This window comes from Pinus tabuliformis, chromosome 4_2 (genome assembly GCF_031772625.1).
Source record: "Pinus tabuliformis cultivar Carrire ecotype Pingquan chromosome 4_2, CPIR1, whole genome shotgun sequence".
Taxonomy (NCBI): domain Eukaryota; kingdom Viridiplantae; phylum Streptophyta; class Pinopsida; order Pinales; family Pinaceae; genus Pinus; species Pinus tabuliformis.
Window position 1 is genome coordinate 41,325,470 of NC_142304.1, and position 72,089 is coordinate 41,397,558.

A 72,089-nucleotide genomic window follows, 5' to 3' on the forward strand; every position below is an offset into this window, starting at 1 on the left:
AAGACCAGAAAACAGGCAAAAAATAGGAAAAGGAAACCGTGAAAAGAAAGAGCTAGGGTTTAGCTCCTACTTGGTCCAGACGGCACCGAAAATCGTCCACAGAATCTCCCGGAATCAGCTGGTGAAAATCAAGGGGGAAGAGGCACCTCCAGAGCTCCAACCAACCAAATGCAAATGAAATGGTAAATGAGAGGTAAAAACACCTTTTAATGGCTCTTTACACAGTTTAAAGTGAAATATTAGGGTTATAATCTCATTTTCATGCAAATATTATTCATTTCTAACAAAGTTTGTTGCAGCAATTGAAAATGCAGTACTATATTTGAAAAAGAGAAAAGCTAGTAATGGTAAAAATCAAAATTTGACCATATAATCGAGCAGTTTTACCGCGGAATTTATGCTCGTTAAAAAATAGAAAAGCGAGATCCGAGCAGTTTTAGCGTCATAGTTCATGCTCGTTAAAAAATAAACATAAGCTTTTGAGCAGTGTTTTGGCGCATTCAAGCTCATTAAAAAATGAACCCATCTCGGTAAATAACCATTGTGATCGTAAATTTATTAGCCATAAAAAGCCTTGGTCGTGTTTTGCACCTGCCACCTCCATTTCATTTGGCCAATCGTTCACCTCCATATGATTGTTTACCCATTTTGAGGAACAGCTACGAAGAGTGATTTCACTTAGCCATCCTTGTGACACTGCCGTGATTGGAAAATTCCAACCTGTACCTGGAATCTGCTGCTATCCCTGTTTATCACTCGTTCCTCAAAAGACGAGTCTTCTTTGAGCTCTTTTCTCCTTACTCGTAAAATATGAAAAGTTTGCCGAGTTTTGGCCTTCCAGCTCGTTAAAGTGACCGGAAGAGCTATCCCTCCTCTAGATTTTAATCTTTTTGGACCTGAGGGATTATTACACAAAAAGGTCGAGCGCTTGTTTTATTCGGCTCGTTAAAATTATCGAAAACTCATCCCTTCTATATTGTTTTATACTTTTTCGGACTTAAGGGATTAGATGACGAAAAAGGAACTTTGGAGTTAACTTTCTGTACCTTTTTAGACTCTCTAAAAATGAAAAGGACCGAGTTTTCCTTGTCGTTAGACTCGTTAAAATGATTAAATAGCGACAAACTTGTCTTTAGACGAGAACGAGTTTCCCTATCGCTAGACTCGTTAAAACATAGCGATGGGCTTGCCCGAAGGGTAGGTTATAGAACAAGCATATGTTATCCTCCTCAAGCTTGACAAAAATAAAGAGGTACTGGTCAGAAATGACTGGGGAAAAATTGGGAGAACCTCAAAGCTTTAATGGTAGCAAGTCGCTCTTGAACATGACACTTTGTCCTTCGTATCACATCGGGTTGGGTTGTTTCATTCACCGGTCTCATCACCATGGTCCTCGCCAAACCATCCACATTTGGGGTAATGCTACCGATCCATCACATCAGTGTCGTTATATGTTCAAGCGATGTGTTCAGAAAGAGTCAACCATGTCCCTTCCACTGCCATACATTATCCTTCATCCACCCATGATCGCCACCCTAAATCATATTTCACAGATTGTTTTCACCTCCACTAAAATCATTAGCTCCGTTCCGTGTCACTGATGTGGGATTCATTAAGGCCCTCCTTTGACGGATTGCTTCTTGTCGACTTCAGCTCATTATCCAAGAAGTTGATCTAGGAACAAACCCCCCAGTACTTTGAAGCTTGCATGCCTCAATGGCAAGTTTCTCACTTCCGGCGACAGGTATACATCAATGACCTTCGACCAGAAGATTTTGCGTGGTGTTCGACGCCAAGTCCTTTATTCACACCACGTGAATTGTACTGCAGTACCTTGAGGGTCATTGTCATTATTGGTGATTCCTCTCGCGCTTGTTAACGGTTTACATTATTGACCGGTAATCAAGCGATGTCTTTCCATGTTCGACTTCAGCGCAATTCTCACATGGATCGACTTGTACTTAGAGTGAAGATCGAACGAGTTTGAAGACCCCGGATCTAGTTTCATCCATCCGGGTTGCGATATATATTCAGGATATAAAGACATTTGTTATGTACATCATTGCAGCAGATGATCATCCTACTCAAAGGATGATAATTTCAGCAGAGAATTATCAGTCTACCATCAGACGATCGTCTGTTCTATGTACCAAAATGAATTTATAAAGCTGAGCATGGGAATGCCCACCTCAGATAGATCATGAAAGCAGAATGAAAAAAATAATGTATTGTATTGTATTTTATTACAGGGCACCTCTTAGCGATTGAATGAACTTCGGATCCTCCTGATAAAGCATTTCACCCGATAAACGACCTCATACTTTAGGGGGCAATTGTTATAGACATTTTTGTGCCTTACAGCATGAAGAATGAAATGTCGATAATCTGAGGGATCCAAAGTCCCTAAACATGTTGTTCCTACCCCTAGAGGAACAAGGTCAGCAAACCACAGCACTGAAAATCAGTTCTCCACCTGAAAACACTCAAAAACAAGCTGTTTCTGGATCATGTCAGCTGCTCCACTGAGCATCTGCGCTGAATGTCAACTGCTCCACTCTGTACCTGCGCTGAATGTCAAATCTAATGAAGGCTACCTGCGCTGGGCGAGATTGGCCAAGTGGCACAGTCATTCTGCAAGGTGTCAAATGCCCAGGAAGCTTCCAAACTGACACTTGGATCAGGGAATTCGCCTTGTGATGAGTAAGAGGATCTAGATCTCCAAGTGGAAGCAAGAAACTCCAAGTGGACTCAAGAACTGAAGTATAACTAAAGTGGGAGAGGACACTAGTCAGCTTCATGCCAGCCTCAAGCTGACTCATCCTTTCTCCAAATCTCCTATATATAGAGCTCTCTCATGAGGTCTAGGGAGGCTGGAATTTTGTGCAAGTAAGGAAGTGTTGTTGGTTTGTGTATAGAACTATTGGGTGATTGCTTTGAAGGAGGTGAAGAGGAGATTTCTTTCTGCTGGGAGGTGTTGCTGGATTGGGCCTATTATGGTTGTAACACTCTCAGAACTTTACTTCTTCCATTAATAAAGTATTTGAGGTTCTTCTATATGCATGTGTCTCTGTGGCGAATTGATGCTTGTATATTTGATTTATGCTAATCCTTGAATCAGTTATGGATGTATGTTTCTTGTAGTTTCCTTTCTTTGTGCTTTTACAGGATCTTTGTGTAGCTGGGCTGGTGAAAGAGCAAGGAGCTAGGAGCAAGCAGCAAAGAGGGAAGATGGGATCAACCATTGGTGGAAGATAACGGTTAGTGGATCCCTTTTCTCTTCTCTCTCTCATCTCATAAAGAAGTAATCTTGAATAGCTTTTCTTTGATTGTTGCTGAGGTACTATCACCCTTAGAGTGGGATAGGGTCATTCCGTATTGGATACTTTTCCCAACAACACCTCAGCCTGTTCATTGTGCATATTATGGATCCAGATTCCTGCCCCAGCTCCTAACTTGTTTACAGAACCATCAAATTCTAAGAACCTTAATGTTTCATGTTCAAGACTTGGATTTAGGTTTTTAGAGAGTTGAATCATAAACAGATTTATTTCTTGCAGATTGGTTGATAGATTGTGTTTTGTTGTTGCCTCAGCTATTCCTACAGTCCGTTGGTCTTGTGGAGCATATTGTTCATTAAATTTCTCTACCTCTGCTGCTATTAATAGCTCAGAATAAGCCTTGCTGCAGATGTCAGCATTGTAGAGAATAAATGAATCCATGTCAGAGTGTATTGAATAGATTGGGAAGTTTTGGGGTTTGTCTTGACTGCTTACCACATATTTCATCAAAGTTTCACGGTATAATCTCTTTGGCTACCCAAAGACTGAGATGGTTGCATAGGACATATCTAGTTGCAAAGATCCTTGGAGTTTGGCCCCCCAGGATCTGGACAAGAGCATGCCATACTTAGGGGGTATGTCAGCTACCACCACATCCATCAAGATTGTTTTGGTTGGGTATTGGACCACGGAGACACATAAATCTTTAATCAATCCTAAGCACCTGACCTGGCTTGAATCAAATGAGAATAGATCTTTATAAGGTCTTGTGATGTCTAGGTCAAGTTTTTCCATTACAGATTTGGGAATTAAGTTGTGTGAGGCCCCGGAATCAAACATTGCATTGTGTAGAACTTTATCATGGATGTTTAAACTGACATAAAAGGGTGGAACCCCTCCATTTTCTGTTTTTCCATTAACCTCAGGTCCGAACAACAACTCTGGTTGGTCATCTAGGACATTCACAGCATCTTTATTGTCTGATACTTGGAGTGACTTGTTGATCTGCTGTCTGTATACGTCATGTTTGGCTAATTCCGAGAGAGGAACTGATATCTTGAGTTTACTTATTTCTGTCTCCAAGTTAAAGGGCTTTTCAATTTGCATCTTGGCATTAAGTGCAGCAGGTTTTTCTTTTTCAGCTGGGTTATCAATGATCTTTTGTTCATGGTTGGTATGATTTTGAGTAAAATTGGTACCATGTTTGCTTCCAAGGGTATTATCTGACTTCATTTTTGCTGGATGAGGTGGGACTGGCTGTTTTTCAGATGTTTGTTGCTCTGAAATATCCTCCACAGTGACTTCTGAGGAATGTGGGTTCGAATTGCCAGCTGATTGTGGGAGAGTACTCTTATCATTGATCTTTTTTGGCAGCTTATTGTCCTTTGGTTTAAGAGGTTCAGGTACATCTATCGTTCTGGTCCTTAGTTTATACTGTTTGTGTACCTCATACACAGCTGCATCATAACCTTCTTTGAAATCAAATGATTCTCCTGACTTAGTGTGGTATTGATTGTCATTGTAAACCTCTTGATCTTCTTGTGTTAAGAATACTTGATGTTCACTGTCCAAACCCATTAGGTTGATGTGAGGGTCCTCATTAGGTTCACTAGATGTTGAAGCCTCAGCATAATTTTCTTGGAAAGGAGGTCTGACATGCTGGTCAGGGCCAGTCCTTCCAATATTAGGATTTTGATTCTTCCTAAAGTTTGGGTTTCTAATATTGCTTGTTTACCCTTCCCATGATGACTTTATTTCTATGGTTTCCACTCTGTCCCCAAGTCTATCCATACCTTTGATGATTGCATCTAGATTTTGCTCAAATGATGAGGGTTCTTCCTTAAAAGTAGTTCTTCTTTTAGTTCTTGCCCGGTTTCTCTTAGCAATCAGATTTGCCTCTACACTTACAACTATGTTTTGCATGTCTGCCAGGGTTGCAGGGGCTCTTTCTCTTAGTTGATATGCCATATCAGCATCAAACCCATCAGGGAACTTAATCAATGCCAAATCAAGTGGAGGCCTAAGATTTTGAGGAATGGCATTATAGATAGTATTGAATCTAGTGCAATAGTCCAAGACAGTTTCTTGAGGGCCTCTCCTTATCGTGTCATATTCAAATAAAATATGTAGAGGATCCTTCTTCTTTTCCCATCTGTTTAGAAAGGACTGGTAAAGAGCACCTAAATCAGGTATAGAATTTGCAGCAAGCGCTCTAAACCAAGTTCTTACTTCACCTGTCAGACTTTGTACAAAAATTTTCATTCTCACATCATCATCATCTATCTCATAGTTTTCAAAGTAATCTTGCATTTTCTTGGTATGTTGTAAGGCAGTGTATGTACTGGTTCCATCAAAATAAGTAATCTTGCTTTGGTAGTCATGAGGCATAGCCCCTGGATTACCATGTAACTGAAGGGGAGCATAACGATTAGCCATATTTGGAGGAATAAGTGGGACAATGGGTAGAAGGGGAACGAGTGGAACAACAGGGATAGCGATAGCAGTTTGTGTATTGGGTGAAGACAATATGTTTTGTGAAGTGGATGAGGAAGAGGGGGAAGAATGAGTGATATGAAGGTGAACTGATGGTTTAGCAGGGGTTGGAATAAAACTTTGCTGAACTGCCTCAGGGCTGGATTCAGGAGATTGTTTTGGTTCCTTTTGATTCCTGAGAGTCTTAGGGATCAAATTAGGATTATCAAAAACAGGTGGAGGATTTGGGTTAGGATTTGACCTTGTATGCCTAGTTCTCTTTTTAGGATCCAGCTTCTGAACTTGTTTTTTGGTATTTTTGAGAATATTTTTAGAAGGGTCAAGGGATTGTTTAAGTTTTGGAACCACTATCTAGAGCAGACATTATTTGAAACTTTAGTTCGTCCCCAGTGGAGTCGCCAGTTATGTTATCACTCAGGTTGTTCCCTTTGAATCCTAAGGGAATACGACTGAGGTAACCACAGACCAATCTTTGGATCGCAGGTCCTAGCCTACTTGCGATCAGAGAGGACTCTCTCTTTAGGATTTAGCTTTGTTTTGATAATGTTTAGGTTAGTTATGTTGCACTGAACTTTGTTTTAAAGTTTTGGTTGAATGATGTCTTCTAGCAGCTAAGATGAGATCTTCAGAAGGTTCAGTCCATTGGGCAATGGAGTCTGTGATTATGTGTTGTTTGAGGTATTGAGTGAGAGTGATGAAACTGCAGGGCCATATAGATATATCATGAAACAAACTTCAAGTTGTGAATATGAAATATGTCCAACCAGTGAGAGGCAACTAAGAATCTTTCACTAAGCTGGTGATGTAGAGAAAGGAAATATCACTCAAGAGCAGATTTGAATTCCTGAACAGTATTTACTATGAAAGATTTAGTATGAAGGTGAGCAACTAAGAATTACACATTCATAACTAATACTGAAGAAAACATTTATAACAGCATAGATTGAGTTTAGGGTGTTTAATGAACAAATCCTGAACTATTCTTTTTCTGTACTGTTAAACCTGTGAAACATAGAGCATGAATGGATTATGAAAGAACGAAATACATAACAAGATGGTTCAGAAAACTTATTGTGACATGGAATAGCGTAGGAATCCTGTAGCAGCAAGAAATCACACCACAACACATCAAAACGACTCAGAACTTTAGAAATTCCATTAGCCCCCTGTATTAAAGTCTAAAATTACAACATAGCTTCTCCATAAGAAAAATCAACAACCCCAATAAGATTATGTGTGGGGATATATATACAATCGTTTTTACAAAATATCTTAACGCTGAGTCATTTGCTCAATAACTGCGTTTACCAACTTTCAAAAATAGCAGATACAAAAGTTATTGCTACTTTAAATATATAATGAATGCCTTTTCAGCTTTGTCAGAAATTCTTTGACTTTTGGAGGCCACTGGGTCGGTTGGGTACTTTGTATTGATTCTGAGTGATACGCTCTTTATTGCTCTGTCGAGGTGCGGCTATCTCAGCCCCGTCATCTGCATCTGTAGTCATCTGCTTTTGCTGGTCAAGCTGGATTGCTGAGTTGGCCTTTTCAATTGCTTTCCCAGTCATAGCAAACATATATTAACTTTCTGAAATTGCTGACTTTCTGATAAAAATACAAAAATATGGTGAACAATTTGTTTTCTACAGCAGTGTTTGTATCATGCCTGTCCACCATTCCTGAGTAGGCAATTGGTGCCTTAAGATTATGCCTAGAGTTTCATCTGCCTCAGTATATTTGTAGTAGTTTGGAGGCACTTCAAAAAGATGTCTGATCTCATTCATAATAAAAAACAAATTCTCTAGTTTGTCATAGAGATCCTGCCCAGATGGGGGCCCTGTTCCCTCTGAGGTACTTGCTACTGCAGTGATTTGATTTGTGGCATATGCGTCTACCCTCTTAGCATAGTTTTCATGAGATAGTAACCTTCCTGCACTGGTTACTAAGTTGGGAAGGCCTTTGTTATGCAAGGCTGTAATCTTCTCAATGAATCTGTTCACTTCTGTCTGCATCTCCTGACACCTTCTGTCCAATGTTTGCACATGATTTCTCAAATTGAGCACCCTTTTCACTAGTAAAATGGTATCAGTCCTGTTAGTGATACCCATTGCTGACAGCTGAGGGCCAGTGCAGTTATTCGGGAAATTGATCATCCTATTAGCTATTTCAGGCATATTGCCAAGAGATTCTCTTTCTCTTTGATTTTTCTTTTAAGGCATACCCTCTTTACATTTTTTAACTTTTTGCTTTGTTTACCAAAAAATGGAACCTTTGTTTCATCAAAGATGATCATTTCTAGCATTTCCACTGTCAATCATGAAATATGAAACCCTATTGGTATAGGAGGCTAACACGATGAAAATGGTCCCCTTTGCAAATTATGCATGGATGTTTGGGTTTGGTAAGTTCAATGTTCAGATTTTCACCATATGCTACATGGTTGTCCCCTTACTTAACCGACTTCTTCTTGTTCTCCTTCCCTTTCTTCTTCTTCTCAGGCACTTGGTTACTAGCATCACTATTTTCACCAAGCAAAGATGAAGAAGGGGAGGGAGAAACAAACGAAGAGGAAGGTGAAGGGTCAACTTCAGTATCAATTGGATGCTAATTCGGTTGTTGAGGAATCACGTTATTTTGAACCATAGAGGTTGAAAATAGCGATATTGGCAGGCCAATAGTAAGTCCCGGAAGGGACAAAGTGGCCATATGAGGTGCACCAATATTTCTCCAAGATGTAAAAGAACTTGGAATCCCCTCCAAAGGGATTCCTTGATTGGTGGACTCCATTACCTCAACCTTAGACCAACGAAGGAATAGGAATGTTATTCTAAAATTAATAAATTTTAATGACACTTTGACACAACTTTTGCATTTTCAATTTTTAACAGTCGAGAAAAAGCTAAAGATGACTCTATTCCCGTTCAATTTTTAATGAGCCTGAGGTGACAAGTGCTCAGATGGACCTTTTCTTTTAAGGAGTCGAAAAGGAATGAAAGTGACTACTCTGGAGATCTAGATAGAGGGATTACCAAACCAATCACAAAACTGCAAAATACACCTTGGTGATAAATTAAAGAGAAATTACCAAGGACTTATGTACGATAGTCAATCTTCCCAAATGCTATGTTCAGTGCATTGCGATCGATAGGGCAGTAGACACAGCTTCCTATGGATAAAGGAGATAAGCTTAATGTGGTCTCCCAATATATACTCGACGGTACGGGGAGCACATGTTTGTGCTAGCACTTGTCGTATCAAAGAGGAGGAATCACCCAACCTTCAATGAAAACGAAAGTTACTAGATTTTACGATGCTGGAACACATCTCTAGCCTAGACCTCTAGATGTGTTGCTTTAGGTTCCAAAGCATTGTTAAGTTCATTGAAATTTATTTTAGAGTTGATATTGTTTATAAGTTTTCCTTTCAATGATTCACCACATGATGTAGATGTAAAATTCCTAAATATGCAATCTAAAATGATAAACAATCGTTGTTTATTTTTAGCAATGAAAATCCTAGCTACTAAGGAAAGAAGATTACGATTCTTTCAAACAAAGAGCAAAGAGCACACACTAAATGCACTTTTCCTAAATCATTTTTCACACACAGTCTACATGCAAATGCAAATGCATGTATTTGTTTTTCATTCCCCTTAATGTGAAAAATGCCAAAAATGAAAACTAAGTATAGATCTGAAATATTTTCTTCAAAGCGACATTTCGACAATTTCTTTTCAAAATGAAAGGAAGACTTAAATGACACTTTTCAATTTCGAATAGAAGATGCTTTCGACACTTCAAATATCAAAAAATAAAATCAAATACATGACAAAAAGTTCAATTGACTATCCAAAGAAGGAAGACTCAACGACACTTCTCTTTTTGACACAAAACGACAGTTACAACACTTTTGTTCCAAAACAACAGATCGATTTAAGAAAATTTCCGACAAAGGATTGAAAATGATGGAAAAATACATAAAAACATTTACTAATCCTAATCAATGCAGGCTTAATTATGTAAAGCAAGGAGGCTTCAGCAATGAGATACTATTCATAAGTAGCAAAACAATTGAATAGAGCTGAAAACAAGGACAAAAACCCCAAATTCCAAGGAGAGAAATAGGATTACTCAGTCATCGCACCTGTGCTTCGCAAAAATAGGGATGCATCTCACCTGATACACCTGAGAAGTGTGCATATTGGCTTCCAGTGACAAACAGTGCGATGGGCCAAGGAGCACAACTGAGGTGGGTTTTGGCTCAAATTTGCCGCTGATTTCAGTGAGTTAAGCTGAGCTATTATGGACAGTAAAACACAATGTACAAAGGTATGATCTTGGGAGGTTACTAAGCTACCACAAGGGCATCTAGAATGTTTGTAAGTCAGATGTTCAGTTCATAAACTAAACTGGAGATTGACTGAAGCAACATTCATCTACTTTGCAATTGCAGAGAAAGAGCAGTTCGAAGGCTATTTGGTTAACTTTAGGCTCCGTATATAGTTTATAAAACAAACAATCAACAAGAAGCAAACGAACTATTCTCTCCCTAGCAGAGTCGCCATTTTGTTTTTGGGAAAACTAGTGTCTTTTTGATATACTAGTCCCACTAGGATTGGTAGCTATCCTAGAAACAAACAATCAAAGAAATTTGTGATTTCCCCTGTGTATGATAGATAAGAGAGAAGCAAAGGGACCAACCTGGATCTTCCGCTTGACTCCTTGCTTGATTTCTCTCCCCCTTAATAGAGTTTGTGCCTCTTCTCCTACTTATCCCGCTCAGTGAATACTTGTAGAGTCAAGGTAACAAAACACCATCAAAGCATCTCGATCTATTATATCATAAACAATGTAGAATCATAAATACATTGAACATACAATAGCATTCACAAATAACAAGATTCACAAATACATGATTGTATGGAGGAAAACTCAAAGAACTTTATTAAAATAGAAGGGAGAATTACAACCCAGCTGTCTGATCTAGCATCATCCTCCCAGCATCAAAGCCATCTTCACCTCATGAAAAGAAAGATCACCCAACAATACAATGCTCTTTCTCAGATACAAACTATCAACACTTCCTTACAAATTACCAAATTCTAGCCTCTATATCTCTCAGATGAGGGATCCATTTATAGATGGCTGCAAGGGTGTGAGTCATCTCTGGGTTTTTGATTAGTGTCATTCCACTTGTTTTTTTTGGTTCCACTTGGAGCTTTCTTGGATCTCTTACTCATCCCTGGGTGAATTCAGAGAGGCAAGTGTCATAGGAGAAGTTTCTAGAAGATTCCATGAGCATCAACTTAGCAAACTATCTCTAACATTTGTCCATTCTCACTTATCGCACCCCACAGAAGGCCTCTTCAGTATGCATCACACCTGGCTAGTGTAGAAGTTAGTATGTATTGCACCTTGATAGTGGAGTAGTTAGTATGGTCCAGTTTTGGCTAGTTCTGAGTGTTTTTTTAGGTCGAACTTTTTGGGGAATGATGTAATTAGTTGACCATGATCCTTTAGGGTATGAAACAAAACCTTTAGGGGTTAAAGATCCATTGGTTTATCTACATATAAGATTGGGTTTGCAGTGCCCAAATATGTCTATAACACCGTGTTGTGCTCTACAACAACCCCCCCATTTCATACAATTTTTATTTTTCAAAACTATAATATATAATGGGTCCCTTTTCATTCAAATTGGTATCAACTTATCATTATTCAAAAAGGTCCGAAAAGAAATAAAACATTATAAAACCTTTTTGATAAATCACTTAATCGGTCTTCTAATAAAGAATGAGTAATCTTTTATTATTGCGATAAAGCGATCGCAAGATCGCATATCACAATAACAAAGGATGCATGACTTGAAGACCCATATATTTTCCCTGATGCGACAATGCACAAATGGTTATCGGATATCGAGAAGGCAAGCGATCATAACAAGAGGCCCCTCTTCGCTCCGATGCGATATCGCTATCGACGATCGGGGATGTACCATGCATGCATCTAAAGCCCTCGTTTAAAACTCCCGATGCGAATTGGCGATATCGCTATCGGCGATCGGGGATTCTGAAAGGACACCAATATAACAACTTACGCTTCCCCCAATCGCCTATTGCGATAAAGCTAAAGCACAGATTTCAACAAAGATTGATAAAGCCGCGATATATTATGGTTATTTAGTATTAAAGGCCTTTCTCTTCTCGATAGCGATTCACTTATGCTCAACCGCCAAAACATCAAAGCCACACTTAAATTAATCATTCGGCCAATAAATGATACGATGAGCATTTAAAGGATTGACAGGTTTAAACGGCCATTTAATGAAACAGTAAGGCTAAAATCTATTCAGAGATTGTATCCGCGTCCACCTTAAGTTAAATCCTCCATTATTCATTGATTAATATATCTCGTTCATCTTTGGTTTGCGCTACCAATTCTCTGCATTACGTTCATTTTCTCTCCTGTGTAGAGCTCTTCCGAAGCAGCAAATTCAAGCCAAATGGGGAAGAAATCTAAGAAAACTGCAACAGCTTCCGCTTCGGCAGTTACAGGACAACACATTGCCAATCCAGGAGCAAGCAAAAAGGGACTGATATCCGACACCACATGTCTAGGACTCGGTAAAACTACTTGGCTGAGCATCTACAATCTGATTGAGGCCGAAGAGCCTGAGGTAACAACAGTGCAAGCCACAGCAGACACGAATCGGAAGTCTGATGCTACTCTAAAGGATTTAGCCGACTCTTACCTTCATTGGATAGCAGCCCGAGAACAAATTATCCCATATACAGATGTGCTGAGATGGGCAATTGAAGAAATCCCAATTACAAATAGGACATTTTGCACCATGGACGGGAGAGTGTTCGGCTCATTTCAACCTGATGATTTGAGGCAAATGTACCATTTTCCTACACTAGAGAAGAAGTACAGCAAGGCATTCTTGGAGAAATTTAGAAATGAAAACGACATTGAATCAGAACCCATAAGGGATTGGAGGAAAAACCCAACAAAACACAAGCATTAGTCTTCGGGTAAGTACTCTGTTGATTCCTTGTGTTCTCCTTATTATTATGTCGGGGTAATGATGTGTAGGTTGTGGGGGTTACATGATTCCGCAAACTTCACTATAGAGATGGTGCCTTTGATGGAGGCAGCATGCAATAGTGAAACAATGGATTGGGGAAATATACTGTCTAATAAGTTAGCAACCGCAGTTCTTGAATTTAGAAACAAATCCCGCATTACTGAAAGGTTCATTCCCCCATTTTACTATAGTGCCTACATCTTGGACACCCTGTGTTTTAATTCCGAATTCCCTGTGTTGGGATGGAGATGGACTCCACAAGACCCCATGCCCATTCATATATACCACCAGAAGTTGTGGAAAGCCCACTATAAACACCATTTATATCAAGTTTGCAATGGCTTCATGTTACCCATTCACTATGCCATTTTTGACAAACCTGCTCCTAAGATTTCCTCCCCAGCAGAGATTGACTTGACAGCCATAGGGAGATGGTTCGGAGAAGAAACATTCACCTATGTAAGAGTTTTCGGTAGCCAGGCCAAGCCTCATGTCCTCCCTTTGTATATACCCGACAAACTGTTAGCCCGAGAGGTAGCATATCAGATTACATCCGAAGGAGTTACACAGACTCTAAGGAATATAAAGAAGCAGGTTTGGCCTTCTTTTCCTCTAAGATGTGGTGTCTACACTCTACATGATTTTAAACATGCAGAGAAAGAAGCATATAAGATTAAGGCACTGAATCTCGCCACTCTTCCTAATAGGCGATTTGATCCAAACAAAGTCGCCTACAATGCACTTGAACAGGTAAAACTAACTAAATTTGACCATAAAGATGATGATTTTGATGACCTGTTCTCCTCAACCGAGTCGTTATTCCAGGTTAAATCACTAGCCAGAATGAAATATAATGATGACAGGTTAGTTGAATTTAACAGACTTAGAGAACAGAGGTTGCAATCTCTGCCTCTAGATCTGTTAGCAACAACCCCGATGACACAATCAAGCGAGCCTGAGCAGCGACTCACTAATGAACCTCCTGCTACAGCAGAAATTGATGGAGAAATCCAAACAAAAGAGCAGGAGGAAGTGCAGAGGAAAGAGCAAGAGGAAATACAGAGGAAAGAGCAGGAGCAGAGCAGCACGGACGTGAATGTAGATGCCCAGTTTGACCCGAAATTGCTTTAGGAATCGCAGCAATTTGACTCAATCATAAGCAATCTTGAGAGCTCAAAGGAAGTTGATACATCAAAAGTGGCTGACACACAGGATACAACATCTAAAGGGGTTCCTAGTGGAAACAAAGGCCTACCCCTTTCTACAGGAATAGATATAACTCCCAAGGATCCTTCAGATCAGATTGTTTTGCAAGTGGAGGAGATACCTCCATTGGATGTCTTTTACAGCCCAAAGCATATGGCTGTAGTAAAACAACAGCGGAAAAGGAGAAGGACTGATCAACCTTCCCTATTCCATGAAAAAACAGTGACAACCAATTTGGTCTGGAAAGAGGAATTTGATCCTTCTGATGACCTTACTAAATTGTCCCAATATGCTGGAGCCTATTCGGCGGCCACCATGGACAAGGCATCAGAGGTGACTAATCCGTTAAGAGAAAATGACCAAGCTATCGCCTCGCTACAAGTACAGTTATCGGAGGCACAGCAGAAGGTAGAGCAACTTGAATAGCAGCTGTCTACACAGCAACAAATAAACAATCAATTGAATAAACAATTGCAGGAAGAAAAACAAAGAATTGATTCAAGTGTCATTCAAAAGCAGAAGGAGTTGTCGGAAGCGCTAGCAAAATTAAAAGAAATGCATGAACAGACGGGGAAATCTAAAGATGAGCAAATTGCTCAATTATCATCCCAAATAGAAAAGTCCAAGAATCTTCCACAGCCTGCAGAGTTCAGAGCCGAAGCATTACAGATTAACAAAGCATTGGTAACACAAATAAGGCTGTTATATCAACAAATCGCTCAAGCAGAACCTTTATGTGACTTAACAACATCAATAAGTGATAAATCAGTTGATGCTAAAATAGACTTGGAGTAGGCCGATGAGACCTTGACCAATTTTCTTGAGTGGCAAGACACTGATGAGGGACAGGCAGCTAGTTTTAGAAAAATCTTAGAATCCCATAAAGAGATCCTATTTATGGAATGGCAGTCCCAGTTAATGAAGGCAGAGAGAGCAGTTTCCAGATGCAAGCTAACCACAAGTAATTTGTTTGAATTGATTAATGATACTCTCTACTTATCTAACATGATCTCTCAATGTACCCCAGGTAAATTGCTATCGGCTAAAACATTGGAGCAGTCATGTTATCAAGAGCTGGAGAAGAATGAGAGATTGATAGTAGGTATTAACAGTTTGACTTGGGACACCTATTGGTTGTTCCTAGTCAAACCATACAGCCAAAGAGCCACCCTCAAATTCCTGACAGATGTAATCGGGTGTATCATTCCTGATATACAATATGCCACCTATGCTGCCCAACTCAATTCTCGTCTCAGCCGACCACTAGAAGTGGAACCAATGCTTGCAATATGCCAACTCAGGTGGAAAGGCAAACAACCTAAGTAATGAATCATGCTGCCGACTGCCAGATTGCTATGAGGAAGATACTCCAAATCAAGTTGTACCAATTAAATAGGATTTTAATTTCATAGTTAGTTAGTTTTAATCAAGTATTTATAGACCCTTTCAATGCATTGAAAAGGGTCGTACGTTTTTTCATATGACTTAAACCTGAAGTTGCACTACTGTACTTTAGGCATATTTTTTTTATAAAGATTGGGCCAATTATTCCAATTTTGATAATGAAGCTTTTATGTGGATGTGCACTACTGCCTTTGTTTAAAAGTATTTCTGCGTCAGAAGAAGGAATTCAAATAGCGATTGATGTTGGGAATGATTTGCAGCTCATATGGTACTACTATCTATGTCTGAGTTCATTCTATTTATGTGAATTGTTGTTTGATCGCTCTTGCTATTATCAGATATATGCGTGTGTTTTTAACAACATTCTTTACAATTTCCACTATTGGATGTTTACAGCATGCTTTTCTTTTATCATACATGTATCAGTAATATAAAAGGATAAGTGTAACAATGTTTTGTTAATCACTTTGTTCAACTACTTGAACAAAGCTATCATTAAGTAAATGAATGTCTATGTTTATTGTGTAGAGTCATATATATGCCTATCAATGAAAAGAGATCATCAATCGTTGTACTTAAAAGAATAGAAGCCTCCTGGGATAGAATAGTCATTTATGTTTTTAAGTTAGATTAAGTCATCCATTCATTATCATTTATTAGAAACCAATCACTCATCCATCCCCTTTTATTCATTATTGGGAAACTGGTCCCATTATATCTAGTGGGAGCCACCATCCCAAACGGAAAAGGAGCTGTATTAAGGTCCGGACTGTGTGGTTATCCCCAATGTTGATACAACGATTTTTGGGGCATCAACATTTTTGGCGCTAGAAGGAGGGCCTAATTATGAATGGTAAGCAAATTCAAATCTATAGACCATTCTGAGAGTAAATCTCCCTCCACATCACCTCGTACTTCCCAATTGCATGCTGGTTCTCCAGTATCCAAGCAAGAATAAGAGGAATCAACTACCACTGCTCAAATCCATAACACTCCAGAATGATTAAGTCCTGAATCCCCTGAAGTTTAGTTACTCATCCATAAACTTCAAGGCTTCTCGATAACACCACAGAAATCTGAAGTATCTCAAAGCAGTGAGACTTCACAATTCAATCTACCTCATCCCCTCACTAGACTTCAGAGCGGAAAGCTCGGTATTGAACCCACTGAGCTGCCCTTACCTAAAAGGAAAAGGGCAAAGAAGAACACTGAAGGATCTGACAGTGAGGCACTTTCATCCACATCCTCCATCTCATATTCCCCTGTGTGAAGTCAACCATCCCCTCCCTCATTACACATTGTTGTTCATCAGGGATTAGGAACTTCAACATCCCAACCTGCTCAATCCTCAATATCAAGTCCTTCCCAAACATCTGCAATTTCATTAGCCATCTCATCCCCTACTGGTGTTTCAATGGAAAATCCATGGAATAGACCTGGTGCGGTCAATATGCCTGCACCATTCCATGCATTACCTGATGCTCTTGAAAAATGGCTACCCAAGTTTAACCCAGATGATGGAATACAGGCCGAGGAACATATTAATAACTTCATGTTATCAGTTAATTTGAAAGGAGTGACGGAGGAAGATGTTGTCGTTAGGCTTTTCCCTTACACTTTGCAAGGATCAGTAGGATCCTGGTATTTTTCCTTGCCTTCTGGATCCATTACCAGTTGGACCACTTGCGAAGAGCAGTTTCTCACTAAGTATGGTGATGATAGACCTTTAGCCACATTAATAAATGATCTCTCCAATATTAGAATAGAGCATAGGGAGCCGATTAAAGAATTCAATGCGCGATTCAATAAACTCTTGAATAAAATCCCAACGGCCTCCAAACCAAGTGAGAAAATCAGAAGCGAGTGGCATATAACTGCCCTACCGGCCAATATAGCTATTTTCGTAGACAGGGTCGAAAAACCAACTTTAGCTGAAAACATGAAAGAAGCACTTGCTGTGGAGAAACGTATTAATGCCCTAGAGAAGAAAGCTGCTCTTGAAGATAGAAAATCCAAAAAAATTTCTTTTAAAGATGATTCAAAGAAGAAAACCCCTAAAGATCCCTATGATATGGAAGGTCTGCAAAAATTCCTTAATACTTTGTCAAATGCAATGGTTGAAATCAAAAAACAAGTAGCAGAAACCTCAACTAAAATGCCCTTTAGAAATTTCAAGAAAACCAAATCAAAACCACCAAATTTTATATCTAATGCAGATTCAGATCCTGAGGAAGAAGAAGAAGAAGAAACAATTTCACCAACTGATGAAGAAGAGGAAGTCGTTGAATGCCATGGAATGTGGGATTTTATACTGCCTAACTCCGATACAGAAAATGAACAAGAAGCCTTTCCTGTCACCACTAGGAGTAAAGGTGCCCCTGAACCCGTCCAGGCAACTTCAAAGAAAAGAAGTGCAGGTGCTACTACTATAAAGGAAAAGGTATCCACAAAGAAGCCAGCTGCAACGGTTCCCCAGAACCAACCTTCAACATATAAAATGTTGGTAGTATTCGATTCAATGGATTACAATATTATTGATGATATGAAGAAAACTAAGGCAAACATTACTATGTTTGAACTTAGTAAACTAAAACATCAATAGAAATTGCTTCTCAAAGAATTGAATGTTGTTCCTTCTTCACCTCTTCCCAGTGCTAAAGCTGCAAATGATTCAGGACAACCACCTTCTAGCAGGATTGAAGCTACTGATACGATTCTGATTAGAGACAGATCCAATTCCCATACTCCTCCTTTCCTCTTAACCTATGAGATTTATAATAGAAATCTGCACAATTGTTTGATTGACTCAGGGGCATCCTCAAATATAATGCCAGCTTCGGTTTGTTCCAAACTGAACATTGAGCCCCAAAAGTCCGCAATCCATATTGTGCAGTTAGATAGAACCAAGGTACAGGTTGTAGGAGAAATTAACTCTGTAACTATCAGGTTATCGATCGATCCACGAGTAGTTCAAAGAATTGATATCTTAATCACCGATATACCTGAATTTTATGGTTGAATCTTGAGTAGGGATTGGTCTGAGAAGCTCCATGGGTGTATTTCTACCGATTGGTCCCACATGTGGCTACCCTACAAGGGAAAGCCAAATCAAATAAAAATCAATCGGGAAAAACACAAGACCCACACTGTTATAGAATTTGAACAGGAAAATCAACCAATAGCATTTAATAATAATATCTTGGGGAATTATTCATCTGAATCATTCTTTGGCAACTTCACAGCCAACCATCTCCTATCTCAGTAAACAATTTTACATCTTAGATCGAAAATTATTCACAAACAGATAGGTCAAGATGTTTTAACAATACTGAGGAAACTGTAAATAAAATTGTTGATAATTCTTTATTTTGGTCACTATATTTTGATGGCTCTAAGTCTAGCGAAGGCTCGGGAGCAGGATGTATCTTGGTTAGCCCTCAGGGAGAAAAGACAATGCTGTCCTGTAGGTTGGAGTTTGAATGCACAAACAATACAGCTAAGTACGAAGCCTTAGTCCAAGGACTATACAAAGCGATTGGCCTTAAGGTACAATATTTGAAAGTGTTTGGCGACTCAAAAATTATTATTAAACAAGTGAGAAATATGATTCATTGTCTTTCAAACCACCTCAAACATTATCAGTCGCTGTTACAAGAACTCACCTCTCACTTTTCAGCATTCAATATTTCTTCTATCCCTAGGTCTCAAAATTCAGCAGCCGACTTGCTAGCCAATGGCGCTTCCAAACTCCTACCTTCTGAAGATTATAACCCAGATAGATTTTTAATAGAGTTGCTTTTTAGACCATCAATTCCTAACAATGTCACTAAATGGAGAGTATTCAATCACAATGAAGACATCTTACAATTTTTGACTTCTGAAAAGTCCTACGATGATCAGATCATAGAGGAAAGCGAGCATGATCTTCAGATGAGAGAAAAGCTCAAGGAAAACTCAATACCGAAGCCTGTAGTGAAGCTTGAGGATATTTATGATATTAAAGACAGGTTTAAACCTGTGACCAATACTAAGCTCCAAAGTTCCACCCTAAGGTTTGAATTGATAAATCTTGGCACTGAGCAAAATCCTCAAAACATTAATCTAGGATTAGGACTTTCTGTGGAAGAAAAAGCAGCATTCATTAGACTATTAAGGAAAAATAAACATGTCTTCGCTTGGAAATATGATGATTTAAAGACATATGATACATCTATCATCCAGCATACCATTCCAATGCTTGCCGAACAAAAACCAGTTCAACAAAAGCTCAGGAAAATACATCCGAACTTAGAGAGTCAAATAAAATCAGAACTCAATAAACTCTTGAAAGCTAAGATTATTTTTCCCGTTCGGCACTCAAACTGGGTCTCCAATATGGTGTCTGTTAGGAAGAAAAATGGCGATATCAGGATTTGTATAGATTTCAGAAATCTGAATAAGGCAAGCCTAAAAAATAATTTCCCATTACCTACTATGGAGCAGATATTCCATTCAGTAGCAGGCTCTGAGTTGATGTCCTTTTTAGATGGTTTTTCAGGATATAACCAAGTTTTGGTCCATCTTGATGACAGACTCAAAACTACACTCAGAACAAAATGGGGAACTTATGCTTATCAGAAAATTCCTTTCGGACTTATTAATGCAGGAGCCACGTTCCAAAGAGCGATGGATATAGCTTTCAAAGGATTGATCAACAAAACAGTAGTTGTCTACTTAGATGATATTACTGTATTTTCTAAGAAGAGATCCAATCATTTGCATGATTTAAACCAAATATTTGAATGTTGCAGAAGATATGGTATTTCACTCAATCCCAAAAAATCCTTCTTCGCTCTTAATCAAGGAAAGCTCTTGGGCTTTATTGTTTCCAAAGATAACATTTATATTGATCCGAATAGGATTAAAGAAATCTCTGAAATCCCTTTTCCTCATAATAAAAAATCCATGCAGTCATTTTTAGGCCAAATCAATTTTGTCAAAAGATTTGTTCTAGACTTTTCTCACATCATTTTGCCACTACAAACTATGATTAAGAAAAATTCAGTGTTTAGATGGGGATCAGCAGAAAAGGAAGCATTTGATTCAATCAAACAATCAATAATCAATTCCCCTGCTTTAAATACTCCTAATTTTTCTAATCATTTCACATTGTATACTATCGCATCCGATTCATCTTATGCAACAATACTCACTCAGATTAATGATCACAACTTGGAATCACCGATTTCATTTTATAGTTCAAACCTAGAGGGTGCTGAACTGACTTATTCCGAAGTAGAAAAACAAGCATTTTCTGTGTATAAAGCTATCAAACATTACAGACCCTTCCTTTTAAAAGCCCATACAAAAGTTATAGTCCCTTTTCCTGCAGTAAGGAAACTATTAATCCAAAGGGAATTATGTGAAAAAAGGGAAAATTGGGTTACAACACTTCAAGAATATGACTTGGAAATAAAGCCAGCAAAGATTGTTAGAGGCCAATGTTTTTGCAGGTTATTGGCATGAGCATCCAACATTCAACAACCAGGTGATATAGAACATATCTAAGAAATCAACCAGATAATTATTACTGATTCTGAATCACAATATGCAGACTTGATCTTTTATTTGAAAAATGGATATGCACCTCCTAACCTGTCTTATAAAAACAAAAGGGCCATTAGATTAAAAGCAAGAAACTTCACAATTATTGATGATGTACTTTTTAGGCAAAATTATGATTCAATTTTATTAAGATGCCTAGAAAAACCTAAAGCACAAAAGGTTTTGCAGGAATTACATGATGGACTAGCAGGAGGACATTTTGGAGCTGACACAACAGCCCACAAAATCATTCATGCTGGATACTATTGGCCCAGCCTGTTCACAGATGCTCATGAATATGTAAGGAAATGCCGAAGTTGTCAAACTTCTAGTGGAAGACAAAGAAATCCAGCTTTCCCCTTGCAACCAATCAACATTGAACAACCATTTGAGCAATGGGGATTGGACATCATTGGAGAAATCACTCCATATTCTTCCAAACAACATAAGTATATCCTTACTGCCACTAATTATTTTACTAAGTGGGTTGAAGCGATTCCTTTAAAGACAACAAATTCTGAGGCAATTATGGAATTTATAGATCAATTCATCATTACCAAGTTTGGTGTCCCAAATGCTCTTGTTTTTGATAATGCATCTTATTTCTCTGGGAATGCTATGTTTGATTTCGCCTTTAAAAGAGGATTTAAATTGAAATATTATGCTAATTACTATCCCCAGGGTAATGGTTTAGCAGAATCTACCAATAAAAATCTAGTTAAAATTATTAAGCGAACTATCGAACAGAATCATAAAAACTGGCACAAATCTTTAATATTCGCACTATGGGCTGATAGGATAACACAAAAGGCTTCCATAGGTTCTTCTCCGTTCAATCTTGTATATGGGAAAGAAGCAGTTCTACCAACAAATCTTGTCCTTCCTTCTCTAGCCCTAGTTTAGTTTATTGAAGAAAGCCCTTCTTCTTCTATTCAACTTAGACATGATCAAATCTTAAAATTAGAAGAGGAATGAGAGAGGGCAAAAATTACTCATGCAAAACATCAACAAATTATCAAGTCATCCTTTGATTTAACTTCATCTAGTTCAAAACAGTTGCAAGTCGGTGATCTAGTTCTGAAATGGGACAAAGCCCATGAGGATAAAGGAAAACACACCAAGTTCCAGAAAATGTGGCTTGGGCCATTTCAGATCTGTGAGAAGATAGGCCACTCGACATTCATATTACAAGATTTATCAGGTAAGAGAGATTCTCTTCCTGTTAATGGCCTCATCTTAAAGAAATTCTTCAATTGAGGAGGTAACCCCTTCTCCCTTTTTTAGTTTAGTGGAATTTGTAGTTTGTAGGACTATTAGGAAATAAAGTTGTAAGGTATCTTCCATTGACCTTTGTTGTATTTAAAAGTTGCTCAAAGAAGTAGTGTTGATATTTACTTTTAAATAATAGAAGCCTTAAACAAAAGGGACAATTTCTAGGAAATTAGGTATAATTGCATTCTGAAACCACATTTCAATTTTTGTGAACTCTTCTCAAGGTTTAGAAGTATTGTAAATCATTTTATGTTTTCAAATTGGTCACAAAAGAGGTTATCAATATCAAAACAGAAATTAATCCAACTTCAGCATCTTCAACTCTTACCCTATCATCCATTCTCTCTTAAGGAGAAAATTGTCCATCCCATTCATCAAAGTTTGTGATTACTCAGAGTGTAATTCTAAAATATTTGATATAAAAGATAAGGGGTCTTATTACAAGCCTGCTTACCATGATTATTGGGAAATATTTTAACCTGCATTACCAACATTGCATACCAAAACAGGGTAATGGATTAGAATTATAAGACAAGGGGTCTCATCACGAGCCAGCTTGTTTGGTTAGATTACTACCAGTGAATGGCATTGTCAAAAAGTTGGCCACCAAACCAGGACAATGGATTTTTATCTTACAAAATAGTAGAAAAGCAAAAGGAGATACAAAATATGAAAGCATGTTTTGAATTCATTCTTTTAATCATACTCTGAAATGGATGGGATAATGGACAATAACATGGTTAAAAGGTATCCATGTTGAAACTATGAACGTTTGCTGGCAATAGAGGCTCTACCTATGACAAAGGAGTCAATTAAAAAGGTTGATTTGGAAAGGTTTTTTGTTTTATCATTATCAACCAATAGAGGCCAATTTAAAACTTAGAATGTATCTAGTTTTAACAAGAGAAGAAATTAGCAAAGATAGTTTTTATTTTATTTGGAATGCATATATACCTAGTTATATTAGAATTTTCCTCTTTGATGAGATTCCTATTTAAAAAAAGTTTAAGTATTTCAGTACTTCTCAGAGATAACTATTTCTCCCAGCGAATCGCCAATTGTTGTGCTCTACAACAACCCCCCCATTTCATACAATTTTTATTTTTCAAAACTATAATATATAATGGGTCCCTTTTCATTTAAATTGGTATCAACTTATCATTATTCAAAAAGGTCCGAAAAGAAATAAAACATTATAATTTTTTTTTGATAAATCACTTAATCGGTCTTATAATAAAGAATGAGTAATCTTTTATTATTGCGATAAAGTGATCGCAAGATCGCATATCGCAATAACAAAGGATGCATGACTTGAAGACCCATAGATTTTCCCCGATGCGACAATGCACAAATGGCTATCAGATATCGGGAAGGCAAGCGATCATAACAAAAGGCCCATGTTCTCTCCGATTCAATATTGCTATCGGCGATCGGGGATGTACCATGCATGCATCTAAAGCCCTCGTTTAAAACTCCCAATGCGAATTGGCCATATCGCTATCGGCGATCGGGGATTCCGAAAGGACACCAATATAACAACTTAAGCTTTCCCCTGATCGCCGATTGCGATAAAGATAAAGCGCAGATTTCAAAAAATATTGATAAAGCCAGGATATATTATGGTTATTTAGTATTAAAGGCCTTTCTCTTCCCGATAGTGATTCACTTACGCTCAACCGCCAAAACATCAAAGCCACGCTTAAATGAATCATTCGGCGAATAAACTATATGATTAGCATTTAAAGGATTGACAAAGTTTAAACGACCATTTAATGAAACAGTAAGGCTAAAATCTCTTCAGAGATTGTATCCACAGCCACCTTAAGTTAAATCCTCCATTATTCATTGATTAATATATCTCATTCATCTTTGGTTTGCGCTAGCAATTCTCTGCATTACGTTCATTTTCTCTCCTGTGCAGAGCTCTTCCGAAGCAGCAAATTCAAGCCAAATGGGGAAGAAATCTAAGAAAACTGCAATAGCTTCCGCTTCGGCAGTTACAAGACAACACATTGCCGATCCAGGAGCAAGCAAAAAGGGACTGATATCCGACACCACATGTCTAGGACTCTGTAAAACTACTTGGCTAAGGATCTACAATCTAATTGAGACCGAAGAGCCTGAGGTAACAACAGTGCAAGCCACAACAGACATGACTTTGAAGTCTGATGCTACTCTAAAGGATTTAGCCGACTCTTACCTTCATCGGATAGCAACCCGAGAACAAATTCTCCCATATACAGATGTGGTGAGATGGGCAATTGAAGAAATCCCAATTACAAACAGGACATGTTGCACCATGGATGGGAGAGTGTTCGGCTCGTTTCAACCTGATGATTTGAGGCAAATGTACCATTTTCCTGCACCGGAGAAGAAGTACAACAAGGCATTCTTGGAGAAATTCAGAAATGAAAATGACATTGAATCAGAACCCATACGGGATTAGAGGAAAAACCCAGCAAAACAGAAGCATGAGTCTTCGGGTAAGTACTCTGTCGATTCCTTGTGTTCTCCTTATTGTTATGCCGGGGTAATGATGTGTAGGTTGTGGGGGTTACATGATTCTGTAAACTTCACTATAGAGATGGTGCCTTTGATGGAGGCATCATGCAATAGTGAAATAATGGATTGGGGAAATATACTGTCTGATAAGTTAGCAACCACAGTTCTTGAATTTCGAAACAAATCCCGCATTACTGAAAGGTTCATTCCCCCATTTTACTATAGTGCCTACATCTTGGACACCCTGTGTTTTAATTCCGAATTCCCTGTGTTGGGATGGAGATGGACTCCACAAGACCGCATGCCCATTCATATATACCACCAGAAGTTATGGAAAGCCCACTATAAACACCATTTATAGCATATCATATTACATCCGAAGGAGTTACATAGACTCTAAGGAATAAAAAGAAGCAGGTTTGGCCTTCTTTTCCTCTAAGATGTGGTGTCTACGCTCTGCATGACTTTAAACATGTAGAGAAAGAAGCAGATAAGATTAAGGCACTGAATCTCACCACTCTTCCTAATAGGCGATTTGATCCAAACAAAGTCGCCTACAATGCACTTGAACAGGAAAAACTAACTAAATTTGACCATAAAGATGATGATTTTGATGACCTGTTCTCCTCAGCCGAGTCGCTATTCCAGGTTAAATCACTAGCCAGAATGAAATATAATGATGACGGGTTAGTTGAATTTAACAGACTTAGAGAACAGAGGTTGCAAACTCTGCCTCTAGATCTGTTAGCAACGACCCCGATGACATAATCAAGCGAGCCTGAGCAGCGACTCACTAATGAACCTCCTGCTACATCAGAAATTGATGGAGAAATCCAAACAAAAGAGCAAGAGGAAGTGCAGAGGAAAGAGCAAGAGGAAATACAGAGGAAAGAGAAGGAGTAGAACAGCACGGATGTGAATGTAGATGCCCAGATTGACCTGAAATTGCTTTAGGAATGGCAGCAATTCGACTCAATCATAAGCAATCTTGAGAGCTCAAAGGAAGTCGATACATCAAATGCAGCTGACACACAGGATACAACATCTAAAGAGGTTCCAAGTGGAACCAGCGGCCTACCCATTTCTACAGGAATAGAGATAATTCCCAAGGATCCTTCGGATCAGATTGTGTTGCAAGTGGAGGAGATACCTCCATTGGATGTGTTTTACAGCCCAAAGCACAGGGCTATAGTAAAACGACAACGGAAAAGGAGAAGGACTGATCAACCTTCCCTATTCCCTGAATAAACAGTGACAGCCAATGTGGTCTGGAAAGAGGAATTTGATCCTACTGATGACCTTACTAAATTGTCCCAATATGCTGGAGCCTATTCGACGGCCACCATGGAAAAGGCATCAGAAGTGACTAATCTGTTAAGAGAAAAGGACCAAGCTATCGCCTCGCTACAAGTATAGTTATCAGAGGCACAACAGAAGGCAGAGCAACTTGAACAGCAGTTGTCTACATAGCAACAAATAAACAATCAATTGAATAAACAATTGCAGGAAGAAAAATAAAGAATTGATTCAAGTTCCATTCAAAAGCAGAAGGAGCTGTCGGAAGCGCTGGCAAAATTAAAAGAAATGCATGAACAGATGAGGAAATCTAAAGATGAGCAAATTGCTCAATTATCAGCCCAAATAGAAAAGTCCAAGAATCTTCCACAGCCTGCAGAGTTCACAGCCGAAGCATTATATATTAAGAAAGCATTGGTAACAAAAATAAGGTTGTTATGTCAACAAATCGCTCAAGCAGAACCTTTATGTGACTTAACAGCATCAATAAGTGATAAATCGGTTGATGCTAGAACAGACTTGGTGTAGGCCGATGAGACCTTGACCAATTTTCTTGAGTGGCAAGACACTGATGAGGGACAGGCAGCTAATTTGCCAAAAATCTTAGAATCCCATAAAGAGATCCTATTTATGGAATGGTAGTCCCATTTAATGAAGGCAGAGAGAGCAGTTTCCAGATCCAAGTTAACCACAAGTAATTTGGTTGAATTGATTAATGATACTCTCTACTTATCGAACATGATCTCTCAATGTACATATTATAGACATTTTTTGGCACTACAACCCCAAGAATGAAATGTCCATAAACCAATGGCTCCTCAGTCCCTAAAAGTGTTGTTCTAACCCTTAAAGGAACAAGGTCAACTGATTACAACTTCTCCCAGAAGTTCTCCATGAAAAAATGCTCAGAACTTGTCAAAACAAGATCATTTCAGCTGCTCCATAGGCAAAGTGCGCTGCATCTCACCTAAACACAATGTGTGGGTTCATTGCATTTCAAGAAGCCCTTCTATGGGGTGCGATGGGCGAGAAGTGACAAATGGCAGTGTCATTCCACGAGGTGGAGAGGCATGGAAACTTCTAGAAACTTCTCCTGTGACACTTGCCTCTCTGAATTCGACCAAGGATGAGTAAGAGATCATCAATCTCCAAGTGGAAGCAAGAACTATCAGAGGGAAGACACTAATAAAATCACAAGCTGACTCGTCTCCCTTATAGATATCTATATATGGATCCCTCATCCCAGAGATCCGGGGGCTGGAATTTTTCATATTGTAAGGAATTGCTGTTGGTTTCTTGAGACGACATCAGATTGTTGGGTGATCTAAGCTTCGTATGAGGTGAAGAGGGGCTTCTTTGCTGAGAGGATGATGTTGGGTCAGAATGACTGGTTGTAACTCCCTTGGCTCTTTCTTGTTTATCAATAAAAGCTATTCAAGTTTTCCTCCATACTCTTGTGTCATTTATGTTTGCTGCATTTGTATGGTCAATTTACATCTGATCCTAGATTGTTTATGATTATAGATCCATGTTCTTGTATAGTGCCATGCTACTGTGATCTTACAGGTACTCTATGAAGCTAGGCGTGCAAGGGAACAAGTAGCGAAAGACTATCAAGAGAGAGAGGAATCGAACTAGGAGATTAGCGCAAGACAAAGGTTGGTCTTCTTTGTTCTTCTCTCATCTATACTTCATAAAGGAAAATCGAAAGTAGCTTTACTTTGTTTGTTCCTAAGGTAGCTATCACACCTTAGTGGGATAAGCAGTTCTATGTAGAGACTTTTCCCTATAACAAAATGGCGACTCCACTGGGGACGAATTAGTTTGTTTGTTTATCTTCCTTGTTGTCTATTTTATAAACTTACAGACGAAGCTTGAAGTCGAGCCAGGTAGCTTTCGAACTGCATTTGCTATGCAAATGCAAAGTAGATAAATTCCGCTTCAGTCAATCTCCGGGATTTGTTTATAAATTAAACAACTGATTTACAAACTCTTTGATTTCCCTTTGTGATAGCTCTTAGATCCTCCTTAGATCTACCCCTGATTGTTGCATTACTGATTACCATTTTCTCGGCCAAAACCCATGAACTGAACTACAAATTGTGACCCGGAACCCAAGCAAAGTCTCGTCTCTGGCCCAGCGTAGGTACTGTTATGTGAATCTGAAATTCAGCGCACTTCCCGAGTGTAGTAGGTGCGCTGCATTTCAAATTCCCTGTGTTACAGGTGCACTGATCAGACTAGGCATTGTTCAGTTTTGGTTTCTGTAGTTCATTCTTTCCATTTCTATTCATGAATTTTGCTGCCTGTGATCACTATATCTCTGTTTGAGACCCCTTTTCCTTGCTGTTATTCCACCTCCTTTGTACAAAAGAACTGTAAATGTTTTTGTGTGTTTGTTGGGTCATTTTCAGTTCTCCTTTGCAAAAGTAATGTAATTGTACTGTCGTCCTTTTATTTGAAAGCGTCGCAAGTGTCGTTTTTAGGCATAGGAAAGAGTTTGATTGCTGTAGATAGTCGATTATTCTGTTACTACTGTATTTGGTCTACATTTTTAATTTTTCTAGTGTCGAAAACAAGTATTCATTTCCAAATCGTAAGGTGTTGTGATTGCCTCCATTTTTTATTTCGAAAAGAAACTTGTTGGTAACTGTCGCTTGAAAAGTAATTCAGATTTGTGCATCAACTTTCTTTTTACCATTTATATACTAAGAAAGTAAAAAACAAATACATGCATGTGCATTTGCATTTAGACTGTCTGATTGGTATGATTTAGGAAAGTGCATTTAGAGTGTGCTCTTTGCTCTTTGTGAAAGAATACTATCTCTATTTCCTTAGTAGCTAGGATTTTCATTGCACAAAGAAGATAAAAGACTGTTTATAATCTTAGATTGCATTTTAGGAATTACACGTCTACATCTCGCGGTGAACCTGAAAGGAAAACTTCATAAACAAGATCAACTATAAAATTAATTCAATGAATCTAACATCGCTTTGGAACCTAACGCACAACATTTAGAAGTCTAGGCTAGAGACGTATTCCGGCATCATAAAGCCTGGTAACTGTTGTTCTCACTGATGGTTGGGTGATTCCTCCACTTTGAGACAATAAGTGCCAGTACGGACTTGTTCTCCCACGTACCGTCGAGTATATTTTGGGAGACCATAATAGGCTTAATCCTTTATCCATAGGAAGCCGTGTCTGCCGCCCTATTGATCGCAATGCACTGAACACAACATTCAGAAAGATTGACTGTCATACCGTAAAACGTATTCTGCAGTTTTGCGATTGTTTTGGTAATCCCTCTACCTAGATTTCCAGAGCAGTCCCTTTCCTTCCTTTTCAGACTCCTTAATGGAAAAGGTCCATCTGAGCACTTGTCACTTCAGGCTCATTAAAAATCGAAGGCGACTAGAGTCATCTTTTGTTTTTTCTCGACTCTTAAAAATTGAAAAAACAAGTTGTGTCAAAGCGTCAAAATTCATCTAATTCGGAAACATACTTCCCCTTTATTTTTAGTTGATCGAGTAATCCGCAATCGTGGAAGAAAGTCAATTGAAACCCCATCGTTCACAGAGGCTTACGAGTCAACTGTCTTTGTCTCCGGAATCGAAACTAGTATGGACAAAGCGAACTCGTTTAACTGGTTCCAAATCTCCTGTTAAAGTTAGAACAAGTGTTCCAACAACATCAGAGACTCCGGTTACTCCAAACATTTCTGGTATCCCTGCCTTCACAGAAGAAGTTCAGCAGCCACAGAAGGACAGTGGTACTGATCCTAGTCTAAGGGTAAGCACTTGTATCACTGAACCAGTTCCATCTACAACCGGTTCGGAGAGTGTTGCTCCTCAAACATCTGTCGCTGCCGATTCCATACCTTCTTCGGCACCCGAAATATTCTACGGATCTAATGGTCTACCCCTTCCACCTGGTCTGATTGCTATAGAAGAGATTATGGAAGATCCTCCATCTAGTACTCCATCGCAATTTAGAGTCGGGATCACTCTGTATCCTTCTTCATCAGAAGTTAGTCTACCACCAGCGAAAGCTCCTGTAGAATTGCTAGGTAATCTTTTGGATAGACTAGAAATGTCTGAACAACCGTCAACATCTAGGACTGTGTTGTCTGACACAGCAACGACAGAACTCCCTGTTATCACTCCAACAATGTTCGCCGGTATACCATCTATCCCGACTAGCTCTCAGTCGCTAGAAGGAGCCCACTCAGGGGCCATTTCGACGGTATGGTTTGTTCCTGTTTGTTCATCCGGAATAATATCCGGAAACTCTTATGTTGAGTCTCAACAAATTGATCCATTTGGAGGTCAATTTGGGCAGTCCGGCCCTCAAGGGAAAACCATTCCCTTAAGTACCAGATTACCACCGTATGGGGGGCAATATGCCCTTTCATTACCCCCTCCGGGAGGACAACCATACGGAAGTTCACAACAAAATTCAGGTTATGCTGGAATTACTTCAATCAGTTGGGTACCGATGCTACCTCAACAACCAAGTGTTTTATATTCGATGCAACAATGCTTACCTATGTCAAGTATACCAACTACGCCAGCTATTGTGACGGTGTCGCAAGTTCAAGCGTTGCCTGTTGTATGCCAACCTCAGGTTTCTCAGGCTGTAATGCAACAACCCCTTGACCCTACAACTCAACCACAATCGTCGACTGGTGGAATGACACAGGTTCAAATGGGTACAATCACCCCTCATCTTGGTCAAACAGTTAGTATCGGGCAACAACACATGGCTTCACAACCATGGCTAGTGCAATACCAACAACCGCAGTTCCAACAAGTATACCAAGGTTCTGAGCAACAAATATTTGCGAATAGTGGGCAATCGTATATTCAAAATGGTCAAAATCAACCATTTTACAATGGTCATGCCCACCAACCTTACCAAAGTTACCAACATCAAATGCATTATGCTGGTATGCAAAGACAAACTGCTCAAGCAATCCCATCTTATCCTGGGTATGCTTCACCTAACCTGAATCAACAGTTACCCTTCATGGCAACTTTAGAGTTACCTGATTTAAATCGGTTAACAAACGATCCAATCGCTTACGCCCCTTGGTGGCCAGCGATTCCACATAAACTTCCATTAGAGATTCCTAAATTTAATGGAAATCCGGGTGAAGATCCGTCGAATCATGTGATGACCTTTCATCTGTGGTGTTCATCAAACACCCTAAACGATGATTCGATTAGGCTTCGCCTTTTTCAGAGGACGTTAACTGGTTCGGCAGCAAAATGGTATATCGAATTGCCTAGAGCTTCATTCGACAACTTCAGTACCCTAGCCACAACTTTTTTAATCCATTTTCAGTTATCGATAAGGTACGAAACAGGAACGGAAATTATTACCAACTTCAAACAAACGACGGCCACTCACATATCTGATCATATACATGAGTGGCGGCGTCGTCGTAGAATGGTGAAAACGTATGTTCCAAATCAGCTCTTAGCTGAATGGTTTATCAAGTCATTACTGCCTTCCATCACGGAAGATGTGGCAAAAGGGGGAGTCGTCACCGAAGAGTAGGTTATCGCTCGTGCGCAATACTTGGACTTGATTTACACTCAGTCCGGCACGCTCTACGATAAAATACCTGACGCTCCTAGGCCGGAATTCTCAGTTCCTCCCCCTCCTAAATCAAACAATGACTCTCATGCTAGTGATGGTGTGATTGGCGCAACAGACATGAAGTCGACAAAGGCTACATCTAAAAAGGCTCGTAATATTTCTGGTCAAAATGAAAATGAGGAACTTCTTGCCTCGGAAGTAAATGCCGTATCGACAGATAAAGGCAAAGAAACCAAGCAACCAGGGGGCAAGAAGAAAGGCAAAGGGAAGAAGAAGAAACATGAAGAATCATCACCTGAAAAATCTTCTGCAAACCCTCCTGGAAATAGGAAACCAAAAAATCCATGCTTTATATGCGATGAGGATCATCGGACCGCAGATTGTCCACACAGAGCTGAGATTAAAAAATTCTTCAAGAATACAAAGACCTCAGCAGTATTAACTGATCCGTTTCCAAATCCAGGAACAAATCTGGTTGACAGTGAAGATGCTTCCCGGTGTCAAGTTCTAATGTTGTCAGTTTCCAAACAACAAAATGATGCTTTAATATCGACAAGAAACAAAGATTATGGGAATCCACAACTGTCGAACAACAAGGATAAAGATCAACCTAGTAGTTCGACAACAACTTCGACAGAAGTTGCGCCACCCATCATTCTTGAGTTGACAATAAAACCGCCAAAGGGAGTAGTACACAAGTCGACATTTAATCCCCGCGCTAGAGCTGCACAACATTATAATATAGTGGAAGATTTGGCCCAATCACCATCCGCTATGTCGACTCTTGAGGTACTACAAAATTGCCCATCCCAAAAGCAGGTTTTATTATCATCCATCGGTAGGATAGACCCAAAGGATTCCAATCTTGTATCCTTCGATCATAAAGGATACGATCCTCAATTACCAGCTCAACTAGCTTTCCTCGTTCAAGTGAAAGCCCTCAATAAAACTGTTCATTGAACAATTATTAATGAGGGGGAATCTACATGTATTATGTCGATGAGTTGCTGGAAAACTTTAGGATCTCCAACCTTGTCACGATCTTCGACGACCTTAAAAGCATTTGACGAACGAACATATACCCCATATGGTATTCTAAGTAACTTGAAGGTTGAACTAGGAGGGAAAACAATAGAAATAGATGTTGAGGTAATCGATAGAAATCTCGATTACAACATCCTATTGGGAAGACCATGGATATATGCCATGGCTGCTGTTGTGTCGACCTTTTTTAGGAAGATTTCATTTCCCTTTCAAGGAGGGATTACAATCGTCAATCAACAAAACTTCCTGCCCAATGGTTCTCAAGTTACGGGAAGCATTCCAATGATCCATGGAAGCCCCCATTCACTTCAAAATATCAGAGTAGGCCTACTAAAAGATCCTATATTAATGGGAACTTTCACCCTTCCACCTCCAATCAATTTGGCGGAAGTAGCGTCGGTAGGAACCTGCAATATGATATCTTCTAAAAAGATCTCAGAAAACGATATCGACATGGATCATACGTAGGTTTTGTCTCCAAGCCCAACAGAAATATTGTAGCAATCAATGTTCCTAGCATGGGAGGCAAACCCAAATCAACGTTCATCAAGCGTTTGGATAGATAGGTCTAAGGAATATGGTACCCCTTCAGATCCTTGGTCGCGAGTGCATGTCACCAACGAAGGGATTGTTCAATCAATAGTAATTGAAGGGGCACCATGGGATGATTACCACCATCGTTCCCTTCTTTCGGATTGTGAAGAAAATACTTCTGATGACCCTTATCATCCTTCAATTTTTGATTTCTTATCAAACATTGTAAACACGGTGGATTCCAAGCGAAACTTGTCCAACATTGAAGAGACTATCGCCATAAATATCTCGACCAAAACAGATGTTGTAGAGAATATTTATGTTGGCAAATGTTGCTCTCCTTCAGAACTAGAAATATATAACGCTCTTTTTCGTGAATTCAGAGATGTCGTTTTCTTGGCCATATAGTGAAATGCCAGGCATTGACTCGAGTATCGTTGAACACGAAATCATGATGTATCCAGATGTCAAACTAGTACGACAACGACTATGGCAGGTACACCCCAAGAAAGCCGCTGCCATTAAGGCAGAAGTTGAAAAACTTCTCCATGCTGGTTTCATTTACCCGGTTCCTCTGACTGATCGGGTATCGAATATTGTCCCTGTTATGAAAAAACAAGGAACAATTAGAGTGTGCATCGATTATAGGGATGTAAATCAAGCTTGTCCAAAAGACAACTACCCAACACCCTTCATCGACCAGATAATTGATGAATGCGCCGGATGTGAAGTCTTTTCCTTCATGGATGGATTCTCCGGGTATAATCAAATAAATATCCGCCCACAGGACCAGTCAAAGACTGCATTTATCTATCCGTGGGGCACGTTCACATATCGAAAACTACCCTTTGGTTTAAAGAACGCAGGGGCAACTTTTCAGAGGGTAATGAATTATGCCTTCCATGACATCAAAAACATCGTTCAAGCATACCTCGACAACCTTCCGGCTCATTCGCGAAAGCGCAATGATCATCCGCAGCATTTAAGAGCGATATTTCTATGTTGCCGACACTACAAAATACGACTCAATCCACACAAATGTGTATTTTGTGTCAGTTCTGGTCGTTTACTTGGCTTTGTAGTCTCGAAAGACGGGAATCGTCTTGACCCATGTAAGGTTCAGGCAATCATAAATTTGCCTCCACCTTCAAATTTGCTTTAGATTCAGAAACTCCAAGGGAAAGCAAACTTTCTGAGGAGATTCATTCCAAATTATGCCGAACTTGCTAAAGGTTATACGCGTCTTTTGAAAAAGGAAGTACCCTTTGTGTGGGATCAGGTTGCGCAAGCTTCCTTTGATGCTTTAAAAGAATCCCTAATGAAAGCATCAGTAATGTACGCTGTTGATTATCAAAAAGACTTTAACCTGTATCTGGCTGCAGCGGATACAACCATCGCAATGGTTTCAGTTCAAGAAGACAACGGAACTGAACATCCTATATATTATTTAAGTAAAAAATTAAATGATACAGAAAGCAAATATTCTTATGTTGAAAAGCTAGCGCTCTTAGCTGTTCAAGCGATACAGAGATTTCGACACTATGTCCTCTTTCGAAAAACTACCATTCTGTCATATTGCAACCCCATTACTTATATATTGTCGCGACAGTTGCTGGGGGGAAAATATTCAAAATGGATAGCAATTCTACAAGATTTTGATCTGGAATTTGTAAAATCCAGGTCAAAGAAAGCTCTGGTTTTCGCAGAATTATTATGTGATCTCCCATCATCGTCCAATGATGAAACATCCGAAGACACAATCGTGGACGAAAATTTGTTTCTGATATCTTCAAGCAATCTGTGGTATGGGGATATAATTGTTTATCTCCAAACCCAAAAATATAGGCCAAATACCTCTCGCTTCGAACAAAAACGCATTCGATACCAAGCAAAAGACTACATGATTGTTCGTGATACACTTTACCATCGTGGTATCGATACGGTTCTGAGAAGGTGCCTCACCCATGAGGAGGCCGAAAAAGTCCTGAATGATTGCCATTCAGGCGCGTGTGGGGGCATCAATCCGGTTATGCTACAGTGCAAAAAATTCTACAAGTAGGATACTTCTGGCCAACAATGCTCAAAGATTGCATAACCGCAGTCAGAAGTTGCCATGCTTGTCAAATTTTCGATAGCAAAACCAGAAGACCACCGCACCTGTGCAGCCAATAGTTGCTGTCGGGCCATTCGCCAAATGGGCCATCGATTTCATGACATGTAACCCCACCTCGATCGGGGGAATGGGTATATCATAGTCGCAGTTGACTATTTTACCAAATGGGCAGAGGCGATGCCTACATTAGATAATACTGGTGAAATAGATGCGCTCTTCTTTTTCAATCATGTAGTCGCCAGATTCGGCGTCCCACAAGCTATAGTCACAGATCATCGATCACATTTTCGCAATCACATGATGGTCGAATTAGCCGCCAAACTAGGGTTTTCTCATGACAGCTCTACTCCATATTACCTGCAAGCCAACAGACAAGTTGAAGCAATCAACAAGGTCCTGAAGCGCATGCTGTAAAGGATGATTGGAGTTCACAAAATAAGTTGGCACCTAATCCTGTACTCAGCCTTGTGGGCTTACCAAACATCGGTAAGGAATGCAACCTGGTTTACACCTTTCCAACTGGTATATGGCCTGGAAGCAGTCTTACCAATCCAGTGTGAAATCTCATCCCTCATACTCGCAATTGACCTTCTCCCCGGAACTTCAGAAGAGGAGGCTCGTTTCTTGGAACTAATCCAATTGGATGAAACCTATCGTGATGCCGCTTTGGCTAACGAAGCCCATAAGAAATGAGTCAAGGCACAGTTCGACAAGAATGTCAAACCCCGTGTCTTCTCAGAAGGTGACTTGGTCTTGCTTTATGACCAAGAATCCGATAAATTGGGGGCAGGTAAATTCAAGTCTTTATGGATGGGCCCCTATATTGTTAAGCGAGTGTTAGCAAAAGGAGCCTACGAGTTAATGGATTATGACGGGATTCCACTGGCACAACCTCGTAACGGGTTGTACCTCAAGCGTTACTATGCGTGATTCAACATAGTAACCTGTATGCTTTTGTTATTTTTTTGTTTTCGCTAAAGTGTTTGTTTTGGTCAAGTAATCCACTTTTTACATTTATTGCAGATGTCAAACCTATTGGAGTCATGTGTTGGATATGCCGACGGAGCGAGTCGTAGTTCACGAAACGTATCTTCCGCGGTCTGGGCCATTTTTTATCCAAGCGGCGAGTTAGTAAGTTTCAGAGGGGTATGTATTGGTCGATCGACGAATAACATCGCTGAATATAGCGCGTTGATAGAACTTCTCTCTCATGCCATCGCACATGGTATACACCGACTGATTGTCAGGCTAGACTCACAACTCGTCATACTACAACTCACTGGTATCTACTCTGTCTGAAATCCAGCTATTTATTGCATGTTCCTAAGGGTTAAGATTTTGGAAAGAAAATTTGATTTTATTCAATATCAACATATTTCCAGTTACTTAAACACATTAACTGACTCATTGGCAAATTATGTGTTAGATAGACATTTGCAACATTTATAAAAAGAAGCATACCATCAATATTTGCATTTGGATCATGTAACTTAACCAAAATAAAACTCCGAAAATCAAAAATATATATATAACTGTTTATGGTTTACACATAATGTTCTATAACCAAGAAAACATTGGTCAAATGACCAAAAACTCAAAATGCTAGGGGGCACCCTAGTATAATGATGCTCGTGATAGCAAGTCACAGCCTGTGCGATCATGCGTAAGAGCCGAGTCCATTGTCTTGGCACACCAGTAGTATGCTGCTACAACCTCAAGGGCAGCTCGTCAGTCCTCACATCTGGAATACCAAGAGTGAGACCCTCAACCTGTTCCTGTAATGCTGTGAGAGTCTTAGCCACATCAAGGTCGCGAAGGATAGCCCTTCCAACAGCCTCTCCTGCTGGGGTGGCAGCTGGCACTCTCAGGCGTACTACTGGCCGAACGGGACCAACATGTGCATGAACACATGATTTTGGTTAAGTATTGACAGAATAAAGCACAAGGATATTATAGAAGAAAAACGATAAACAGGGATATGGTCAAAAAATTTAGCAATGGCGCCCCACTGTTCGCTAGCCGGCAATACTAAATCTGGATCACCCCGGAAGTCCATACCGGCATATGGATACTCGGAATAAACCATCTCCTGATGATCAAACCACCCGAAGAAGGTATCAGAAAAGGAAATCTGAGACTGACCAGCATGCCTAGACATATGGTCGACCCATCTCTGCATACGTGGTTCAGTCGGTGAAGGTAAATCGAGTGCAATATACTGCGGCTGCATCAGTGGTATCTTTTCCAAGGCAAAGGCGGTCAAAATAGAACCATACCCAAAGTTCTTCAACCTCCCACTCTTCACCTTGGTCAACTGTTCTTTCATCACAAGAAGTACTGCGTCACACCAGTTGAACACCTTCAGTTGGAGACATTCCAAGGCATACTGCATATAAGATCGGTTGGCTACATGAAGAGCCGCACCACCAACCATCCTACCAAAAGTGAGCAGAATAGTCCTGAGAGACCTGTCAGTGACATCACGGATGATAATCTTGCCGTCCTTACTCGGCTGAGATCCCTCTCTGCAATACCAGCGAATATAATCTCTCACATATTCACCTCCTTGGGCCGAACCTGATAAAGACATGGGGCCACCCCGCCTCGACAAGCCAGTCAAGAAATAGATGTCCACTACAGTCAAGGGGATGGATTTTCCCCTAATCTAGAACACCTGGTTGGTAGGATCCCAAGCATCGAGCAAATACTGCAGAAAGTTGATCTGTTGTCTCATGCTAGAAATGCGGAAAAAATTCAGCAAGCCACAGTTCCGCAGTGTGTTTACTGTAACCGGATCATGTAAAGCAAGCATGTCCTCTTCTTCATGCTCACGTTCTCGCCATGTAATAGTCATCTTACTCCAAAGATCTCTGAAAACAACCAAGAGAAGAGTTAGATCCTGATTTTGGTAAGAAACAGGCAAAATTTCCATTAAAAACTGTGCATAAAATTCCTTCTTTGCGCCCATCGCACCTACAATAGTGCTCTGGGTGCATTGCATGTCAGATGGCCAGTAGACAGGCCAACATCCAACGCACCTTTCGATACACAAAGGGTGCACTGAAGACAGGGCAAGTTTTTCAAACCCTAGAGGCTTAGAAAAACTAGGAATCAAGCTCAGAATGCAAAATGGAAAGCATGAAATGAAAGAGCTCAAGTTTAGCTCCTACATGGTCCAGACGGCGCCAAGAATCATCCACAGAATCTCCCGAAATCAGCTGATGGAAATCAAGGGGGGAAAGCACCTCCAAAGCTCCAACAAACCAAAGTTCAAATGAAATGGTAAAATGAGAGGTAAAAGCACTTTTACATTACTTTTTACGTAGTTCGAAGTAAAATATTAGTGTTCTAACTCATTCTTCAAAACATATATTGTTCATTTCTGACTATTTTGATGAAGCAATTGAAAATGCAGTACAATCTTTGAAAGAACGAAGCTATTTATGGTAAATTCAAGAAGTGACCGTTGTATCGAGCAGTTTTAGCGCATAGTTCAAGCTCGTTAAAAAATAAACATAAGCCATGAGAAAATGTTTCCCCCCATGTTTAAGCTTATTAAAAAATGAACTATTTCCCAGTAAATAACCATTGTGAATGTAGTACTTCAGCCTTTAAAAGCCTTGGTCGTGTTCTCATCATCACCTCCACTCTGTATTGGTCGATCATTCACCTCCATTCAATTGTTTACCCCTTTTTGAGGGACAGCTGCGAAGCGTGATCTCACTAGCCATCCTTGTAACACTGTCATGATTGGAACATTCCAAACCTTACCTGGAATCAGCTGCTACCCAATTTTATCACTCGTTCCTCAAAAGACAAGTCTCCTTTAAGCTCTTTTCAACTGACTCGTAAAATATGAAAAGATTGCCGAGCCATTGGCCTTTCCAGCTCGTTAAAGGGACCAGAAGTGCTATCCCTCCTCTAAATTTTAATCTTTTTGGACCTGAGGGATTATTACACAAAAAGATCGAGCGCTTGTTTTGTTCGGCTTGTTAAAAGTATCAAAAATTCATCCCTTCTGTATTATTTTATACTTTTTCGGACTTAAGGGATTAGATGACGAAAAAGGAATTTTGGAGTTTCCTTTATGTTCATTTTCAGACTCTCTAAAATTGAAAAGGACCGAGTTATCTTTGTCGTTAAACTCGTTAAAACTTAATAGCGACAAACTTTTCCATAGCAGACAAGAATGAGTTTCACTATCTCTAGGCTCGTTAAAACATAGCGATGGGTTTTCCCGAAGGGAAATTTATAGAACAAGCATATGTTATCCTCATCAAGCTTGACAAAAATAAAGAGGTATTGGTCAGCAATGACTAGGGAAAATTGGGAAGAAAACTTGAAGAAACTTTGTTGGTAGTAAGTCGCTCTTGAACATGACACTTTCACTCCACATCCAAGTCGAGTTGGGTTGTTTCATTCACCAGTCACATCGCCATGGTCCCATCACACCATCCACATTTGGGGTAATGCTACCAATCCATCATGTCAGTGTCGTCGATATGTTCAAAAGAAGTCATTCAGATAATTCACCTGTGTCTCACCCGCTACAATACACTCATACTCCATTCTTTCATGACCGCCACCCTGAACCGTATGTCATCAGATCGTTTTCACCTCCATTAAAGTCATTTGCTCCGTTCCGTGTCATTGATGTGGGATTCATTAAGGCCCTCCTATGACGAATCACTTCTTGTCGACATCAGCTCATTATCCAAGAAGTCGATCTAGGAACACCCCATTCAGTACTTTGAAGCTTGCATGCCTCAATGGCAAGTTTCTCACTTCCGGCGACAGGTTTACATCAATGGCATTCGACCGAAAGATTTTGCGTGGTGTTCGACACCAAGTCCTTTATTCACACCACGTGAATTGTACTGCAGTTTGTTGAGGGTCATTATCATTATCGGTGATTCCTCTTGCACCTGTTAACAACTTACATCATTGGCTGGTGTTACAAAGTAATTTGTCACCGTCCCTATTACCCCTCTCCCACACGCTGGAGGACTCATTCCGGGACCTGTGAGAAGTGACATGACCTGAAACCACTTGCATTATATTCCTCTAAGTATGAGCTTCATATGCCCTGAAGACATCTCTTGCAGAATACCCATAAAAAGACCTCTTTTTGCATTGGCGCGGTCCCACAGTGTACTGCTCGCGCCAATGGGGGAAATCCTCTAAAGAGGGCGCGCCATTGGTGCTCTGTCTCAGAGTCGCACTCGGGCCAACCCAGTTGGGTAAAGTTTACCCATTCACTAATTGAATCCGTGTTGAGTTAGGATGGTTTGGCTTCGATTCTCCATAGAAGGGAAGTGGTTTGCCACCTTTCATGGAAGCTTCTAAGTGATAAAGCCAATCCCATGGAAATTGTGATTGATCTTATCTCCTTCCCCTCTATCTATAAAATCTTGTCTCTATGCCTTGAGCAAGCTAGTGCTAGGATAGTGAGAATTCCAGAGTTCAAGAGATTGAAGTTGCAAGATCCTTCTTTGCATCCATAAGGCCAAATCTAAGTAAGGAGATTCTTGTCACCAAGGAGAGAGAGGCTTGTTTCCCATCCCAACAAGCTTTGCAAGACTTGTGTAGATGATCACCCAGCCAAAGGAGGATTTGATGTCAGAACTATGGTTGTATTATTCTTTGTTATTTATCAATAATAGATGACTATCATTATGGTTCCACTCTCATTTTCCTTTGTAATGATTGATGTTGAGTTATATCTTTTCTGACTGATATATAATTGCATCTATTGGATTTTATGCTTGTATTTGTGTTGTTCTTTGCATGTGCAGGTGTCCAATCATGGAGATCGTGGGGATCGTGACCGGGTGAAGCAAAGGAACCAGAGCGACGTCTCTTCTATGAATATTAGCGTTGGAATCCAAGTAGGTTCTCATCATCCACCTTTAATTTGCAATTAGGAACTTGTGTGATAGCATTGTTTGATTGTTGCTAGACCCGGTCTGGGCTAGTAGGGATTGTCTCTGTCTGCAGAGGGGATTTACCTCCACAGCAACTAGTAATCAGGCGATGTCTTTCCATGTTCGACTCTAGAACATCTCTCACATGGATAGACTTGTACTTCGAGTGAAGATCCGACGAGATTGAAGACCCCGGATCTAGTTTCATCCATCCGGGCTGCGATATATATTCAAGGAAATAAAGACATCAAATGTACACAGATAATCATCCAATCAAAGCGATGATGGCTCTACCAGAATCATTAGTCTACACTCAGACGATTGTCTATCCTATGTACATGAAAATGAAAATGAATTTATAAAGTTGAGCATGGGAATGCCCGCCTCAGCTAGATCATGAAAATATTATGAAGATAATGTATTGTATTGTATCTTATTACAGGTCTCCTCCCAGCTTGAAAGAACTTCGGATCCTCATAATAAAGCATTTCACCCGACATCAAAAGATTAACGACCTCATGCTTTAGGGGGAAACTGTTATAGACATTTTTGGGCACTACAACCCCAAGCATGAAATGTCCATAAAACAAGGGCTCCTAAGTCCCTAAAAGTGTTGTTCTAACCCTTAAAGGAACAAGGTCAACTGATTACAACTTCTCCCAGAAGTTATCCATGAAAAACTACTCAGAACTGGTCAAAATAGGATCATTTCAGCTGCTCCATAGGCAAAGTGCGTTGCATCTCACCTAAACACACTGTGTGGGTGCATTGTATTTCAAAAAGCCCTTCTATGGGGTGCGATGGGAGAGAAGTGACAAATGGAAGTGTCATTCCGCAAGGTGGAGAGGCATGGAAACTTCCAGAAACTTCTCCTGTGACACTTGCCTCTCTGAATTCGACCAAGGATGAGTAAGAGATCATCAATCTCCAAGTGGAAGCAAGAACTATCAGAGGGAAGACACTAATCAAATCACAAGCTGACTCATCTCCCTTACAGATATCTATATATGGATCCCTCATCCCAAAGATCCGGGGGTTGCAATTTTGCATATTGTAAGGAATTGCTGTTGGTTTCTTGAGACAACATCAGATTGTTGGGTGATCTAAGCTTTGTATGAGGTGAAGAGGGGCCTCTTTGCTGAGAGGATGATGCTGGGTCAGAACAACTGGTTGTAACTCCCTTGGCTCTTTCTTGTTTATCAATAAAAGCTATTCAAGTTTTCCTCCATACTCTTGTGTCATTTATGTTTGCTGCATTTGTATGGTCAATTTACATCTAATCCTAGATTTTTTATGATTATAGATCCATGTTCTTGTATAGTGCCATGCTACTGTGATCTTACAGGTACTCTGTGAAGCTAGGCGTGCAAGGGAACAAGTAGCGAAAGACTATCAAGAGAGAGAGGAATCGAACTAGGAGATTAGCGCAAGATAGAGGTTGGTCTTCTTTGTTCTTCTCTCATCTATACTTCATAAAGGAAAATCGAAAGTAGCTTTACTTTGTTTGTTTCTAAGGTAACTATCACACCTTAGTGGGATAAGCAGTTCTGTGTAGACACTTTTCCCTGTAACAGTACCCCAGGTAAATTGCTATCGGCTAAAACATTGGAGCAGTCATGTTATCAAGAGCTGGAGAGGAATGGGAGATTGATCGCAGTTATTAACAGTTTGACTTGGGACACCTACTGGTTGTCCCTAGTCAAACCATACAGCCAAAGAGCCGCCCTCCAATGCCTGATAGATGCAATCGGGTGTATCATTCCCGATATACAAGATGCCACCTATGCTGCCCAACTCAATTCTCGTCTCAACCAAACACCAGAAGTGGAACCAATGCTTGCAATATGCCAACTCAGGTCGAAATTCAAACAACCTAAGTAATGAATCATGCTGCCGACTGCCAGATTGCTATGAGGAAGATACTCCAAATCAAGTTGTACCAATTAAATAGGATTTTAATTTCATAGTTAGTTAGTTTTAATCAAGTATTTATAGACCCTTTCAATGCATTGGAAAGGGTTGTAAGTTTTTGCATATGACTTAAACCTGAAGTTGCAGTACTGTACTTCAGGCATATTTTTTTTATAAAGACTGGGCCAATTATTCCAATTTTGATAACGAAGCTTTTATGTGGATGTGCACTACTACCTTTGTTTAAAAGTATTTCTGCGTCGGAAGAATGAATTCAAATAGCGATTGATGTTGGGAATGATTTGCAGCTCATATGGTACTACTATCTATGTCTAAGTTCATTCTGTTTATGTGAATTGTTGTTTGATCGCTCTTGCTATTATCGGATATATGCGTGTGTTTTTAACAACATTCTTTATAATTTCCACTATTGGATGTTTGCAGCATGCTTTTCTTTTATCATACATGTATCGGTAATATAAAAGGATAAGTGTAGCAATGTTTTGTTAATCACTTTGTTCAACTACTTAAACAAAGCAATCATTAAGTAAATGAATGTCTATGTTTGTTGTGTAGAGTCATCTATATGCCTATCAATGAACATAGATCATCAAGCGTTGCACTTAAAAGAATAGAAACCTCTCGGGATAGAATAGTCATTTATGTTTTTGCTGTTAGATTAAGTCATCCATTCGTTATCATTTATTAGAAATCAATCACTCATCCATCCCCTTTTATTCATTATTGGGAAACTGGTCCCATTATATCCAGTCGGAGCCACCATCCCAAATGGAAAAGGAGTTGTATTAAGGTCCGAACCGGGTGGTTATCCCCCAATGTTGATACAACGATTTTCGAGGCATCAACACACCCCAACCCCCTCAAATTAGAAATCACTAACTTTATTAGAGAAACCGACCCCAGATCCGTGTAGGCACAAATCAAATTCCACCAGTTAGATCTATACTTTCATAAAATTTTCAAACTCATACATCTAGGAGTGTTCTTTATTTTTATTTCAATTTGATGCCACTACTCTCACACAATCACACCTTATTTTGTAGCACACATAAGCCTTATTAGGCTCTTTTTTATTATATAGGAACACATAGACACAAACCACAACACCACACTTATATAACTCACCCACTATTGGGTTCAGTTGCTTCAATTTGTGCTCTTAATTCATACTCTGGCTATGTCATACACACACAAAGTTCACTATTGTTCTTTATTTACATTCAAATTAGACACCACTTGAGAATGGGTGATTCATTTAATTCTTCTACAGATCAAGGAACTACTTCAATTCATTCTAGCCACAATTTGCTATTGTTCTCCTCTGATGCTCTTTTCCTCCACTTCAGAATGTCATGCAACTTATTTAATCTCCACCAACCACACTTTTTATTTAAATTTTCTCTATCCTAAGTTACAATTCCACCAACTCACATTCTAATTTTTTCACTCCATTTTCTATGGGCAGCTGTTTGTTACATCTCATACACAATTGAATCGTTGTGATCACAAAGTCCACTATAGTCTAACTACTAGAACTAATCCTTTATTTTTTCATACCTAACTCTGGCGCCAAATTATAATTCTAAGCTCTAAAAGTCAAGACCTTCATGTGACTGCAACCATGACCAGGGTCTTTATGTGTAGTACGCTTATGCTCGTACCTGAGTTAGGCCCATGTTGCTGATGCACTCAAACAGATCCCCCAAATGCTCGAACTGTTGGACCAACACTCATTTTTGGATCACTATCCTAAATTTAACAGAATTCCAAAAATTCTATAACACAAGAAATCACCATAATCACATATTTATGACACAACTCCTAGTGCTATGCCACATCATCAACTAACAAAATTTCCCACATCATAGTGAAACATCATGCCATATTATGTCATCTAACTGATTCCATGTGTCACATGGATTTGACCCACTTGGCAATCCAAAAAATCCAAATATTCCCACCGCATGTCACCTGCACAAGGTTCCATGTCATCACATCAGTCTAGTCACCACCATTGGTATGCCATAACAATGGCTACATTATCTTCCCATGTCATCATCCTATACAGGAGGGAAAGGCTAAGTTTGGGTGGTTTTCCTATTTTTCCTTTACAATATACTTGAAAGACGAATTCTTGAACTATAATGGAACCTTATGAAAAATTAAACTTTGTTTATAGGTCTGAGTTAGAGACCTTTCCATGCATACACCCTCCAATGGTCTAATCAACCTAGATATCTAGACTAGTGCAGACTAGTGCGGGGTCCACCTCCTTTCTAGCATATGACATACCCATCCTGCCTACCATCCTAGTTTAAGGTAAAACCTATTTCTGCACAAATCACCACTTTCCTCTGTAAGGTCTAGATCTCTGGACTTCTGCTATTACATCAATAACCCAACTTCAAATTGTAATATCTCTTCAACCCTTGGGATATTTTCTAAGTTCCATATATCATTTTAAAATTATCTAAAAGAACTATCCATCTATGCACTTTGTAGGGAAAATGACTTGATATTACATAAATAAAATTACTTATTGTGATTTCCTACCATTATCTAAAACCTTGTTCAACAAATTAATCAAACAAAACTATGAGGGTTCTTCAACAATTCCCTCAACACCCAGTAGCCATAGATTTTAAGGATTCCTTACTTATCCTACTACTATGATGGGTTTCAACAAAAGACCACACATACCAACTTGATACATCCATTGATATCAATGAAAACATAACAATATCCAATGCCAATCTTCAATGCCAATCACCAATGCCAATCAATGACAACACTTTGTCAAAAAATATCCCCCTTTGACATTGATGGAAACTGTGCCAAACATGTCTAATTCATTGATGGAAACAACATGTGACATGCAAAAACACTCCCCCTGACTCCAATTGGGCTCACTCTTATCCTGTGAATGGGCTCACACTTCTACCCCTAAACGTACTCACGATTCTCCCCCTAAACATGATACCTTCCATGGTTGATGCCATTCATATGCTCTCTCTCATTTTCTATAACAAAAATGTTTGGTCCACTCATCTTCTCCTCCTTTTTGTGTTGGATAATTGAGATATCAATATTTAGTGCCTTCTCATATGGATTCTTCCTCTTAGATGCCAAGAATAGATTAATGTTTTTCTTCATCTCCTTATTGAAAATTGCAGCAAGAAAATATCAGTTTGACTTTGCCTTTGTCAAACTAGAGAAAATTAAAATTTCCATTTCAACAAAATTCTTGGAGGTAGTTAATTGAGGTGACATGGCTCTTGTTAGTCAATTAACTTAGTTAATTCAAGTTGGAGGCTTTGAGTTTAGATAAGTATGAGTGATTGCTAATTTGTAGCAATCTAATTTGGTTAAATTGAGTTATGGTCAGTTAAACTAGTTCTAACTATTAGAGGAACTATTGGAAAGTCAAGTACTTCATTCAAGTTTAGTGATAATCCAGATAACTAATCAATCAACCCAAAATAACTGTTGCATGAAGAGAATTTGAGTTACCCAGTTAAGGTGGAGATTCCAAGGTAGTGTACCATCAATTATAGACTATTCTAATGTGTACAGGTGGTGCATGCAATCAAATATCCAACCTTATGGATTGCACAGTCAATTGAGGGAAAATTCCTAATTAATGGGGGCCCAATTAGTCAAGCTTTGCGCAAGGAAATAGGGTTTTGTAGGGCTTGAAATTTGGCTAAGTGTTTCTCATAGTTAGTTAGTCAGGCAGAGAGATAGGCTATACATTTGCAGGTTGTGCTCAGGCTTGAGAAAGCATATGTATTACATATTTATTCTTTGATTAATGCAATACATATAGGAGGGGTTTTGAGTAGTTTCTTTCCCCTGGATAAATCACCATGTATGTGTGATGTTCATGTTTCATGTTTATGGGTTGTCTTCTAAAATGTGAATTGAATTCCACAAAGTAGTAGAGTAGGTTCGTTTCTTGTGATTTAGATTAAAATTTCATAACCAGTTGCAAATTTAATCATAATTTATACACTCCCCCTTTGACACCAATAGTAAAGGGTGTCCAAAACACAAATTCATTTCCCCGAGACCATGCCTTCTCTAACTATTTTTTTTCCTACAACTATACATACAAATAAAAAAGTATGCCAGTTCACTTTCTTCCCATGCTCTGCATTATGCTCTTGTAACCTACTCATGAGATAGTTCCGGGATATAAGTAGCTTCTTATTATCAAACACTCTAAGTAATTTGGATGAGGGCAAGACAACACCAAATTTGTGTATGAGGTACTCAAATCGCTCCCTGGGAAGTGGCTTCATGAAAATATCTGAAATCTACTCATCAATAGCCACATATTAAGTTTAACAACAGGGTCAGCAACTATATCTCTCAAGAAATGATATTTAATTGGGATATGTTTGGTCTTTGAATGCATAACATGGTTTTTGGAGATATTAATGGTTATCACACTGTTGTAGTGGCTACAATCACCCTCCAAAATTTTGCCTTCTCTTTGTTTTGGAGCCTCCCTCCTTAAATCTCAACATCTTTTCTTGCATGCTCAAGTACTTGTGTTTACATTTGAATTTATCTTTTTCTTTACATCTTGTGTTCACTTACTTTATTTGCTATCTAACCACAAGATGACCCCCCGTGACTTGGTTGCATCCGGCTCTTGCACTACCTTAACAAACTGCACAGTCCTAGAGGGTATCCAACCTTGCTCTCATGAATTGCGCAGTCCAGCCCAACAGCAAGCCTTTCTCTTAAAAATTGCAAAGTGCAACCCAATGGTGAGCTTCGGCTCCAGAATTGCACAAACCCAAATTGTAAATTTTCTTCAACTGGGAAACTAAGTAGAGCAATCTAAGATAGAAAGTGAGCCTTCATCTCTAAAATTGTGAGGAGGCAGCTGCCAACCTACATTTAGTTGGGAAATTGTGCAAAGCCTGAGAGGCAGCCTACAACTACTCAACCCAGAAATTGTGCAGAACAAACTATGCTTAGAAATTTCTCAATTCATGAACCAAAGAGTTTCATGATCCTTCCCAAACTACATGATCTTTCTAGGACGTGCAAGGAAATTTTCCCAAAAGGCAAGAAGATAAGAGGAAAAGCACCCTTGGGAAGTAGAGATCCATGATTAGTTTCCTGAAGGTGACACATTGCCATATTTAGAAGTTTCTGCCAAGTGTCGAGGTTGTCCTTGATCTCAAGCATATGTGTCATGAACTCCATTTTCTCAAATATATGTAATGGATGGCTCTAAAGCTCACTTATGCATTAAATCATAAATCTCTAGCCTTGTTAGGAGATCAAGGAGGCTTCGAAATATTGTCATCTCTTTTCGAGGTGAGTTATGCTTTTATCATCTTACGCTGCTTTTTTTGTCGCTTCTACTTGTTTAGCTTGTGAGAGTGTTGTTTCACTCATTTTGTTGAATGAAAACTAGTGTTTTAACTTGTTTTAGGTTTTATAAGTGTTGTTTCAAGTTATACATTGCCTTCCCCAAGTGTCGCATGAGTTTTCCTAGTTTTTCACCAACGGTTGTCATTGCAGTGACTCCCTTCACATGATTCATGTTCCTTCAATTTGATCCATTGATGCACTTGGTTTACATGTACTCATAAACACTTAGTAAGATCTGCACTCAACATCACACCATCCTTCAGATCTTCTTGTTTGCACACTCCCCATGAACAGGTCTGGGCTCCCCTTGCTTGGATCTCACATCTCACTACATGCATTGCACAATATGGAAGCTCAAGGCCTCTGCCTTGGCATCTAGAATTATGTGGAGCCTGTCCTGGGATGGCTCTAACTTTGAAATGCGTAGTTCCAAGAGCTAGTCTCCTAGCTTGGCCACTAAGACTGCAAAATGCACAATCTCTCCCAGGTCCTGTCCAAACTGAACTGCGCATTGCGTAGTTCCAATCACCAAGCTTCCACATTGACTATTGGGATTATGCATGGCATAGTTCCCACAGTCAGTCAGTCACCCTTGTCAGTCAAAACTACGCTATCCCTCTCATTAGATGCCTTGATTTTTGCTTGGTCATGCTGTGAAGTTAGATTTGCAAGATCTAATGTTTGCTTGCCATGAGTGTCCTTTTTGTCCCATAGGTACCACACTTGTGAAGTGCTTCTCTCCAGCAATAATTATACCCTGTCACCAAAGAGAGTTGTTTCGAGAGTGACCACTTAAAGCAGTACTGGGGAAGAATTTGAGTAAGCGCCAATTTACTTGCCAATAAATGTAGATGCCCAACTGTTTACAGAAAATTAGTCAACACTAACATGGAAGCAATACCAAAAACAATCACAGAAGGAAGTAATTGAGTATAGGATTAGGGAAAGAGGAAATTGCTGATGTAACAGAGGGGAAACAAAGCCGCAGAGTGAAATAAAATTCAACCTTCATGCAGGAAAATTTGACAATAGAAACAAAAGGAAGCAGAGGACATAGACAATGGAGTGAAGGAAGAAAGAAAAGAAGAGCTTGCAGGTAGCAACATTGAGGTTGTAGCAAGTAGAATAAGAGTCAAAGGAAGAACAGGAGCTGAGAAGCAGAAATAGGAAGAAGAACAAAGGCAAGGTGCAATGATGAAGAAAACAACTCTAATACAGGTTGATGAGATGGAACAACTAGCAGGTGAGGAAGAGAGTGAAAAGATGTAGGTTCCCTCACCAAAGCTAAGCACAAGAACCAAGTCTGGTTGGAGGTCGACATGTACATGGAGAAGTTGATGCGTGAGGCCACCAGTGATGACTTGCAGCTGAGTGAAAACAACATGCAGAAGTATATTAGTGGTCCAGCCACACTCAAACAATGTTATGCATGCTTTAGGATGGGATGGACATAGGTTCCAAGATCACATGCCCAGATGACATGGAGGCAAGAGTTTGCTTTTAGCAAGACAACATCAAGCAGTTTTGGAACATCACAACATAGTACCAAGCTTGGCATCAGCACATGACCGAGAAGCATTAAGTGGATGTTGCTGAGTTGGGATTTCTCCAAACCTCAGAGTCATAGTGTTTTGTCTTGTTATGTGTCTCTAGCCTATTTTGTCTCACATGGGTACATGTGGAAAATTGTATTATTGTAAATATGTTGTAAGTGAAATTCCAAGTTTCACTAGTGGAATGTGAACAATCACTATGTAATGTGAAGAGTCATGAGGGTATTCCAAGAGTCAAAGGTTAATGTCAAGGGTCACCCCACCCTTTGCTATATATAGATCCTCACAACTCATAGTACAAGCTTTCTAGGAGCCAATATTTTGGCTATGCATTGCCTAGAGAAGGCTTGGAGAGTATTGTGATGAGCCTTGGCTTCTCCACAGTGTAGAGTGAGTACATCTCTTTAGAGGACTAGGCGGTGTTGATTGTAATGTTCCACTATTAGGGCTAGTGGCTATCAATGGTGTATGTATGGATGTAACTTTAACTTAATATATATATCAGAGCCAACACGTTTTCATGCATACATTGTTATTGTAGTTCAACTATTCTAGTTACTTTAGCAATATATGTTATTTAACTTATGAATTTGTGTATGAACTATTTTGTATGCAATTGTATGAATCTTGTTGCAGATGTGTTGTTGGATTAGCCGATCACTTTGGATTATGGACTATTCCACTTCTAGATTGTGATGTCATTCCACTCGTGTGTTCCTTTTAGGCTACGAACTATTATAGGCTTCTACGGGAGACACCTTCTTTTCCACTCTATGTGTTATAAACCCATGCATCTCACTTATCTCACTGCAAGGTCACACACTTTCTTCTGACTAATTTATCATACTCACCTCTGCGTGCTATCGCAGTCAAGGCACTACCGTACTACCCACTGTTGGGAATCCTACTCCAAACGGTCTGAGGTCTAGTTGGGACTTCTTATCAGGGAGATCCCCTGACATGTTGGTGGGTTCAACAATGTCAACACACACATAATGTGGATTGGATCATCAAGTTATACTTTGATATCATTCAATTTATGATTCATCCAAACAATTTGAGTACAATAAGTAGCTCTTGCTATGTACTCAACTTCAACTATAGTTAAATAAATTGATTTTTTTCTCAATTACCCAAGGCACTAGTAAATTCCCCAAAAAGAATGTTTCTCCATTGGTACTCTTCTTGTCAGCAATATTTCTAGCCCAATCAACATAAGTATCTCTTAAAGTAAAATCCTTACATCTTTCATATACCATAGTCTATTTTTCCCTAAAGGTACTTGAATATCCTCTTGACTGCATTAACATGAATTTCCTTCATATTTGCTTGAAATAAAGAAACAAATCCAATTTCTTGCATTATATCTAGTCTTGAAGTAGTTAAGTACAACAAATTTTCAATCATGGAACTATCCATCGTCTTATTAACAATGGGGTACTCATCCTATTTTATCGACTTACAACTAGTCACCATAGGTGTATAAACTGGTTTACAATCATCCTTTCCAATCCTTTTCAAAGTTTCTTTCAAATACTTGGATTGAGAGATAAAATACCTTTGTTTTACTATGTGATTTGCAACCCAAGAGAGAATGACATCTCTCCTAACATGGAAATTTCAAGGTCTTTTTGCATTTCTTCAGCAAATTAATGTCCCATTTTCTCCAAATCATTTCCAAATAAATTATCATTTTCAAATTTAATGTATAAAATGCTATATGGTGTTCATCTTTTGAATCCTTGCTGTTGTAGATACTTATCCAACATAGGATACCAAGCTCTTGGAGCTTTCTTGAACTCACACAAGGATATTATTAGTTTACAAACATGCTATTCATATTTTGAGAGTTGAAATCATTTTGATTACTCAACGTAAATTTCCTCTTCCAACTCACAATTGAGGAAAACTAACTTAACATACATTTTGCTAAAATGTAAAGTTCTTACAACTAGAAAATGAAAAAACATTCTTATAGCTTCTAGTCTAGCTATGGAAGCAATTTTTTCTTTAAAATATATACCTTCAACTTGAGCATAGCCATTACAAACTAGCCTGGCCTTGTTCCTCACAACTTGATTATCTTCATTTAACTTGTTCTTAAAAAACCACTTGGTTCCAGTGACATTCTTATCCTTTGGTCTAGGAACCGGTTCCCAAGTGCTATTCTTCTCTATCTAATCTAATTATTCTTCAATTACTTTAATCCAACAATTATCTTCACTTGCATGGTTGATAGTACAATTTTTTCTTTTATATGACTACCTGTAAATTTTCGCCTTGTACAAACACCAAGATCTCTGTCTCTAGCGATCTATCTCTCAAGGTGCTTATTTTGCACATATCTAGCTGGTGTCTTGTGTTTCTGAGGAGAATATTGTAAATCCTCATATTATTCTTCTCTTTCTTCTTCTTCTATCTCTTTAGGTTCGACATACTGGAAATAACAATCATCATCCTTGTCTGATTTGTCCTGGGACTTTCTTGCATGAGGAAGAACTTCATTCAATCTAATGTCAATGCATTCTTAAATCTTCTTCGTCCATTTATTGTAGCACTTGTATCCCCTGATTTTTATTGCATACCCAATAAAAATGCCCTCATCTTCCTGAGAGTCAAACTTACCAAGTTTCTTGTCATCTCGCTTTATATAACATTCACTCCCGAAGAACTTGAGATGATTCACTAAGGCTCCTAACCTTCCTTTACACAATTTTTAAGGTGTATTATCACTATTATTCCTGAGTTGATTTATGTTGGCTCAATAGAAAATATCTTGGATTGCCTCTCCCCAAAAAGTGTTTGCGACCTTTCCTTCAACCATCATGGCTCTAGCCATGTCTTGAATGATTCTATTCTATCCTTCCTATATACTATTATGTTGAGGGTTTCTTGCCATAGAGAACTACATATTGATACTATGTTCTTGGTAGAACTATTCAAACTCCCTTGAATTGTACTCTCCTCCTCTGTCTGATCGTAGACATTTGATCTTCAAATATTTTTCATTATTGACCTGTGCCTTGAATATTTTAAATTTACTCAATTATTTTGATTTCTATTTTAGTAAGATGATCCACTTGGCTATAGTGAAATCACCAATGAACAAAATAAAATACTTCTCATCTCTTGGACTTTGTGCTCTTGTTGTACTAGAAACATCTATGTGAACTAGTTCTAGAAGTCTGGATGAAGATTTTTTTTTTTTTTTTTTGTTGTCTCAAAATGTACTCTCATCTATTTACCACATTGATAATATTTGCACATTGAGCTCTCTGGATTTGAAAATTTTGGTAATCTTTTTATTGCCTCCATCTTGTTGATTTCACCAAGTTGTTGAAATTTACATGACCCATCCTCCCATGCCATAACAATGTCTTATTTATCTTACTCAAGTAGCATTTTACTTTGGAGTCATCAAAGACATTTACATTACTGGGAGTTATGATTGATTTCCCTACCAACTTTCCATTCTTTTCCTTTCTCATTTCACAATCATTTTTTTGAAAAATAGCATCATAACCATTATCACACATCTAGCTAACACTTAGAAGATTGTGTTTTAGGCCATCCACATACAGTACATTTTGAGCCTTGGTCTTCTCATCCAAGCCAACTATTCCTTTCCCTTTTATTTCAGCTGGAGCATATTTCCCAAACTTTACACTATCTTTCCCATTCCCTTTCAGAAATAGAAACTTTCTTCTATCTCCAGTCATGTGGTTGGAACATCAACTATCAAAATACCATTTTTCCTCCTAATCATGAGCATATAGGAAAAAACTACATTGCTCAATCTCCAGTATTATTTGTTTCCACTTCTTCAGATTATTTTGAGGGGTTGACTATTCAAAATTTTGTTGTCTACTAGGATTGAACAATTTACTTCAACATTCATTAGCTTTGTGCCGATATTTATGGAAGACATAAAACTCAATCTCATTCATAGGAGGAGAGAATGAGTTCATTTTTGCATCAATTTTTTTCTAGATCTATAATTTTCATCTCTTTCAACATTATTGACTTTACAATCTACAACTTTATTACCAAAGTTATGATAAGTATAACAATTACCATAAAATAATTTTGGGTACTTGAAACATTACAAGTAAAATACCTTCTAGATAAGGTTATAAAAAATGTTTTTAGTGTTATAAAATTGGAAAAACTTGTTAAAAAACATACGTTAAATTGAGTTTTGTGGAGATTATAACGAAACTTCATCACAACTGAAAAAATCTAGGTGACCGAAGGTTTTAGCGGATGTGTTTTTTGCGGTGCGCTTCATGGAATAAGTAGCATGATGCACTAAATATATGAAAGCACCGGGCTGCATACATAACTAAAATCATTGAGGCGTTGAATGAAAATAACACCGTTGCATGAAATGTATACCGCCTTGGTGCTTATATATCAAAAAATTCCCAGGGGAACTATTTTAAGGAATGACTCTGGGGCACACAAACAATAATTGCAGTTTGGTGCTATTAATTTTAATAATTCTCTTGGGTTGGAAATAATATTTTGTAGGACTAATGTGTTAGTTATATGAAAGCACTGGTGCATTAAGAATTACAATGGACTAGGGTGTTAATCTCAAACAATACTGGTGTTTGAAGAGCTAAATGCCTCTGTGCTATCTCTTTTTGAAAAGGCCCTGATCATCAAAAATAACCTGTCACGATGCTTTTATATAACATAGCACACCGTGCATTTTTGTATTATAGGCACACCGATTTTTTGTATGAAACTTTATATTTTTTGGAAACATCGACCTGTGAGAGTGCAATTATTTTAATTTTTTAAACACGTTATTCATCGAAAACCGACATATATCTTATAACAATATTCATATAAATTAAAATTTGATTAGTGGATTTGTATATGATGTTTGGATTAGTTTGTTATATTATCATATTTATCATCTCTTCATCATAATATTTAATCATTAATATATTTATTCAGTGGTGTAACATTTCACAATGACATTGGATAACACAATAGAGTAAATTAAAATGTATTTTATTATATAACAATATGAGGATTTGGTTATCTATTCAGACCAACCATGGCATCCGCATCACTCTGTATAAACACCCTATTATCATCATGTTGACATCTTTATCAGGTAGGTTGCCATCGAGGACAACACATTAGCCATTAGTTACCACCTATAAACACTTGCAAATACATCTATACAAATGCCAAACATTCTACTCCAAAAACCAATCTTCTCTCCCCCTTTGACATCAAGGAAAAGGGCTAACGAATGTAGAATGAAGACCTCTCCCCCCCTATGGAGAGAGGATCAATGTAGATCTGATTTGCTAAACCTTCTGACCATTCTCCCCCTAAGTATATACGGAACCATATGAAGATATTCAATAAAGAACAAGAGTTCATATCACCAATGATGCATGATTACATAAATCACCCAACATAGTGGGATTACATATTTGACCCATATTATATCAATTTCCCAAAATAATGGGATTACATACAAGGCATGACTTGATTTCAACATTACAACAATGTCTTAAAAGTACAAAGTATGACGTAATAGACCATACATGATTGAATATTACAATGATTACATAATGGACATTTACATGACCTTTACATAGATAAACAAAATTAGGACCTCAACAATGAGGTTGTAGGATCATGATAGTCATCAGTAACCACCATATACCATATACTAACCCACAACATGAATATTTGATAGAAACAATATAGAAGCAACATGAACATCCTCATAAAGAATTAAGATAGGGAAATGCAACATCAATATATTCATCATCATTAAATCATAGCAGACCCATCCTCCTCTTCAATCATGTCAATAGACAAACTTGATCATTTGGAATCCATACATCATTGATAGCTAGTGACAGAACAATAACATATACATCTCCAACAGTAAAATTATAAATATACAAACATTAGTAGATTTATGTAACAAGACATGCTTATGAAAAGATAATGCCAACAATGGATAATAGTTTCTCCCCCTGAGCCAATAGATTGCATAAAACCAATGTAAAAAACAAAAGAAATGATGAATGCATATAGGAGGCTCCCCTTGAATCTGTGTCATTTTTATCAATCAATGAGAGGTATACACGTCTATGTTGGCATTATGATACAAGTGTTGTCCTTGATGGCAACTCACTCAGATGAAAGATCACAATGCAGGAGGTTAACAGAAAATAATTATAGATCAGATTGCAAAGAATGAAGAAAGAGAGGTATACACAGGTTCACCTTGTCCAAGCTGCGTATACACGCAGGTTTACTGAACAAAAGGAGAGTATACATACACACGCACTTTCACAAAAGGAAAAGCGTGTATATCTTGGAAAACCAAATTTTTTTGGTCCAGGGTATTTCTTGGTCCAAGGTATTTGATTGGTCTGAGGTATTTGGTCCTAAGTAGTTTTGGTCCATGGTATTGAGAAAGGCCTAAAACTATATGAGGAGAAGATCATTACACCAAAAAGGTGTGCAAGGATTTGAATATCTTATGAAGTGTTGAATCATATATGCAGGTTAATGAGCTTCTGATGGTTTTCTTGATCTGATCTAAGAATGCACCTATAAGGCTGATGAAGGTTGATGGATCATGATCATAAAGACTTAAGAGTATTATCATTATGTGCTTTGATCTTGAGCAATCTAGATTTGAATATTGATGCATGTTTTATTCCATAAATGTGATGATCTGGGTATGATTGAAGTCTAGAATAGTTGTGATGTTTTAAGTTATCATTTACAGTTCCGTACACAAGTTCGTTTTAGTAAAAGAGCATATACACACTAGTTCAGCATATCAAAGTAGTGTATACATCATAAATTTGAATTTGCAGATCTACACGCTGGTTCCCTTTGGTAAAAGTGTGTATACACATAGGTTCGACACATGGAAGTAGCGTATACCTTATGAAGTATAATGTTTAAAGTTTCAGTTGTTTCTGGTTGCTGTTGCAGAGTTTTGGGTTCTGCTTTGTGTTCTGGTGACTGTATTCTGGTGACAATGTTCTAAATGATCAGATTGATTAATTGTGATTTTCTTCAGTGATGATGGGTTGTTAAGTGATTGATTGATTTAGTTTTGGTTGATTAAGAAAGTGATGATTGGGTTTCAGTGGTTGGTCGATGTAGATGTATTTTATGTTATGATTTTCTGAGTTTCAATGTTGTTTATGGGTCCAGTATGAAAATTGGATGAAATGTGGCCTTCAGATTGTGGTGTTGTGTTCTAGGAGTATCTAGTCTGAAAATTCATGAAACGTGGTCCCTCGTGGAAGAGTGGAGTTTTCTGTAGGCTGGCACCTACCAACTAGTAAACATATTGTCTAGTACAAGAGCTAGGGGGTTGTAGCTCCCTTCTAGTAGTAGTTGGAGAATGAGAGAAGGTTGTAGCCTTTTGCAGGTGGGTGCCTGCATACTGGTATGAGTCTACACCAGTACAAGATTGTAAACATATTTTCTTACTATTAAAAAGAAGACAAAGATGACAGTAGCAGGTGGTTTTTACCCATATTGGGTTTCCACCTTATATATTCATGTTTATGTGTGTTGCTTATGTGTGATGCTTTATTCTGCTTTTACTGCACTATCTAATAAATCTCTGATATACTGGTTTAAGCTCAATACATGATAAATTGTCTAAATCAAAAGTTCTCTACATATACGTTGGTTGCTTTAAGTACAGTTGTGTGCACATGCTAGTTCACTTCACTGAAGTGGCATATATAAATCTATTTAGGAAATAAAATTATAGATCTGATAATATTGATTTACCCCCCTCTTAGTATTATTTCCAACAATCGGTATCAGAGAAGGTCCTTCAAAAGAAGCTTGATCGCTTGAAGGGAGATCCATCATCATGAGTAATCAAGAGAGTGTGGGATCCATCAGACTGCCGATATTTTATGGGAGCAATTTTGTTTATTGGAAAATAAGAACCACAACCTATCTACAATCACTTGGAACAGATGTTTGGGAAATTGTGGAAGGAGGATATACATTTCCAACAGCAATTCCTACAGATACAATAGGTAAAAAGCAATATGAAACCAATGCCGAAGCAGTTAATACTTTATTGGGAAGTCTGTCACAATCAGAATTTGTCAAAGTCATGTAGCTCAAATCAGCCAAAGAAATATCGGACAAAATCGTTCTGAGCTACGAAGGAGACTCTCAGGTAAAATGTGCTAAGCTTCAAACTCTCAGAATTCAATATGAAACTCTTAAGATGCACAGTTGTTATAGACATTTTTGGGCACTCCAACCCCAATCATACATGTCCATAAACCAAGGGCTCCTAAGTCCCTAAAAGTGTTGCTTTACACCCTAAAGGAACAGGGTCAACTGATTACATCATCTCCCAGAAGTTCTCCACAGAAAATTTCTCAGAATTGGTCAAAGTTGGACCATACAGATTGTCCAGTCCAGAGGGTGCGATGCATCTCACCTGCTCAGTGTAAGGGGTGTGGTTCATACTGGAAAGCCTTTCTGTAGGGTGCGATGGGCGAGTGTAGACAAATGGCAGAGACAATTTGCAAGGTGGATCGTCATGGAATCTTCCAGAAACTTCTCCTCTAACACTTGCCTCTCTGAATTCGCCCTGGGATGAGTAAGAGATCATCAATCTCCAAGTGGAATCAAGAACTATCAGAGAGAGGACACTAATCAAAATCCCAAAAGCTGACTCACCCCCCTGCAATCATCTATATATGGATCCCTCATCCCAGAGATCTAGAGGCTGGAATTTTGTATCTTGTAAGGAAGTGTTGTTGGTTTCTTGGTGGAATATCATAGTGTTGGGTGATCTAAATTTTGATGAGGTGAAGAAGGGCTTTCATGCTGGGAGGATGACGCTGGGTCAAAACAATTGGTTGTAATCCTTTTTGCTATTCTTGATATTAATAAAGCTATTCGATTTTTCCTCCACATTCTTGTATGTTTGATGATATATGCATTTGTGTTGTCAATATATATTTGGTCCTATATTGTTTATGATTGTAGATCTCTGTTCTTTGATAGTATTATCCTACTTTGATTCCACAGGTGCTCTTTGAAGCTATGTAGACGAAGGAAAAGCGACAAGGATCTGTTAGAAGGGAGAGGAACCAAGCAAGGAACCAAGCGCAAGACTGAGGTTGGTGTCTTTTTTTCCCCTCTTATCTACTTCTCATAAAGGAAAACGAAAGTAGTTTTAGTTTGTTTGTTTCTAAGATAGCTACCAGTCCTAGTGGGACTAGTAGCTCTGAGTGGACACTAGATTTCCAGATAACAAAATGGCGACTCCACTGGGGAGTGAATAGATTGTTTGCTTGTCTATATTTGTTTGTTTTATAAACTTACAGACGGAGCCTGAAGTCAAGCCAGGTAGCCTTCCAACTACATTTTCTATGCAAGTGAAAAGTAGATCAATGTTGCTTCAGTCTATTTCCAGGTTTTGTTTATAAACTGAAAAATCGATTTGCAAACCTTCTAATTTCCCTAGTGGTGGCTCTAGTAACCTCATTAGATCAACCCCTGTGATTTATATTTACTGAACATTACTTGCTCGGCCTAAATCCCTGAACTGAGCTGCAAACTGTGACCAAAAACCAAGTAAAAGTATCGCACTGGTACCATCACACCTCCTCTTCAAGGAAGTCTGTATGCATTGCACCTCTCATGTGCAGTAGGTGGGATGCATACTGGTTTCCCTGTGTAACAGGTGCGATGGTCAGAAAAGGCTAAATTTACCTTCAGACTTTAGTTTTTCTTCACTCTCTTCAGCTCTATTCAGGAGTTTTACTTTCTGTGATCAGTATGCCACTGTGGAAACCCCCCTTCCTTTCCATCATTCCTCCTCCATTGTGCAAAGAACTGTGAATGTTTTTATGTATTATGCACCATTTTCAGTTCTCTTTTACAAAGAAGTATCATAATCAAACTGTCATCTTTTGATTTGAAAGTGTCGCAAGTGTCGTTTTTAGTCGAAGAAAAGAATTCTATTGTTCTTGATGGTCGATTATATAGTTACTCTTGTATTTGATTTGAATCAATATTTTTTCAAGTGTCGAAAGTAGTTTTCAATTCAAAATAGCAAAGTGTCATCATTACCTTCCTTTCATTTTTGAAGAGAAATTTGTTAGCACTGTCGCTTTGAAAAGATAATTCAGATTTGTACTTAGCATTCTTCTTGTCATTCACACATTAAGAAAGCTGAAAACAAATACATGCATGTGCATTTGCATTTAGACTGCTTGTTGGCTTGATTTAGGACAGTGCATCTAGTGTGTGCTCTCTGCTCTATGTTGAAAGAATATCATCTCTCTTTCTTTAGTAGCTAGGATTTTCATTGCAAAAAGAAGATTAAACGATTGTTTATCATCTTAGATAGCATTTTAGGAATTGTATATCTACATCATGCGGTGAACCTGAAAGAAAAATTTCTTAAGAAAGATCAACTGTAAAATAAATTCAATGAACATAAAAAGGCTTTGGAACCTAACACACAACATTTAGAAGTCTAGGCTAGAGACGTCTTCCAGCGTCGTAAAGCCTGGTAACTATCGCTTTCATTGTTGGTTGGGTGATTCCTCCTCTTTGAGACGACAAGTGCCAGTATGGACATATGCTCCCACGTACCATCGAGTATATATTGGAAGACCACAATAGGCTATATCCTTTATCCATAGGAAGCTGTGTCTGCCGCCCTATCAATCGCAATGCACTGAACATAGCATTCAGGAAGATTGATTGCTGTACTGTAAAAAGTATTCTGCAGTTTTGCGATTGGTTTGGTAATCCCTCTGTCTAGATTTCTAGAGTAGTCTCTTTCATTCCTTTTCAGACTCCTTAAAGGAAAAGGTCCATCTGAGCACTTGTCACTTCAGGCTCATTAAAAATCGAAGGCAACTAGAGTCATCTTTTGTTTTTTCTCGACTTTTAAAAATTGAAGTTGTGTCAAAACAAGTTGTGTCAAAGCGTCTAAAATTTAGTTTAATCAGAATAATATCACCATTCCCGCGTTGGTCTTAGGTTGAGGAAAATGGATTCCACCAACCAAGTATTTACCCTTGGAGGAAATCCTAGTCCTTTCTCCTCTTGGGGAGATGTTGGTGCACCTCATATGGCCACATTGTTGCTTCCAGGATTGACGATTGGCTTGCAATTATGGCTCTTCTCGACCTTCGTCGTTTAGAACACCATGATTCCTGAGCAATCGAGTCAGCAACTAGATGATACTAAAGTTACCCCCCAACCTTATACTTCATCCAATTCTCCCTCTCCTCCTTCCTCTTCGCTTGATGAAGTGAATAAAGCCAAAAATCAAGTAACTAAGAAGGAGAATAAGGGGAAGGAGAAGAAAGAGAAGAAGAAGAAGGAGCCAAACGCGAAAAGGGGTAGCTAGGCATCGTCTAGTCAAAATCCACACACTGCACCATCCAAGCCTAAATCTCCATGTGTCATTTGCAAAGGAGACCACTATGATCGAGATTGTCCTTGCATCCCTCAGATATTAAGGGACTAGTCTCCTTGTTTGCACAATCTGGTGTCATCAACCTCTGAAGATCATGTTGAAAGTACACCATAAACTAGTGAAAGCGAAGCATTTGGACAGAAAAGGAAGTGTAAATTTCCTTGTAAAATGTGTGAAGGTGATCACGTCATCCACCATTGTCCCTTCCTAGATGAAGCCAAAAGAGTCTTGGATAACTGTCGTGCTTCACTGCTACGGCTTCCTCCTCGATACAAGAAACTCTTGCCGAGTCCATCACTAGTTGAAAATCCGACTGACATGCCATTGTGGTCAGTCGAAGCATCTATCATTGGAGATGAACCCTATGAATCCATACCAGACAAAAGTCATTGAGGCAGCAGTCGACCCGGTCTTGTCTTCGAAAGGTCCATCTTCAGATGATACAATCACCAAAGAGAATGAGAACGACACTGTTCAAATTCTTTTCATAAACACAGATTCCGATGAACATGGGGGAAATCTACCCATTCCTTTACCGCAGGAAGGAAGTTCGTCAGAGTCATATCCGGCCATCTATTTGGTCCCATCTCCAAGCAACCTAGTTGTTTCCTTCGATTGGAATCTACTAGGCAGACCCCGTTTACCAGCTAGTGTACCATTCCGAATCATTGTACATGCTTACAAATGATCATGGTCGGTACCATCATAGATGAAGGGGCTTCTATGAGTATCCTTTCCTCAACTACTTGGAAAGCGCTTGGTTTGCCATCGCTTCTGCCTGAGATGAGAAATCTGACAGGCTTCGACAAAGGAACCAGTCGATCGTTAGGGATCCTTCCCAATGTACCTATAACGTTGAGAAGGAAAACCGTTTATATGAATGTAATGGTAGTCCAATGACCTCTAGATTATAATATACTCCTTGGACGCGACTATATTTATAGCATGGGAGCCATTATCTCCTCACTCTTTAGAGTAATGTGTTTTCCGCATGAAGGCCGAGTGGTCCAGCTCGTAGACCAGCTTTCGTTCCCTGACTCACACATAGCTAGTAGTCAAATGCCATCCCTAAATGGTCTTTTCATGCAAGGAATGTCTCATCAATCTCCAGTCCACTAAAGAATGCGAGTAATTCAGGAGGATATGACTAAAACCCAGGGGGCATGCACCTTGGTCTGTTTCGGTAGGAAAACCTTGGGTATAGGGTAGGTTTTCGTGAAGGATATATGACTAGTTTGACACACCCGTCCATTTAGGAATATGGGATTAGACTGGAATAAGATTCCCTTGTCAAAGTTATGTGAGTGGAGGCGACTGCGCCACTCACCTTTGTCTATCTCGATAGACATCACCAAGGAAGTGTTTTGTCTGCAACGCGGATGGAGAAATCTTGCAAATACAAGAGCTTTCATATGGTTACCTGGAAACTCTACTTCTCTATGCCTGGGAGCATGCAATCCTTTTTGCCTGAAGGTAAAGAGCGACCATTTATTTTCTTAGTTTGTAGTTTATCAACCCTTTAAACTCATAGGATTGGTTGTTCCTAGCTTGCATAATGAAAGGATCCGGAGCAAAGTTTCGAATGGTGCAAGCTCCCTAAAAATTGAACCTATCGATGAAACATCCTTATTATACGACTGGCACGAGCAGTTTTTATGTGGAGTTCAAGCACGTTAAAAATTAAACCCAAGCAATGAGCAAATGTTTCCCCCAGAGTTTAATCTCATTAAAAAATGTACCAATTTCCAGTAAATAGCCATTGTGAATGCACTATCATCAGCTTTTGAGCCTTGGTCATGTTCTCATCATCACCTCCACTCTCTTTTAGCTGATCATTCACCTCCATTTGATTGTTTACCCCTTTTTGAGGAACATCTGCAAAGAGTGATCCTGTTAGCCATCCTTGTGACACTGCCGTGATTGGAAAATTCCAAACCTTACCTGGAATTAGCTGCTACCTGAAATTATCACTCGTTCCTCAAAAGATGAGTCTCCTTTAAGCTCTTTTCATATGACTCGTAAAATATGAAAAGATTGCCGAGTAGTTGGCCTCTCCAGCTCGTTAAAGCTACAGGGAGTGCTATCCCTCCTCTAGATTTTAATCTTTTTGGACCTGAGGGATTATTACACATAAATATCGAGCACTTTTTTTGTTTGGCTCGTTAAAATTATCGAAAATTCATCCCTTTCGTATTATTTTATACTTTTTCGGACTTAAGGGATTATATGATGAAAAAGGATTATTGGAGTTTCCTTTATGTCCCTTTCAGACTCTCTAAAATTGAATAGGACGGAGTTATCTTTGTCGTTAAACTCGTTAAAACCAATAGCGACAAACTTGTCCATATAGACAAGAACGAGTTTCACTATCGCTAGGCTCGTTAAAACATAGTGACGGGTTTGCCCGAAGGGCAAATTATAGAACAAGAATATGTTATCCTCCTCAAGCTTGATAAAAATAAAGAGTTACTGGTCAGCAATGACTGGGTAAAAATTGGGAAGAAAACTTGAAGAAACTTTATTGGTAGCAAGTCACTCTTGAACATGACACTTTCACTCCATGTCTGAGTCGGGTTGGGTTATTCCGTTCACCGGTCATATCACCATTGGTCCATTGCACCATCCATATTTGGGGTTAATGCTACCAATCCATGTTAGTGTCACCGGTATGTTCAAGAGAAGTCGCTCAGAGAATTCACCTTTGTCTCATCCACTGTAATACATTCACGCTCCATTCTCTCATGATCGCCACCCTGAACACTATATCTTCAGATCGTTTTCACCTCCAAAACCATTTACTCTGTTCCATGTCATAGATGTGGGATTCATTAAGGCCCTCCTACGACGGGTCGCCTCTTGTAGATATCAGCTCATTATCCAATAAGTCGACTTAGGAACAACCCTTTCAGTACTTTGAATCTTGCATGCCACAATGGCAAGTTTCTCACTTCCGGCGACAGGTTTACATCAATGGCCTTTGACCGAAAATTTTGCGTGGTGTTCGATGTCAAATCCCTTTTTCACACCACGCGAATTGTACTATAGTACCTTGAGGGTCATCATCATTGTCAGTGATTCCTCTCATGCCTGTTAATAGCTTACATCATTGGCTATTAATCAGGCGATGTATTTCCATGTTCGACTCCAGAACATCTTTCACATGGATCGACTTGTAATCCAAGTGAAGATTGGACTAGTTTGAAGACCCCAAATCTAGTTTCAACCATCCGGGCTACGCTATATTCAGGAAATAAAGACATCAAATGTACATAATTGCTGCACAGATGATCATCCGAATCAAAGGATGATGGCTCTATCAAAATCATTAGTCTGCCGCACAGACGGTTGTCTGTCTTATGTACATGAAAATGAATTTATAAAGCTGAGCATGGGAATGCCCGCCTCAGCTAGATCATAAAAAATATTATGAAGATAATGTATTGTATTGTATCTTATTACAGGCCGCCTTCCAGCTCGAAAAAACTTCGGATCCTCATGATAAAGCATTTCACCAGACATCAAAATATTAATGACCTCATGCTTTAGGGGGCAACTGTTATAGACATTTTTGGGCACTGCAACCCAAATCATACATTTCCATAAACCAAGGGCTCCTAAGTCCCTAAAAGTGTTACTTCACACCCTAAAGGAACAAGGTCAACTGATTACATCATCTCCCAGAAGTTCTCCACAGAAAACTGCTCAGAACTGGTCAAAGCTGGACCATACAGACTACCCAGTGCAGAGGGTGTGATGCATCTCACCTGCTCAGTGTAAAGGGTGTGATGCATATTGGAAAGCCCTTTTGTAGGGTGTGATGGGGGAGAGTAGACAAATGGCAGAGACAGTTTGCAATGTGGATCGTCATGGAATCTTCCAAAAACTTCTCCTCTGACACTTGCCTCTCTGAATTCGCCCAGGGATGAGTAAGAGATCATCAATCTCCAAGTGGAATCAAGAACTATCAGAGAGAGGACACTAATCAAAATCCCAAAAGCTGACTCACCCCCCTGTAATCATCTATATATGGATCCCTCATCCAAGAGATCCAGAGGCTGGAATTTTGTATCTTGTAAGGAAGTGTTGTTGGTTTCTTGGTGGAATATCATAGTGTTGGGTGATCTAAGATTTTGATGAGGTGAAGAAGGGCTTTCATGCTGGGAGGATGACGCTAGGTCAGAACAATTGGTTGTAATCCTCTTTGCTATTCTTGATATTAATAAAGCTATTCGAGTTTTCCTCCACATTCTTGTATGTTTGATGATATATGCATTTGTGTTGTCAATATATATCTGGTCCTATATTGTTTACGATTGTAGATCACTGTTCTTCGATAGTATTATGCTGCTTTGATTCCACAGGTGCTCTTTGAAGCTATGTAGACGAAGGAAAATCAACAAGGATTTGTCAGAAGGGAGAGGAACCAAGCAAGGAACCAAGCGCAAGTCTGAGGTTGGTGTCTTTTGTTCCCTTCTTATCTACTTCTCATAAAAGAAAATGAAGTAGTTTTAGTTTGTTTGTTTCTAAGATATCTACCAGTCTTAGTGGGACTAGCAGCTCTGAGTGGACACTAGATTTCCCGATAACAAAAGTGATGAAAGTATAGCTAGTTACTTCTTACGTATACATGAGGTTATTAATTGTATGAAGAATCTGGGTGAAGAAATAAAGGAAGTTACCTTAGTTGAGAAAGTTTTGAGATCCTTGTTTGCTAAATTTGAATCAAAAGTGTCTGCCATAGAAGAAAAATAGGATTTGTAGACTATCACTATGACACAGCTTCACGGAATCTTAACTGCCTTTGAGATGAGAAAAGGAGGACCATCAGATATGATAGAAACCACATTTAAAGCTTTAGCAAAAGGAAAGGAAGAACACAATGAATCAGGACATATTTAAGAAGAAGAAGATGAGGTAAAATTTGTCAAGAAGCTTCAACGGGGTTCCGGAAGATTTAGAGGTAAGCTACCCTTAAAATGCTTTGCCTGCGGCAGAGTCAATCATTATGCTGCCAAATGTACTTATAAAGATAAATATGAAAAAGGGAATGAATATACAAAATGGAATAGAAAACAAATTGTAAATAAAAGGAGTTACTATACTCATGAAGATAGCGACGGTTTATCAAATAGTGATGAAGATGAAAACAATAATGATTATAGACTTCAATGGCTTATGATGATGCTAATTTTTGGGATGCTTTAGAAGAGGATGAACTTCATGAAGAAATCTCTAAAATCAAATCTGTTTAGAAGAAAAGAATATGATTATAGATACCTTGACATACCAACTTGCTGAAAAAGAAAAACACAACGAAAAACTGGAATGTGAAATTGTGGGTCGAAGAAAGGATCTTGAGAATACGAAATCTCTCAATCTTAGATTTGCTAAAGGATCAAAAACTTTAAATGAAATTATCAAACTGCAACATTCTCCTCTGATAAAGACAGGTCTTGGATATACTGAAGAAGCATCTCAATCATAGAAGCCATCAACTTCCACTAAAATCTATCTTGATGTAGCAAAGACCAGTGAACAATATTAAAATCGTTGGTAAAGGCATAAAGTAGATCACCAGGTAAATTAGAATCAATTTACTTCAAGGATGAATAAAAGCCACAACCAACCTCAGGTAAATCATACTCAATTTTCTCCAAATATGAATATCAATAGAAACTACAATCACCAGGTCAATAGATTCGATAGTCACATGAACTTCTTTAATGGGCAATGTTTTTATGTCATAATTTTGGACACAAGGCTGCTCAATGTGTTGTTTACAAAACCATAATGACTAGAGACACAAGATCAAAGGAATGTGACAGGGATCAAGAAAATTTCCTATAATAACTTTTCTCTTCTTGAAAATAAAATAGAATGCTCAATCTTTAACAACTTTGTTCATGAAGAATCTGAATGCAATAGCAAATTTCGGCAATCATCTCAAAAGGAGAAAACTCCATTAAATCCCAAGATATGGAGAAATAAAGAATATCAAACAGAAAGATGTGGTATAGCCTTATATGCAGAAGGACAACAAAATCACTGGTACATCGACAATGAATGCTCAAAACACATGACAGGTGACAAAGAAAAACTTCACTCATATAATTCCTTAGAAAAGGAAAAGAATGTCTCATTTGGAAACGAAACTTTGTCTGTCGTAAAAGGTAAAGGATATGTTTTCTTGGAAGAAAAGGTTAAATATGGAATTTTTATGTATGTAGACAGTTAAATCATAACCTGTTGAGTGTCAGTCAAATGTGTGATCAAGGAAATGAAGTGTTTCGATCAAATGTATGTTTTTTTCGTGAGCTTGATACAGGAGAGACCGTGATCAAAGGTACAAGAACTCCAAACAACTTATACATACTCAAGGGAGGACAACAACAGTGCTATCTAAGAAAAATGATGAAAACTAGCCATGGCATAAAAAATTGGGACATGTAAGCTTTTCTCAAATAAGAAAAGCATGCAGATTCGAGGCTGTTCGTGATCTTCCAGATATCAGCATCCCTAAAAATATAATATGAAAACCATGTCAAATTAGTAAGCAAACCAAATATCACTTCATTGAAAAGGAAGGGTCAGCTAGTAAGCCTCTTGAACTTGTCCATATTGGTTTATGTGGACCATCAAGGAAAAAGTCACCTCGCCGAGAAGAGAAATTTATTTTTTTCATTGATGATTTTTCCAGAATGTGTTGGATAGGTCTTCTAAAGCATAAATATGAAGCATTTGAAAAGTTCCAAGCCTTCAAAGCTTTGGTTGAAAATGAATCAGATTGAAAAATCAAATGCCTCAGATCTGATCGAGGAGGGGAATTTACCTCGGATGAATTCTTTGACTTTTGTGAACAACATGGAATAGAAAACAAATTCTCCACCGCAAGGACTCCTTAGAAAAATGGAGTGGTAGAAAGAATGAACAGAACTATTCAACAAATGGCTTGAGCTATGCTAGATGAATCTAGAACTCCTGCAACCTTCTGGGGTGAAGCTGCATTCACTGCTGTAACTATTCCTAACCAAGCAAATGTTTGGGTAAATAGCACTCAAACTCCACATGAACTTTGGTATGGTAAGACTCCTACTGTAAAATACTTTAAAGTTTTTGGAAGAAAATGTTATATCAAAAGGACTGATGAAAATCTTGGTAAGTTTGAACCCAAAGTAGATGAAGGTATTCTTCTTGGCTACTCTTCTCGAAGTAAAGGATATAAATGTTATAATAAAAGACTTGAGAAAATTGTTGAAAGTATTGATGTTGTAGTTGATGAAGCATGCAAAAATCCAAAACAAATAAAAACAGAAGATTATAACAATGAATGATATTGAAGAAGAAACCAATGAAGCACCAGAAGAAGAGATAATGGTAGAAGAAAAGACTTCGTTTAGGTATGTTCAGAAAAATCATCCAGAAACTCAAATTTTAGGGGAAAAAGAGGTAGGTGTACAGACAAGAAGAACTATTATAGAAACCTCAAGCTATCTAGCATTACTATCGTCCACTGAACCTCAAAATGTAAATGAAGCATGAAAAGATGAATGTTGGGTCAAGGCCATCAATGAAGAACTTGAGCAAATTGAAAAGAATAATACTTGGGAATTAGTTCCTAGACCTCATGATAAAAATATTATAGGAACTAAATGTATATTCAAAAACAAGCTGAATGACAATGGAGAAGTTATTAGAAACAAGGCCAGACTTGTTTGGAAAGGGTATTCTCAACAAGAAGGTATAGATTTTGAATAAACTTTTGCACCTGTTGCTAGACTTGAAGCCATAAGGATGTTTCTTGCTCTTTCTAGCTTTCAAAAATTCAAAGTCTACCAAATGGATGTAAAATCTACTTTCCTTAATGGAGATTTAGAAGAAGAAGTTTATTTTGAACAACTAGAAGGATTCATTCTTGGAAATGATGAAAAACTTGTATGCCAACTCAAAAAGGCTCTCTATGGTCTGAAACAAGCTCCAAGGGCCTGGTATTACCACCTTGACAAATGTCTACCCCAACAAGGTTTTACAAAAGGTTCAACAAATAGAAACCTATATACGAAGATTGAAACTGATATATTGATAATTATTTTTGTTTATGTTGATGATATCATTTTTGGTAGCAATGAAGAATCCACGAGTCATAATTTTGCTTCAGCAATGCAACAAGAATTTGAAATGTCCTTGCTTGGTGAACCTACCTATTTTCTTGGTCTACAAGTTCAACAAAATAAAGATGGTATTTTTCTTTCACAAACCAAATATCTCAAACAGATATTGAAAAGGTACAACATGAAAGACTCTAAACCTATATGTACCACAATGGTAACAGAATGCAGTCTCAACTCAAATGATGAATCAACAGTAGTACATCAACCAACTTACAGATCCATGATTAGCAGTCTGCTTTATCTAACAGGTACCCGACCTGATATCATGCATGCAGTAGGAATAGTTGGAAGATTCCAAGTAAATCCAAAGGAATCACACCTTCAAGCAATCAAAAGAATTTTCAAATATCTTCAAGGAACTTAGAACTTTGGTTTATGGTATCCTAGAGATATAGATCTTACTCTTCATGCATATACGGATGCAGATTGGGCAAGAAGTGTTGATGACAGAAAAAGAACTAGTGGTGGTGCATTCTATATGGGTTCCGGGTTAGTATCTTGGTTCAATGAGAAACAAAGTTCAATTGCTTTATCTACAGTAGAAGCAGAATATGTGGCTGCTGCATCTTGCTGCACACAACTACTTTGGATGATGCAAACATTGTAAGAAATTTAGATCACATGTACTCCACCCATCTCCATTCTATGTGATAATACAAGTGCCATTAGTATTTCAAAGAATCCAGTCAGGCACTCCAAGACCAAGCAAATACCCATCAAATACCATTTTCTACGTGAACAAGTGCTTGAGCAAAAGGTCAAATTGGAGTATGTTCCCTCCAAAGAATAGGTTGATGATATATTCACTAAACCATTGTCTAGAGAGACATTTGAATATCTCAGACAAAATCTGGGAGTAGTTATTGAATCATCCTATTGTTAAATCCAATTTTTCAGAGAAAGGTTATTATACACGTGTTTTATGGAGTATAGTCACGTACACACGTGGGTTTCTGTGGGTTAAGGAGCGTATACGTTTTCTAGATAAGAAAAACAGTGGGGCGGGCTCTGATATGGGTGCTCTAACTAATATTCATGATTAATGTCTATCGATATGCTTTGTTCATTAATTTTTTATCTGACTAACAAAGATGCCTTCATTGACCTGTTAACAATGCATAGGTAGCACAGGTTCAGGGGGAGCATTGGCCTTCACATACATTCAACATTGTTGGCATTATGGTTGCTGAGTCCAGCTATGGCTTCAGATATTTATACCATTTGTTTCTTAAGTCATGTAAAAGTCTAGGGTGTGATATGTCTTCTCATACATTTGAATGAGTCCTCTTGGACAAATGATGTAATTTGTTTCCCCACTTTACATGGGATGGATGATGTAATATTTATTGTTTCTATCATGTATAAACAATTGGTATATCCCCACTTGGTTGGGAGATGGATGTATGTATGAGTCATTGGTGATAGGAAGGTCATCCTCACATAGTTGAGTTATAGAGCCATGTTATTCATTTAGAAAATAATTTTTTTTATAGACTTGGCTTGTGCTCAGGGGGAGCATGGATGGTTTCAGTGCATCTCAACATGTAAAAAAGGGGAGCTCAATCAGATAATTCATCATCTACTCAGAGGGAGCATGAACAACATAATGTATGTCAAAGGGAGAAAATATCTTGGTACACCATTTTCCCTTGATGTCAAAGGGGGAGAGTGACTTGGTGTTGTTGTTGCCATCAAGTCCAAAGGGGGGATTGTTGGCATTATGATACAGGTGTTTTCCTTGATGGAAACTCACTCAGATGAAAGATCACAGTGCAGCAGGTTAACAACAAATAATTATAGATCAGACTCCAAAGAATGAAGAAAGAGAGGTATACACAGGTTCACCTTATCCAAGCTGCGTATACACATAGGTTTACTGAACAAAAGGAGCATATACGTACACACGCAATTTCACAGAAGGAAAAGCACATATATCTTGGAAAACCAAAAGTTTTTGGTCCAAGGTATTTCTTGGTCCAAGGTACTTGATTGGTCCGAGGTATTTGGTTCAAGGGATTGGTCCTAAGTAGTTTTGGTCCATGGTATTGAGAAAGGCCTAAAACTATATAAGGAGGAGAAGATCATTAGACCAAAAAGGTGTGCAAGGATTGGAATATCTTATGAAGTGTTGAATCATATATGTAGGTTAATGAGCTTCTGATGGTTTTCTTGATTTGATCTAAGGATGAACCTATAAGGCTGATGAAGGTTGATTGATCAGGATCA